Raw genomic sequence first — 72089 nt, forward strand, 5'->3', positions numbered from 1 at the left:
CACAGCGTTGTATGTGCAAAGTGGAGACATGAGGGGCCTCTTCAGCTGCTGTCATGAAGTCAGCTTGGTAAGGCCTTCCAGTGTGTGGGAATGGGGGTTCATTAGGCTCCTCACACATGTAAGCTGGCTTCTTTGTGTACATTGGCAGAAATCATCCCACTCTGCTGGTTTACTGAGTGTCCTTAACACTTCTGGAACTAGAACTGGTGACCTAGTACTTTCTTTCACTGTTACACAGAATCAGGAGCCACTAATTGATTGTCTCTTAAGTACTGACTTATTCCTATTGCTGTAAGTTTCAAAGGATTTGGAGTGAGGGAACTGAAGTAAGAATAATTACTGCTTACTTTATTCATTGCCTCACAATTTATAAATAATTTTCACATTTTTGCTGTGAGATATGTGTCATTATCCCTGAAAGTGTTCACGTCCTGGCTTTATAGTTGAAGAAACTAGGCCCGAGGGATGCACAGGTTACCTTGTCTCAGCTCAGTGAGCAAGTGGCGAAGTGAGGACTCAAACCCAGATCTTCCAAATAGCAATCCTATATTTTCTCTGTATTACTGATACTTACGATTTCTATTTTTAGGCCTGTTTTCTTAGTATCAGAATGGACAGTTTCTCTTTTACCAAATTATTAAACAACGCCTTTTTCTGATTGGTTAAGAACACTCAGCTTACACTCAGGTTAGGTGACTTGATAGAGGAGAAGATGGGAAATAAAGGAACGGCCCTAGGAAGATGCGTGGGAGGAAAAAGCAGCTAAAATTTCAAGAGTTTCCACAGTCTGTTGCATAAGAATAAGAGCTTCTGACAGCTTTTCTTCCACTCAGAGTGTCCACTTGTACACACTCAGTATGTTCACTTGTACACACATACAGGGCATCCAGAAGGCTCCAGCCTCACCACTCAGCATGCTGCCACTACCTGTACTTTCTACCTTCTCTCATCTGTTCCTGAAGTGACCCCACCAGACTTAAATTGTCACTGATTGTCCTCCCCTCCACACATATATTTAGTAAATATTTTAGGCATTGGTGTATGCTTTATCTGTTGGAATTACTCATCTATTCTCATGTAGCTTGAAAGCAGCCATACATAATATGCAAACAAACAGACACAGCTGTGTTCCAATAAAATTTTATTTACAAAAACAGGCAGGTGTATTGGATTTGACCAACGGCCATAGTTTGCTTTCTCCTGGTGTAGAGCATTATAAACAAGACCTGATTCATTCTCCTTTACATTCCAGTTAGTTCTGGTTTCATACAATGATGTTTCTTCAAGCACAAATAGTTACAACTTCACAATGCCATCAAACTTAGCTTGGCCTGTGCACATTTTCTGGAAAGTGTATGTTGCATATAGTAATGGTTGCCTACTCCTCATCCATTGCTTCAACCTCCCTTGATTTATAAAAGTGGCCATTTATTCAGTCATCATGAATAAGGATTGACTTAGGCCAGTCACAAGTCCATTCCCTTTTGCCAGTGATTGGATTCTAGGAATTCTGGGAGAAGGGCATTTTTTTTCCTCTTTGATAAAGTGAGAGGCACCAAAACCAAGTATTTGGCCCCTTAGTGGCTCCCATATTACTGCTTTGTTTTCTACTGTGGGATGACATGCTTTGAGACGCAGTAGCCATCTTGTGATCATGAGGTGACCAGCCTGAGAATGAAAGTGGTGGAGCCACAGTGCCAACCATGTAAGCACTACCACTGAACTTCTTATTAAATCATATCTGTAATTAAACAAGGTCTTTATAGTCTATCTCCAAAGAAGGAGGCTGGCACATGTGAAGTATAGTTTAGGATGTGGTTCCTTCACATTGCTTTTCTAATTTGGAATTCCTGGAAATCATGGCACCCTGCCCTTCCCAGCTTTGCTCCTTTATTCCTGAAGGCCTAGTTTTGTATGACTTACCCTAGTCAGTCCCATTTCAGCTGTGTTCATGCCAGGCCTATAACCTGGTGCTTTTGTTTTTGGAAATGTTTGTGCAAAGGGAACCCCCAAACTTGAGTCAGTGCCATTTTTCTCCTTCCAGCCTGTTACTTATCCCTCATGCTTGACTTGTCTTTTTCTCATTGGGCTAGTGAACTCCTCAGAGGCAGAACTAACCTATGTCCCCTGTGTACTCAGTAAGCTAGGTGCTTAAATTTTGTTTCCTTGCTATAGGGAAAGTCTTCACATGGCAGAACCATTTCTCCACCTCCTGGAGAGTACCCTGGTGAAAGTTGTAGACCTTGTCACTTCACCTGGCAAGAATAGATCCCTAACATAGCAACTCAGCTTTGTGCAAGTGAGAACAGTAGGAGGCCTTTGTCTGTAGGAGGGAACTAAGGATTTAGGGGTGCAAAAACCAGGCTGTCAGTGGTTAAAAGTAGATGTATAAGAGGCCACAAGTCCCAAAGAAGTTCACAACATTTTTACCTTTCCTCCTGCTACATCTGTCCTACCATGTTTTGAAATTTTAATTTTAGCTAAAAGAACCCTAATTTTTTCTATTTTTTAATAATTGAACATGTGTCACCCTGGCTAGTGTGGCTCAGTGAATTGAGTGCTGGCCTGCAAACCAAAGGGTTGCTGATTTGATTCCCAGTAAAGGCACATGCCTGGGTTATGGGCCAGGTCCCCAGTAGTGGGTGCTTGAGAGGCAACTACACACTCATGTTTCTCTCCCTCTCTTCCTCCCTTCCCCTCTCTCTAGAAATAAATAACATGCTTTTTAAAAATCTTTTTAAAAAATAAAGAAAATGTGTCAGAGTAGCTAATTATGTTATCACACTGATTTATTACTATGATAGCCCAAAAGAAAGATAATTGGTTAATAGATTGTTTAGTTTTAATATCTTCACCAAGTGAAGGGTATAACAACACGAGGTATTGTAAAATGTTGGAAGTGGCTCATGAACTTCCATCACCACTTTTGTAGACCCTGGAGGCCCAGGTTAGGGACCACAGATTTGTAAGCCTAGACACTTGCTAAGCATAGTGTAGTCTACAGAAAAACAGCTTTATGATGACTTGGAAGCTTGTTAGCTTCTTAGGCCCCAGCCTGACCTACTGAATCAGACTCTGCATTTTAACAAGATCACCAAGGGAAAGACAGGGGACAATTAGTTGAAGCAGAAACATTCAGGAACTTAGACCAAGACTTATAATAGAAAATTATGGGAATGCCCATTCCTGTCCATCACAGTACTCATGATGACAATACATTTTTTCCTGTTGGCCTTTGCCACTTTGTACCCCTTGGCCTTACATCTGTAGAATACTACAGTACCCAATATTAGTATTCTAGTTTGGAGGTCAACAAATAAAAAAAATACAGATTAAAATAACAACTTTATTACTGATTAAAGCCATTTGGGGAATGTGTTGAGGACCAAATAAGTTCATTAGTATTTCTTTGAAATGAACTTAATTCCCCCGAAATGCAAGCTTCCCCAACAAGGAGGAGTGCTTGCTCTACTAAACTCATCACACAGCTGAGTAGGAAGAACATTTGCTATAAGCAAGCTAGTTTCATAGAGAGAAAAGAAGGGCACAAGGTACATATGCTCACTTTCTTCTTTGAAACTCACCAGGGGAGGAGTGAGTGGGTGGGTGGGTGAGCCAATGGGCAGGAAGTGGTCAAGATACCTACTGCAGTGGGGATTGTGCTTCATGAAAATATAGGAGTGGGAATAAGGCTTCTCCCACCATCTACTTCAAAGAAGTTTCATACCAGGCTCAGATGATTTCTAGATGTCACCTGGTTTCTGAGGCAAGTGTTGTTCCTTACTGAAAGGATGTAGGCAATGCCCTGGCCTCCAGAGTCCTGAGTAAAGATTTGTGGAGAACTGTTTCTGCACTACAGAAAGCTGTACCTCTTTGCAGCTCTTGATCTGACCATCGTTCTTCTCTTAGTGGCCCTGGGGATCTTTGACTACAAATGGCCACCATTTGCTGTTGACCTGAGCATGGAACTCTACCAGCACCAGGAATGTAAAGAATGGCTTGTGCAGCTCTATTACCATGGGCAGGTAAGGCCTCTGAGGTTGGGTTGGATGATAGCTAGTCACCCTTCCCCCAACTTCACCCACCTGCTTTTAAGCACCAAGTCTCCCTCCTCAGGCCCCATGGAACCTCTGTTGATATAATCAGTCTCTGAATTATCTAGGGTGACTCATGGCTGTGGCCCAGGGAGAAGTCAGAATTGGCACACAGAGGCAGGCTGGGATTTGTGCCTTATCCCAGTTCTTCTATAGACTCCTTCTTGTGATAGGAGAACTCCCCCCCTCCTTCTTGTTTTTCTGCTAGGTTGTAACATCCTAAAAAGCCTATTTTGAAAAGTAGTGATGGTGACAGCACATGATTTGTGGTGTCAGCACTCTTGGTACTTTGGCTGCCTCAGCAGCTTGATGTCCAGGGCAGAAGCTAGAGCAGTCCCAAGGATTAGACCTTTAGCCCTCCAAGCTCTGGGCCTAACTTGACTGTGTCTCCCTAGTCAGTTCAACAAACAGTTCTTGGGTGATTTTTACAATCACTGGGGAGGGCTGACTGTCCTTAAGTGATTTTTACAATCACTCAAGTGCTTTTATTCTGGAGGCTGACCATGTACTGGTGTCTTCTTGGCTGAGTAATGTCTCTTCCACAAGAGCAAGTGCTGAGAGGTTGCCTTGATCAGCTCTGTCCACTGGACAACTTCTTGAACACCATGTCAGTTTACATCTGAAACCCAGAAAAATATTACGTGCTCAGAGGTCAAGCACAGATAATGGAACTTGGAAATGGAGAGTGACTGATTATCCAAGCTGAATGTGTTGATTTTTAAATAGCATGTCTCTATACCATGCCTCTGGCTATTGTGTTTGGAAAAGGCAGGAACATGAGTTAATGTGCTTTAATATAAGGTAAGGGTATTTCCTTCCTACAGTTAATATTAAGGTCTCTTTTTAAAAATTTTTGTATAGAGAGAGGGGAAGGGAGGAAGAGAGGGAAAAAATATCTATGTGAGAGAGAAACATCAACCAGGTTGCCCTTTGTACATGTCCTGAACCTGCAACCAGGAATCAAACACGGACCTTTTGGTTTGGGAGACAATACCCAACCAACTGAGCCACGTCAGCCCAGGCTAAGGTCTCTTCTTGAATGTTGAGGTCAAAGGATATCTCCTATATTGTGGCTTGATTTCTATGTTCAGAAACATCTGCCTATGAAATAGGCTGGGAATATCATAACCCAGCCTATGTGAATTGTGTTGGCTTTGGACTTTAGTTTTTTTTTCCTTTTCTGTCTTCATTTCACAAATATAAAGCCCTGGCTGAGTAGCTTAGTTGGTTAGAGCATCATCTCAATACACCAAGGTTGTAAATTTGACCCCCAGTTAGAGCACATACAAGAATCAACCAATGACTGCATAAATAAATGGAATAAGAAATCGATGTTTCTGTCTCTCTCCCTCTCTCTCTAAAAACCAGTAAATAAAAACTTTTTAAAAAAAGAAGCTAGGTAGAATTGATAGAACTTAACTGATAAGACAGGAAAATGTGAGGTTAAGGAGACAAAGATAGACTTCTGGTTTAGCAACTGAGTGGATGGTGGAGGTGTCTTTCATTCAAATAAGGAAGCCTGTGAAGGAGCAGGTCTGGGAGAAGAGAGGAATTTGATTTTTTTTTTATAGGTGAAGTCTGCCAAATATTTATTTATTTATTATTATTTTAAATTTTTATTTATTTATTTATTTATTTTGCCCTTTTAAAATTTTATTTAGTTACTTTTCAAGTACAGTTTTTTGTCTATTTCTCCCTTCCCAGCTGCCCCCCTCCCCCACTGCCCTGTGGTCCCCAGGAATTTGATTTTGACACAGGAAATTTTCTATCTGTGGTACATCCAAGTGGACAGGAGTGTCTGAAGCTCAGAAGAGAAATCTGACCAGTCATTGGGTACTCTGACCAAGGCTCAAACCTGCAACCTTGGCATATCAGGACAATGGTATAACCAGCTGAGCTACTTAACCAGGGCCATTCTACCTAGATTATTTTTTTAGTCTATTCTCATCTCTTTATCCTTGATCTTCAATATCCCCTCCCCATCCTAACTCTTAATGATTCCTATAAGAAGTAAAAGCAATCTGAAGAGATCCTTGGTCTCCCAACCACCACCACCAAATCTGCTAACCCATTTGAAAGGCTATAAGGCCTTTCTGCTACTACAGATGAACCATCCCTACTCCTCTCCAAGGCCAACCCTCCAGTTTTGTGTTGACTCCTACATATATCTCTTTTCTGCATTGTTAATTTTCTCTTACTATCAATTAGCATACAAATATGCCATAAAATCTGTTAATTTTTCTGACATCTTTGAACAACTACTATACTTTTTTGTCCCCTTTACAACAAAACTTCTCAAAAGAGTTGTTCATACTTGCCATCTCTGATTGTTCCTTTCCCATTCTTTCTTGAGCCGATTGTGATTAGGTACTCAGTCCTTCCAACTCCATGAAAACAGCTCTTGTCAAAATTGTCAGTGACCTCTGAGTGCTCAATCCAGTAGCCAGTTTCCAGTCTCACACAGATTCTCATCAGCAGTCTTGTTATGCTTTTATCACTTGGCTACCATGATAAATACTCTCTTAGTTTTCCTCCAGCTTCTCAACTTCTCAGATTTTTGCTGATTCTACCTTTTTCTGATCTCTAAGTGTTGGAATGTCTGAGGGCATAGTCCTTTGACTTTTTCTCCTATGCTCATTCCTAGTAATCTCAAGCAGTTCCACAGTATTTATACAGTATCTCCTAAATTTATATTTTAAATCTGCACCTTTCCCCTGAATTCTCATTTCCAATTGTGTACTCAACATCTCTACATGGATATTTAAGATATATAATAGGTATTAAACTTTCCGTTGTCCATGATCAACTCTCTGTTCTTATGAGTATGCCTCCTTAAATGTACTTCTTCCACAGGTTTCCCCATCTAGATAAATGGCACTACCATTCACCCAGTTGCTTGGCCAAGAACTTCAGAATTACCCTTGATTTCTCCCTTTTTCTGATCTCTATATCAAGTCCATTAGTAAATCCTGTTGTGTCTCTCTTCAAACTATATCCATGATTGACCACTTCTTAAGACTTCTACTGCAACTGTCTTAGTGCCAGCACTATCTCTCACCTGGATTTATTACAAAGTCCTGTTTCTGCCCCTTCCCTTTTCCCCAGTTTATTTTCAACCTAGCCATTGCTTTTAAAACACAAGTCAGTCCTGGTTCATGTGGTTCAGTGGACTGAGCGCCAACCTGTGAACCAAAGGGTTGCCATTTGATTTCCAGTCGGGGTACATGCCTGGGTTGTCGGCCAAGTCCCCAGTACGGGGCATTCGAGAGGCAACCACACATTGATGTTTCTCTCCCTCCCTTCCTCCCTTCCCCTCTCTAAAAATAAATAAATAAAATCTTTAACACACACACACACATGCGTCAGATCATGCCACTCTTCTCCCCTGGCTTCCCATATCAAAAAGACGGCCATCATAATAGTCCTCGAGGCTTTATGACATCTTCTCCTCTCTCTCTGTGTCTTTCTCACCTTCTTACTATCTTGTATGCCCCATAGCCCTAAGTCATGTCCTCACCTGGGATACTTGCATAAACTGCTTCCTCTCTCTGGAGTGTTCTGTACATGGTTGGCTCCTTCTTAGATCTCAGATCTCAATTCAGTGTCATTTGAGAGAGATCCTACCATATTATCCCACATAAACTATTTCAGACCCTTCCCTTTCCTCTATCTGCAGCCTTAGTTACATTCTATCACCTTGTTATAGGCTGAATTATGTCCTCTCAAAATTCTTATGTTGATGTGACTGGAGATAGGGCCTTTAAAGAGGCCCTATCTGGTTTGATATCTGGTTCCTGCTTACTTCTCCAGCCTCATCCCTCACATCCCTCACACATTCTCTTTGGCCAGCTAAAACTGTTTTAAGAAAAATATGGTCCCCCACCCCTGACACACACTCCCTTTGCCCCTCTTAATCTCTGCTCATCTTGATGCCTCATATATTTCTGCTTATTTCTCAGTGGGGACTGTCTGGTCTACTCTTGTGTTTCTAGAGCCAAGTAAAGACTTGGAACAAAGTGGACTTCAAGAAACATTTATTGAATGAATTCTGAACTCTTCCTACAAAGGTGGCTCTGTACACTCTTCCCCATGCATCACCAGGGGAAAACATGGAGTAAAGAAAAATAAGCTTCTGTTGGGTTCAAAATCTGACACTAATCTGTATGTTTCTCTGTGATCCCTCGACAGATGTTTCTGAACCTGTAAAATGGAGCTAATTATACCTACTTGTTAAGGTTGTTGTGAGGGCTTACATTGAATAAACATAAGGGCTTTCAAGTGTTCTTTTTTATCTTTTTGCTATTTTTCCTGACTCAGTTCTTAGCTATGGGAGGTTTTTTCAACTGATATGGAACTTTGGAAATGCTCTCTGCAAGCAGTGCCTCCTCTCTGCTTGCCCTTACTCTGGGGAGTGTCCCTGTGTAAATGGAAAACCCTGGCTCTGTCACTCACCAGTTGTGTGACTATGGGGAAGTCACTTAACTTCTCTGTGCTTATGTTTTCCACCTATAAAACAAGGACATTAATATTTGCCTACCTGACAATTTATCCTGAGGATGAATGTGAAAAGCACTTCATAAACTCCTAATTTGCCCCTGGCCTTGACTTTTTTCTCTTAATGCTTTTACAATGAGTGCTGTGAAGATTAAATTAATCTCATCCATGCTACGCAAAACAATCTATAGATTCAATGCAATTCCTAGAGTCCAGTGACGTATTTCACAGAACTAGAACAAATATTTCAAAAATTTACATGGAACCACAAAAGGCCTTGCAGAGCAACAGCAACCCTGAAAAAGAAGAACCATGTTGGCAGAATCACACTACCTATTATCAAATTATACTGTAAGGCCATAGTAATCAAATCACCATGGTACTGGTATAAAAAGAAACACATAGATGAATGAAACAGAATAGAGAGCCCAGAAATAAACCCACACCTTTATAATCCATTAATATTTTACAGAGAAGGCAAGCACATACAAAGGGCTAAAGATAGTTTGTTTGATAGATGGTGTTGGGAAAACTGGACAGATACATACAGAAAAATAAAACTAGACCGCCTTTTACACCACACAAGAATAAATTCAAAATGGATCAAAGACTTAAATATTAGACCTGAAGCCATAAAAATCCTAGAAGAAAACACAGGCAGTAATTCTTGGACATTTCTCATAACATTTTTTTTCCTGATAAATCACTTCAGGCAAGGGCAAGGGAAATGGAAAAATAAACAAATGGGACTAGGTCAAACTAAAACATTTTTGCACAGCAAAGGAAATCATCAACAAAATAAAAAGACAACCCACCAAATGGGAGAACATTCACAGATACATTGATAAAGGATTACTATCCAAAGTGTATAAAGAATTCATAAAACTCAACATCAAAAAAAAAAACCCCAAATCCAATTAAAAGTGGACAAAGGAGGTGAATAGACACTTATACAAAGAGGATATACAGATGGCCAGTAGACACGAAAAGATGTTCAATGTCACTAATCATCAGAGAAATGCAAATTAAAAACACAAAGAGTGATCACCTCGCACCTTTCAGAATGGCTGTCATCAATAAATCAAGCAAGTGCCGATGAAGATGTGGAGAAAGGGGAACACTTTTGCACTGTTGGTGGGAATGTTGGTTCATACTACCACTATGGGAAGCAGTATGGAGATACCTCAAAAAGTTAAAAATAAATCTGTCTTTTATCCCAGCAATCCTAGTTCTGGAAATATATCCAAAGTCTAATTTGAAAGAACATAAGTACCCCTATGTTCATGGTAGGGTTATTTACAATTGCCAAGATATGGAAGCAGCTCAAGTCTCCATCAATAAATGAGTGGATAAAACAACTATGGGACATTTATATGATGGAATACTACTTGGCCATAAAAAAGAAAAATTAACCCTTTGCAATAGCATGGATGGACTTGGAGAACATTATACAAAGTGAAATAAGCCAGTCAGGGAAAGGCAAATACCACACAATTTCACTCATATATGGAATCTAATGAACCAACTGAACTAACAAGGAAAATAAAAACAGACTCATAGGTAGAGAGCAGGATTATAGTTGGTGGGGGGGGTGAGTTTAACAAGTAGAGGGATCAAACAAAAAGGTAAAAGCACTCATGGACATGGACAACAGTGGTGATTGTGGGAAGAGGGGGATATAAGGGGGATAAAAGGCAATGGAAAAAATACAATAAAAAATTTTAAATACTAAAATTTTTAATACTATAGCATTAAAATATATTTTTAAATTAAAGATTAAATTAATATACAGAAGTTACCCTATCCTTGAAAGTAAAGCGCCTGCCAGGATAGAGTGGTCTCCTCTATTCCGCTGCATAGCTGGGCTTGCTTTGGTAGGTTGACATCATCAGGAACTCACTTGACAGACCTTTCTTAGAGCATCTTGGGTTATCTTACTCAGAGCTCTTTCCTATGTGCTGATAGCCTTTTAATAGTTTCATGTAGATTAGTTTGAAAGGACAGCAAAAGGATCAAAACTGAAGGGCCCACCTGGAGGGGGTAGTTCCCATCCCATCCCACCCTCAGTCCTCAGAGCACCAGAACTTGGCATGCTGACCTGTTTGTATTTGTTGAAAAAAAATACACAAAATTCTCAGGTCTTTGCAAATGGTACCTAGTACCCCTTCTCCTCAGCTGGAATCTTCAAGGCCCATCTACTTGCAAAGGAGATTGGGAGGGATCAAGAAAAGAGCTTTATTTGCTATATGCTGGGGAAGTATCATCCTTCAGATGTGGGGCTAGAGCTGCAATTTGTTGTGTATTCTGGAACTACTAGGGAAAAGAATGTGTCCCTTCAGTTGGCTGGGAATTCTCTGGGGAGACCCCTGTGAACACTGTTCAGACCCTGCCCTCTAGTGGCCAAGGGGACTGGCTGTGCAGTCCCAACCCTGCGAGTCTACCCTGTCAGTCCCTAGAAACCTGGAATCTGTCTAAGGGTGGCTGGAGAGAGAGCTGAAAAACACTTAACACCCACCCCCCCACCCCCCACCCCCCACCCCCGGCCAAAAAGCTGGTCTTTCCAGGTCTCTTTTCTACCTGGGTTTTGAAATGTACACTTTCCTGAAGGTGGGGGGTGAGGGGTGGCATGGCCCACAAACTTAATTTTTTTAATCCTCACCTGAGGACATTTTTATCACTGCTTTTAGAGCAAGGTGAAGGGAAGGAAAGAGGAAGAAACCACTACGTGATAGAGAAACATCTATTGGTTGCCTTTCCCCACAACCTAGGCATGTTCCCTGACAGGGAATCAAACCCAGGTCCTTTCGGTTTATGGGACAATACTCCAACCAACTGAGCCATACTGGCCAGGACCCACAATCTTAATTTTTGAAGTAAAGATCCAATCTAATGTCTGAGAACTTGTCTCGAAGTCATGAGTCCTACCTCTGTATGTACTATCTGTGTGACTTGGGGCAAGTCCATTAACTTTCTGTTAACAAGTCCTATTTTGTAAAATGGGAATCCCTCACATAATTATCCTGGGATTACCTAAATTAGGTATGTTAGCACTTCATAATGAGTGCTGTTTTACAAACATAAGGCCTTGTTTGTGTTATTGTCAGAAAAGCCTCTTTGTAGCTACTTCTGAGTGTTCCTCAGGCAGCGGGGGCAGCGGGTGCCCAGACTGGATGGTGTGCCATTGGTGATAAGATCCTGGTGATTGTTTTAGGGGTGGTGAAAGAAGCACCTACCATGGAATAAGGATCTAGAAATTTGAATTCCAGCTTTTCCACTTTCCTGGGCCCCATGGCCTTGGGCAACTTACCAAACATTGCAGGTCTCTTTATCTGTACATTGAGGAAAAGGATGCTCTGTGCAGGTAGGAAGGTCTGGAACATGGTAGCTGCTCAAATACAAAGTTTAAATCTGCATAATCATGTATTTGAGGCTTAAAGAAACTAGAATTCAGTGCCTCAGTATTTTCCCCAGAAGTCAATTGCTCCCCTTGGTTTAGATTTTTACAGAAGGTGAGTATGTGTTTTGAAATCAAAGGTGCACCTTAGGTAAACCAGTAAAAGAAGTGTCACAAGGCTGTAGCCAGTGGTGGTAGGGCTGTTTATATTATTTGGAAAACAAGACATTTCTCTCTGAGGCAGGCTTCTACAGAGGCAAACCTGGAGTCAAGAAAGATTAGAAGTCTCAAAGGTAAAGGTAGGATCTGAATAAATAGCCCACACTGAATCACTGCAAAGGATATTAATCAGAGAATTAATTTGGAAGGAAATAGTGTGAAATAGCATCAAGGCTTTCAACTCTGGGCACCATGGCCTTAGAAACTCAGTGTTTCAGAGTCTTGCCAAGGCCCAGCCTAGGAGCTACCTCCAAAAAAAGCAGGTGGGGGATGCCTGGAGATGACAAATTGCTGAGCTCAGGAGGAACTGATTGAGTGTGTAACTAAGGGGATAGTTGTATAACACTTGGGTAAGTAGAACTTGATAAGGTCAAACCAATAGGGCTTCTGGGAAAAGAAAGCAGTCCTTGGAGCTCTTAGTAACTAAAGCCAAAGTTAGACACAGCTTACCTGGGCCTTGTGGAGAAAAGGAGGGAAGAGATCAGGAAGGGGAAAGGTTGAGAGTGATTGCTCACTAGATCAAAGTGTCCCAAAATGCTTCATTCCTTAGTGATTCAGTTCTAGGGGTAAGGTAACATTATGAAGCAATGGGAGAAATCCCCAGAAACTGAAGATCTGAGAGGCTGTGACTTAGCCAAGATACTATAGCAAGACAGAGATGTAATGGATTCTGCATCCTGGTTGTGCATACAGAGTGTGTCTTGGTGTTTCACACTGATGGTGACAACTGGGAGGGAGCTGCTCTGAGTGTAAAGGAGGCATCCTTCGATCACATGTAGGGATCAGGAAAGGAAATAATTCATGGTATATTTGTGGACAAGATGGTTATATGTAGGCTGGATACAGAATCAGTTAGGTTTATTTATAACTGTTGAATTCTTGTAGACCAAATCCCTACCATTCCCTAGTACACAAGGCCCCTGTGTGCAAGGTCCCTGCCCACTTCTCCAACATCACCCCTATTACGCTTCTTTTTGCTCTTCCCTCAGATCATGAGATGTTCGCTCCTTCACGTCTTTCAAACCTCAACTTAAATGTGACACTGCCTCATATGAGAGTATTTCCTTATGTGCTTATGTATACATTTAATTTATGTTTATATTTTGCAGAGACACAATAGAAGCTCAATGGTTAAAACATATGGACTTTACCCTGGCCATGTGGCTAAGCTGGTTGGAACATCATCTCACACACCAAAAAATGTTGCAGGTTAAATCCCTTGTTAGGGAGCCTATGGAAGTCAGCCAATCAATGTTTCTGTCTCTCCCTCACTCTCTTTCTAAAATCAATGAACATATCCTCGGGTGAGGATTAAAACAACAAAAAGTCCATGTACTCTGAAGTCAGATTGCCTAGGTCAGGGCTGCTCCTTTAGGATCTATGTTTTTGAGCAAGTGACTTAGCTCCTGTGTGCCTCAGTACACTTAATCTATAAAAAGGGAATAATGATAGTATTTACCTCAAATTGTTGTGAAGAACAAACATGTAGAGTGCACAAAGAAAATGCTCAATAAATGTAAGCTATTAATAGTATTATTTTAGTGTCCTCCATCTCCCCAGTATAATCAGCAGGAACTTTATCTTTTTTCTTCACTGCTGTGTTTTCCGGCTATGGATCATGACCAGCCACATAGTAGGGCCTCAACACATTTATGGAATAAATTTTCTGAATTAATGAAGTAATTCAGTGGTCATTTGTTCTTCAAGAAGTTGTTTTGTGTTATGTGGTAGGCCTCTACCCTTTTGGACCTCTTTTTAAATAGTTTACATAAAAATATAGCTGAATAAACATACAGAGTGTAGGCTTGTCACATTTACTAAAGACATAAAACTGGGAGGAATAACTGAATGAATGAGTGAATAAATGATAGGTGTGTTAGATAGTCCAGGCTGATTTTTTTTTTATTTTGAGCTAATATTATGAAATGAAACTAAATGGGAGGTAAATAAGTTCTTGATCTCAAGGTCAATTGCTCACAACAGAAGAGGATTTGCAGTAATCAATTTCTTCAGTATGATATATTCCTCTAAATTCAAAATGTGCTGTGGCTGCCCTGGTGCCTGGAAAAAAGGAGGTAATGGTTCTGTTTCAACCTGCACAATTAGACCACACCCAGAGAACTGTGCTCAGAGCTGACAAACAGGCTTGATAGCAGAGATAGGCAAACATGTCAACTGGAGAAAGATCATATAGCAGGAGGGGTTAAAGAGGCTATACCATTTTTTTAATGTGGGCCCCAAAGACCACACTCAGACCAGGATATAAGTACAAGGATTTCAGGTCAATATAAGGAAAATCTTCTATATAATGATCTGGCCATGGATAAATTGGTCTACTTTGGAGGATTTCCCATCACTGGAGGATTTTGAACTTACACTGGCATTTAGCCAGAGTATTGTAAAGGGTTTACATACCAGCTAGGTGATTGGACTAAATAATAAATGGTTTTTAAAGTCTCCACTCACCCTGAAAATCAGTGGCTCTATAATTCCATAGCATCCTTCATTTCCTGTGAACAGTGAGTCAGAGACAGGCCTCATTTTGCTTTTCATGTAGTCAGGAATAGGGCTTGGTCCTCTAATTTGATGATTCTGATCTTTAAAGAGGGAAGAGGGAAGTGCTTGAGAATCTGGTGACTTCAGTATCATCTTATTGAAGAGGTTGTTGCTACCACCACCTCAGGCCACTAGGGCTTTGAAACTAGAAAATATTGGGTTAGCCAAAAATTTCGTTTGGTTTTTTAATAAAATGGCTCTAGTAGCACTTAGTTGTCTTTAACTTTATTTGAAACAATCTTGTTAGATTGCCTTGTGACAGATATCACAACAGTATGCATTAACAACAAAACAAACAAGTAAGCAGAAAAAAAAAAAAAACCCAAAAAACAAAGACACTGAAATAGAGAACAAGGGGATAGTGACCAGAGGGGAGAAGGAAGGGAAGTTAAGGGGAAAACGGGGGAGGGATTTGGAGGAACAAATAGGAAGGACACAGGGACGAGAACAAAGGGGGGAGGAAATGGGAGGGGGTGGGGGAGCAAGGGGCAGGGGAGGCTGGGATGGGAAAAATAGACAAAAAACTGTACTTGAAAAATAACTAAATAAAAGAAAAAAAAATCAAAACCAGTGAATTTTTGTGTAGCAATTTTAATATTGAAAATGGAAGAAAATAAGCAACATTTATAGCATATTATGCTTTATTATTTCAAGAAAGGTAAAAATGCAACTGAAATGCAAAAAAAAAAAAAAGGATTTGTGCAGTATACAGAGAAGGTGCTGTGATCTATCAAATGTGTCAAAGTGGTTTGCAAAGTTTTGTGCTGGAGATTTCTCAATGGACAATGCTCCACCATTGAGTAAACCAGTTGAAGTTGATAGCAATTAAATTGAGACATTAATTCAGAACAGTCAATGTTATGCCACACAGGAGAGCACTAACATACTCAAAATACCCAGATCAATAAAGTTATTAGTAGAAATGAAAAAATGTGTCTTTTATTTTATGGAAAAAACTAAATGGACTTTTTGGCTAACCCAATAGTAGCTCTTGAAAAGGCCTCCTTGCTGCTTCTACCACCATCCCATCTTGAGATTTCCACTCTAGTGCATCTTTCTCTGAGGCTTTCCTCTGCTACCTTTCAGTGCTCAGGAGAGCCTCAAGGAAGCAAAAAGACAATTTCCAGCTCCAGGGAGAACCTTCTTATTGCCCAGCCAGCACATCTTGTGAGCTTTTGCATTTACTCACTAGAGCAGCAATTTCAGGTCTCTGCATTATGAGCCCTTGGATGAATCTCCAAAATGTTCCAATAATTCAGCTTGTACTAAGCATATGTACAAGTTACCTGATGTCAGTCTCACAAAAACTCTGTGACACTCAAATGTAAAGCAGCTGGCTTAGAGAGATCAAAGTCAATGATCCAGAAGAGGTAGAGGCAGGACTCCAACTCCCACATTTGACCTTGGGGTCAGCTTGGTTTTCTCCCTGTATCCCCACATCTCTCTTCTTGGAATGTGGCTTTCCCTTTTCTTTGACTCCTTCACCTCATATGGTACCTCCTTCCTTTTACTTCCTTGTATCTTCCTTTCTCCAAAGCTTACCTCCACTGGTGTTATGGTTCCTTTCCTGCTTCTTGTGATCTTCTTGTCATCCTAGGATGGCAGGAGTTATCTTGTATCCTCAATTCCTCTCACTCAGTTGGTTCCTTCCTTTCTGTCTTAAAATAGTAATATTTCCATTATCTTAAACTTTATTTTTGCTTTCCTTCTAGCTATCATCCTATTCCTTTTGCCTAGTACTGCCAAACTGAGTATGTGTAACTCAGTATTTCCTTTCTTTCATACCAAACTCTCTTCTCTAATATTTACCCTTGCAATCTGACTTCCATTTCTTCTACTTCACCCAAACTGTATTCTGGGAGACCAAAGCATCAATCAATCAATTTTGGGAACCATTCTTAGTATCTTCACCTTCCTTGATTCCTCAGTAGCACTTGGCCCTATGGACCACTTTCTATTTCTTAAAAGCCACTCTCTCACCTCCCCATCCCTGAATTTATGCAACTCTGTACTTTGTTGCTACCCCCATGACTGACCCTTTGTTTTTAATCTGAATACCATTTTTTCATCAGTTACATGAAAAAGATGGGCTAGATCATTTCTAATGTTTCTTCCTGTTCTAAGAATTTCAGTTTCTTTTCTTGGAACTTCTTCCCCCCCAACCCCTGACTATGCCAATCCATCCTGACTTGGTTCTTGGCCCTCCATTGGCTTTCTTTTCTCACTTCCATGGGGAGATAATCCATACTCATCTATCTCCACATGGAGGAATTCATATCTCCATAGTTTGGCCAAACCACTCATCCTCTTGCCCTTATTTCCAACTGTCCACACATAGATGCTACACCATCACTAAACACTCAGTGCTCCCTCAACCCCCAATAAACACTCTTCCCCAACTTCCCTGATTTTTACCCATGATACCACATGCTTGGGTTAGGCAGGGCAGGAAGGGGAAGCTAAGGACTTTTAAGTTATATCATGAGGAAATAATGAAGTAAAAAGTAAGCACCATATCTGGGTAAAGGGATTTAATAGAGGAGAGAGACAAAATGAAACCATTCAGGTTTTAGTCTCAGAAAGCCAAAATACAAAGGCAGATATGGTCCTAGTTTTTGTAAACCCATGAAATTATAAATTCCAGAATCTGAAGGCCTACAGCTCCTTGATCCCAGTAGAGTCCAGAAGTGACTGTTAAACAACAGTCTGTGAGCACTTAGGAAAGCAGTAATCACCATTAGAAATAAGTAGTTAAGTAAACTATTTCTTTTTTTTTCCCAATAAACAACCACTGTTTATACTTTGGTATGGTTTAGTCTTTCATATTTTTTAAAAAACAAAACATCTGGTCTTTTGTTTTGTGTATAGGGATGTTGGCTATTATTATTATAAAACCAAAGCAAAGAATGGTCATTGTAGAAAGAGTAGTTAAAATGAGAAAAAAAATGAGAAGAATTATTGCCTTTAGGCTTATCCAGTGAACACCAGTTTTAACTTTTGGGTACATTTTCCTTGTGGCTTTTTTGCTTTTTCCCTCTCCCATTTAGTTTCTGGTATAAAACAAAACAAAACTCCAAAGTGTTTTTCCTTGATTTGGGATCAAATTAGAAAATGCAAATAAGCAAGTAAATGAATACAAATAAAAAGAAAGAAAAATAATGTGTTTGGATTAATAGACCAGTAGATCAAAGGTTCCCAACAAATTTGAGAAAATCTTTCCAGTTAGTTTGTGTTTCTCAATATTACGTGTCAGCAGCTCCCTTTTCTTCTTTTATGTCATATCTGTGTCTGTGATCACTTGTTCAGTATCTGACTTCTTCGACAGACCATAAACTTGGTGAGGGCAGGGTAAGACTATGACCATTTTACTGCCGTAGTCATAGTTCCTAGCTTTGTAGGTACTAATTAAAAAGAATAAATACAAGAATTAATTACTTAATGGTAGATGGAAAGTATGAGCTGGATTATAATAGATTTATGAGTATAAAAGTACATTTTAAAAATAAATTACTGATTGATGTCAATCTAAAGATTAGCTTTAACTACAAAACAGAAAAAAATATAGGGGGAAAACTTCATGACATTGGATTTGGCAGTGATTTAGATATGACACCAAAAGTATAGGCAAGAAAAGAAAAAAATAGATAAGTTGGACTTCAAAAATTTTTAAACTTTTGTGCATCAAAGGACAAAAGTTTTCTCCCATTTCATGTGCTTCAATGGCAGTGCATGAAATGGGAGAAAATGTTTACAAATCATAAGGAATTGGTATCCAGAATATATAAAAAGAAATCCTACAACTCAACACACACACAAAACAACCCAATTCAAAAATAGGCAAAGACCAGAATAGACATTTTTCTAAAGATACACAAATGGGGGGAGTAAAAAAAAATAAAGATATACAAATGGGCCATAAGCACATGAAACGATTCTCAATATCACTAGTAATAAGGGAAATACAAACTAAAACAATGAGTACCACTTCACAACCATTAGGATGACTATTATTTTTTTAAAAACTTCTAAAATAACAAATGTTGGCAAGGATGCAGAGAAATTGGAACTCTTTTACATGTAAAATGGTATAGTCACTGTGGAAAAGTGATTAGCAATTCCTCAAAAAATTAAGCTGAGAATCTAGCAATTCCACTTTTGTAATTAAAGAAGTTGAAAGAAGTGAGGAAGATAAGCAAAAAAAAAAAAAAAACCCAGATAAATGAAGTTAAAGCAGGAACGCAAACAGATATTTGTATAGCTGTGTTTATAGCACATGATTCACAATAACTAAAAGCTAGAATTAACCCAAGTTTCCCTGGGTAAACAAAACATGGAACATACATACAATGGAATATTATGCAGTATTTAAAAAGAAGGAAATTGTGATACACTCTACAACATGTATGGTCCTTAAAGACATTATGCTAAGTAAAATAAATCAGTCACTAAAAGACAAATACTAGTTGATTGCACTTGTATGATACGTGGAGCAGTCGCAGTTATAAATAACAGAATGCTGACTGCCAGGGTGAAGGATGGGGAGTGGGAATAGGGAGTTATTGTTTATTGGGTATAGAATTTCAGTTTTGCAAGATAAAAAAATACTAGGGATGCATGGCAGTGATGGTTGCACAACAATGATATACTTAATGCCACAGAGCTATACACTTAAAATGGTGAATTTTAAGTTATGTATTTTTAAACCTCAATAAAAAGAAATGGTCAAAAAGAAAGTAGCTCTAATTGTGAGCTTCAGGACTTTATTCTGGATCCTTTCATCACTTGGATAAAAATCCTAACAGCTTTCCTTCTGATAGAAAAATTAGAACCAATACAAAGAATGTTAGAACAAGTTTCTAAGGACTTTAAGATTCTGGAATAATAGATCAAAATTAATACTGAAACTAAAGAGGAATAACTGTAAAATTCTGACTGTAGAATAGAAATAAACAAGAGTACATAGAATTAGGGGAAATGATTTCTTTTATATGAAAATGACTGTGGGGTTTTTATTTTCTAAAACTCCAAAGTAACCCATAGCAAGAAAAAAAAAGTAAACTTTCACCTATTGGTAGAACTGTTCAGATAAAAGGAAGTTAACAGTCTCACTGTGCTGATCAGACAATATTGGGGCACCAAACACTGTCTTCAGTTCTTGGTATTGTACTTTTTAAGGAAATTATAAGCTGTAATAAAGCACAATAAAACTATGAGGGCTATTAGAGAACTAGAAACTAGATCTCATGGGTTGTGATTGATAAAACAGGGGACTTAGCCTGGGGAAAAAAATTAGGAGGGACAAACTATTTTCAACTATTAGAAAAACTGGCACATGAAATAAGGACTGTGCTTATTCTGTATTTATTCTAAGGGCAGTATTGAGATTGACAAAAAGTGAAAAGAAGCCTGATATTCTGTGTGCTAGAATTTTCTAAATTAGAAAATGATGACATTAGAACTGATGACATTCAATAGAATGGCCTTCCACTAACTGGAAGGCCACCTGTCAGGAATACTGTAGAGCAGTAGGTTGGTCCTTTCTTACACCAGGGAATCTATCTTTTAGATTCTCAAAATTCTAACCTTATGTTTGACTTCTCCCTCTTTTTCTCCCCAATATCTAATGAAGTCTTAGGAGTTCTTCCTTCACAGCTCTTTTGGCTTCATCCTTCACTCTCCATCATCATTGTTAACAGCCTCACCTTCCCCAAAATGCTAAATGACTTCTGCAAGTGGCCAGTCAGTACTTCCAGCTTCAGGGCTGTCTGTTGCTTCAGTCCATTCTGCAAGTCCCTGCAAGGCCTATTTTATAGAATACTTATTATGTAATTCCCCTGATCAAGATCAAAGAGTGCTTTTCCCTTTTCCCATATCATGAAGAAATTTCTTGGCTTTTGGGGCCATTCTTTCTGTCTTTTCTATTTTTGACTTACATTACTCAAACAACTGTTTTGGTTAAGCTGCTCCCCTAGATATTAACTGGCCTGATTGTCTTTACCTGTTCATTGTTACTTCCATTCCCTCATTTCTATTGTCCCTTTCTGTGTTTTCCCCCACCCCCAGCTTTATTGTAGGAACCATCTCATGTATGACAACCACCATGAAATCTTCCCTGGCCACCCAAACTCACATTGACCCTTCCTTTCATTCATTAACAAATATTTATGGATCCCTCTTAGAATGCAGGCACTATGCTAAATGCTGGTGAACAAGGGGTAAGCAAGAAAATCTAGTTTTTCACTGAGTGGGTGACATAGAATAAATAATTGCTATAAGGGACACAAACAGGATGTTGTGACACAGCATGTGTGTGTGTGTGTGTGTGTGTGTGTGTGTGTGTGTGTGTGTGTTTGGAGGCTGGATGTGTATTTTGATGAGCTAATCAGAAAACGCCTTTTCTGAGGTGGTAACAAATAAGCTGAGACCTGATAGATGTGAAGGAGTCAGTCATCAGGAAGGGCTGGAGTCAAATGCAAGTCCAAGGAACCAGAGTGAGTGGGTCCTGAGGCAAGAAGAGCTTAGCACACTAGAGACACTGGAATGAGAATAGTTTCGATGGAACATAATGAGTGAGGGAAGGGCATAGCATGAAACTGAAGAGAGGCCTAGGGTCATGTTAAAGGTCCTGGATACACAAATTACATTGGGAAGCCATTAAAGTGTTTTAAGGAAGTGATTTAATTTATATGATCCATACTTTTAAAGATCACTCAGCTACCATGTGGAGAAGAGATTGAGGGAGAGCAAGAGTGAAAGTAGAAATTAAGAAACTAATGTAAAAGGCTTAAGTGAAAGATGGTAACTTGAATAAAGTGATGGAGAAAAGTAGATGGAATTGAGATGGATTTTGGAAATAGACATAAAAGGATTTACTGATGATTCTATGGAAGAGTAAAGAATTAAGAATGACTCTCGTGTTTTCTATATGAGAACTAGGTGGATACACATTTATCAGTTACCATGATGGGGAAGTGGGGTACGGAGATTAGACTTGGGGGAAATTCAGAAGTTTAGGATTTGTTAAGTTTAAGGTGCCTGCAAGTCACTCAAAAGGCAGTGTCAAGGTGTCATTTGAGTAGCTGAGTCTAGAACTCCCATGAATAGGCTGAGAGGGGGATAGTAACTCTGGAGTTATCAGCATATAGATATATTTAGTGATTTGTGACTGGATAAATTAGGAGAGTCAACAGAAGGCCTAGGACCAAGCTTGGGGCATGCTGTATGCTAAGGGGAATGATCTGAAGAATGGGGAGAGATTAATAATGTAAGAAGTGGGTCAGAGGTCTGATCACAAGACCAATAACTTTATTCTGTATTGCACTAAGGCTATGGTCCTTATTGACTAATTTAGTAATTATTTCTACATGGAATGTAGTAATATTGAGACTTTATTTATATTATGCAGTCATTGCTAGTACATATCTTTGAGTAGATGCAGATTCCTTGTAGGCAGCTATTAAACTTTCCTTATACTCCATTATGCCAGTTCAGTGCAAGATTTAAGGTAGATGCTCAATGTTTAAGTAATGGTAAGAACTTCTTATAAAGGTCCTTGATAAAACCAACAATTCTATCACACAATGCTAAAGATCCTTTTTTCTTGGGCCAAGTGATGCTGGTTCATATTTTGTATGGAATGTGATCCTTGTATTTCATTAGTATTATTATCCTTTTAAATAATTACAATTATATTTTAAAGGTTTTGCAGGCACTAAGTACAATAGGAATGAAGAGAATATTGGTGATTCTCCAGCTTCACTGACAAGGAAAAAACAAACTAATATTCATGGCAGTGTGTTGACATTTCAGAACTGGAATTTAATTATTTCCATACCTTAGTATATTAAAGGTATATACACACTTGTGTAAATAAATCTGTATACAACAATTTTTAGTAGCTCAAATCTACTGACAGCTAGAATAGAGAACTTTAAAAGCCTAGACCTTTTGCAGTTTGGAGAATAAAATAAATCACAGTAATCAATGACCTCCTGTAACCACATACATTTTGACTAAAAGCAGTAATGATGACTCAGTCATCTAGCATGGTGCTGGGCCCAGTCTGACTGCATTTGATGTGGTCAGAGACCAGTTCTCAAAGCTCCTAAAGCACAGCTGAAAGTGCAGGCTTAGATAGGGCTGATACATGGGGATAGGCAGGAGTCTCCAGGGAGATCAGCTCCCCAAGGAGCTGTGGGGTTTCTATGTTGGAAGTGGAGCATGGAGGAAATGAAAGCTCCTGGAAGCATGGTAAAGATAAGAAATAAAAACAGGCTCCCAGGAGGCTTTAATAGAAAGAACTTAGACTGTGGCAAAGAAATAACAACTTTAAACATCTTGAAAACTCAAATCCACCAAGACACCATTGCGATTTATAAGTTCTTTAAGCCCTCAACCCTAGCTCCAGACACTAGAGAAGTCACTTTGTCTAGCAGTTATGGGCAGGTTGTAAGGTAAAAAGAACCAAGCTTCCCAGAGACTCACAGCAATCCAGTCCCACCCAGTCCTGTCCCCACTCTCCCCACTTTCCTAGAGCTGGTGTTTTTTAAACCTGCTCTTTGGAAGCACAGGGTCCCACAATTGCTCCAGGCTCTGAAGGGGTATTTTGCAAGGGAAGACTGAGTCTCCATGTGTTTGGTGAAATAACTGAATTTTTCCATACATCAAATATATGTAAGGGAATTATTTCTGAATCTTCTTTTTATCTTCTGTTTCTGTGATCATACACTCACTTTCTCCCTCTAGTAGTACTGACTGCCAACACAACTAAGCACTGAGCCAGAAAGTTAACAGTTGAAGTATTGTCACCTATAGGCAACAAACAGATTACATCTGTTACAGTAACCCAGGTAAGGAGACCTGTTAAGGAGGGAGAGATAATTTTTATTTCTGTAATCCTCATCACATACCTTCTTTTTAATCTATCTAAAAAGGTTAACACTCTTCAATAGGAAATGTTTGGCCACAAACTGTCTTTTTGTGCTTTATACACCATTTGCTTTAAATGTATCATTAAAATTTTACCACCAAATTAAGATTTCACTTTTCTTAAATACAGGGGTTTGTGACTTTGAAAGAAATTACTGGTGTGGGTTAGAGAAAAGTGGTAATAAGGCTCAAGTTATTTAAACAACATCGGATATATAATTTCATGTTTTTTAAAGCAAAAGATACCAGTCTAAGGATTTTGTAGAATAAGCAAGTGATCTTCCTTTCTTCCAGTAAGCTTTCTGAAGAACCTATCTGATCACCTGATTCCCTTGCTTAAAACTTTGAAGTTCATACTCCTTAGTTGGGCCACATTGGGTTTACAGTGACCTGCCCTCTCACCCTAGACTCGTTTCCTACCTCTACCTCCTTTAAAAGCCCATCCAGGCCTTTGTTGCTCCCACTTCCTGTTTAAAGACCCATCAACACCCTCCACGCAGGAAACGTTCCCTCCTTTAAAAGTAAATTCAAAAATCACCTTTCCCTTTAGGCTTTACTATACCTTCCTCTTTGGCCTGTTGCACTCTGTCTGCACTTTCACTAGAGTAATGATGATACTTTATTGTAATGATCAGTTTCTGCACATATTCCCTCCTTCAAGCCTTAGCACAATTCTTGACACACAGGAGGCACTCTAAACAGTTGCTGAATAAATGAGTTCTTGTGTGAAATACAGCTTTCCTCTGCTCTCAACACTTTGAAAGTAGTCGGAAAAGGTAAAGGAAAATGACTAAAGTATAGACAGTTTAAATGGAACACAGCAATCACACAAGGCAAAAGTTTAAGAATATAGAGACCAGGATCCCAGCACAACTATGCAGCTGCTGTCATTTTGCTTGTTCACAACAGCCCAGAGCAGACAAAAGTGTGGGGTTCTCTATTCGAAGATGACTAAGAATTTCAAAAGATGGCAGCAGAGCATTAAAACAAACCAAGGCCCTGTACAGCAGCATAGCTACCCCAATGACAGCAGGAGAGTGGGGAGCCTGGGAAAAAGTTTGTATCACTTTTTTAGAGTAGGTTTAAAATACAGAGGTGGGCAAAAGTAGGTTTGCAACTATAATACAATAATTAATAAATAATTCGAGAATGTTTTGCATACTCATAACTGTAAACCTACTTTTGCCCACCCCATATATAAATTGTTCTAAAATTTATTTTCTCACACCCACCTTCCATACGACCCCTACAATTGTTTGTTTTAATTTATAGGTGAAGATGCTTTTAAAAAGTAAACTATTTTATTTCACTGTTTTGGGTAAAATACCACATACTACTCGTTTGTTCCTATAAAACGAAGTAATGCTATAATCCACACCCCACCAATTACCCGTGGAATGAAGAGATACATCATTGTTATACCTCCATGCAACACCAAAATTTGAGGGGTGGGGGTGCTGGCTGGTCTTTCACAAGATTATGTTAACATGACACATCTTTATCACCCTTTCACTGACTTAAAATCTAGCATCGTTTGTTCTCCATGCAAAAGCATCATTTCTCAAATCTGATTTTATTTCATAGCAATCTTAGTAAATTAGAAATTGTATATTTAAGCCCAAATGAACTTATGTTTATCAGATATCGTGAAGAAATACTGTAGGTGTATGCTGATGAATGAAAATTTATAAAGGGTTTTTAAAAAACATAACTACTTTGAAATAGGGAAGCTGATTTGCACATCTGCAGGTTCTCCAGCAGGGGAGCTGTGCCAGGAGTGCCCCATCCCCAGGCACTTCCAGAGAGGTTCACCAGTTACAGGCCCTTGGCTCTCTCCAGGGGACTACACACCATTAGTGACTGGCACCATAATGTGCAGCAAGAAGTGGGGCTTCTTAAGAAGCCAGACCAGTGGACAAATGCCAGGTCCTAAACTTCCTTAGTCAGGGCCCCATCTCATGCTCTCCAGTCTTAGATGTTTCTGGGTTTTTTTTTGTTTGTTTTTTTTTATGTACCTCAAAGCCAGAGAACCTAGGAATAGAACAAAAGTCTTGAAACAAAATCCTCATATCACTCTCCTAATTTTCACAGCATAAACTTTTCACCACTTAGGACCATCTGAATAGATCTGATTATGTCAGAATTCTTAAACTAGTGAGCTCAGTTTTCTCATCTGCAAATAAGAGGATTATCATCAACTTCATAGGGACCCTCAAAAATGAGCCAGAGAACACAAGCGGTCATTTCAGTTCTGTTGTCCAGGGTTCGTGTGTTACTGAGAAGAGGGTTGCTGAAAGTGGAAAACAGCTCTCAGAGCCACTTTGTGGAGAGAAACAATCACAGATGGAACAGACTATAGAACACCAACAGAGATTAATTTGTATGAGTTTGTCTGCTGATGACTGCACTGACTGAGATTCTCACCTAAGAACCAATATGCAGAGGTCCACTCACTGAGCTGAAACACCTACAACTCAAAAAAAGGCACACACCAGAACAAATCGAACTACAAAGAAACACAAACTAGTCCCTTATGTCCCTTGCAGGATACACACCAGTGTGCTGAGGGCATGTACAGTGAGAACTGTGCAGACTGAGCAGGACTGGCATAGGGGACACTGGGCAGGCAGTGAGACGAAGAGACAGAAAGGACCACAGAAACCCACAAACTGCAAACCCATGCCTTGCAGGTATAGTGAGAATATTTTTTCTTAGCAAGCTCCAGGGATATTTAGACTTACCCACATGTCTATAACTTTGGTCTTAATTACTACACAGCATTGAACTGGTTCTCAAAAAAAATTCCTAGTAAAGACCATTAATAGCATCTAGAGGTAATGTTCAACAGTGGGAACCAAGGTTGATCTTCTGCGTTCAACTACAATGTCATGGCTGAGGTAGGAACAGTACAGGATAAATCTATAAAAAAGTACTCAATAGCAAGAAATCTGCTATCTCTGTTCACAGAGGTACTTCATATATTGGGTTGGCCAAAAAGTTCATTTCTTTTTTTCCATTAAGATGGCTCTAGTGGTGCTTAGTTGTCTTTAACTTCAAAACAATTGTTAGATTGTATTGTGATAGGTGTCATGATCAGCATACATTTAAAAAATTCAAAATTGGTGAATTTTTGTGTAGCCATTTTAATACTGAAGATGGAAGAAAATAAGCAATATTTTCAGTGTATTATGCTTTATTTCAAGAAAGGCAAAAATACAACTAAAAGGCAAAAAAAAGATTGGGTAGATCAATTGAAGTTGATAGATATCAAATTGAGACATTAATTCAGAACAATCAACGTTATACCACATGGGAGATAGCTGACCTAGTTAAAATATCCACATCAATAGTTATTGGTGAAAATGAAAAATGTGTCTTTTATGGAAAAAAATAAACGGACTTTTTAGCCAACCCAATACTTCCCCAAACCTGCACCCTGTCAATCAACTCCACTACACAGATGCTATGCTTCTAAGTCATGTGGCAACAGGTATCCAAAAAAAATGAAAAAAGCAGTTCAGTTTTGTAAGAAACAATATATTTTATTTTTCTGACACCACAACTCTGGTGAGTGGTTTTGTACCAAATTTAATGTAGGTTACACAAAACGTTTTACGCATGGGAGGAAAGAGGGGAAGAACCACAAAATTTTTAAAAATCTTGGGTAGCTTTTAGCATCTGTTTCATTCCCACATTCATAAAATTCATTTGGGAATTCCTAATAAAAGGAAAACAAAAAACAAGGTAGGCAGGGAAGGGTATATTGGGGAAGAAAAGACAGAAAAGAAGACCCTCACGCATCCCAAAGACAGGCCTCTCCATCCAGAAGCCACAATGATGCCCAGCATGGAAGGTGAGTTTTTGTCTTATTTACCCAAAATAAAACAATGTGTTGCAGCTGCCAAAGAGAAAAAGAGAGGAGGGAAGCAGAGGTCACCCATGGGGACATAAGGGAAGAAAACACACTTAACCAAGGAGGTGGGAAAGGGCAGGGGAAGGGAAACCAGAGAAAAATGTGATGGTGGATTTGCAGACTTGGAGAGAGCACTAAAGAACGCTTGAACTGAAAAACAAAATGTCCTAGACCTTATTTTTAAAAAGAAAAATTTCCCCCTCCCCCCACCCCTTGCTGAACTTAGTTCCTTTTTTTTTTTGTGCTTTTCATTAATACTCTGCTCTGAGGTTGTATTTTGGTTTTTCTATACACTGGAGTTGAAAGAAAATAGTCCAAAGGTCTGAAGATGGATTCTCCACCTAAAGTAAACAGCCCAGCATTCCTGTTCTCTTGTCCCAAAGACTAAAGTCTCTGCTAAAATTCCTTTTACAATATAGTACAGTACACAAAATAATAAAGCCCAAAGCAAAAAACAAACCAAAAAAGAATCCTGGTAGAAGCCAGTCCAAAGGACGTAAACATACAGAGAATGGTGCAACACATGACAGGTGGCAATTCTAAAGCACAGCTACAGATTCCCAAAAGTAGGTGCCATCATGGGATACCCAAGTCCACAAAAATAATTTTTAAAAAATAAATCTTAAAAAAAAACCACACCTGTTGATTAAATGAATCATTTGTTTTCAGGTAAATCCATACATTCTCGAGTTCCCCCCTCCCCCAAAGGAACCCTCGCGTCTCTGTTCTCCTATTGCATGATCAACAGTCTCCTGGAACTCCCACAAAGCAGCCCTCAGGACCTGAAATCTCATCTTGACAAGGATCAGCACATCCAATCTTAGCAGCTTAAAACATCATGTTTCCTGGATTGGCAGGTCCTTGGCTAAATCCACCCATGCTCACATCAGTGGCCATGCCCCGGGGCCTCATCTGTGGGGGGATCATGATGTTCTGTTGGGGTCCCATCATGCCCTGCATGGACATCATCATGCCTGGAGAGCCCACAGGCCCAGGGTGGGTGTAGAGCCCAGCAGGTCCCCGATCCTTGCCAGGAATCATGCCCACTGCAGCAGCTGGATTGCTCATCAGGGTGGGCTGGCCGGGCATTGTAGATTGTGCTGGTGACATCATCCGATGGTGAGGTCCTATCATGCCTTGCTGGAGAAAGGCTGGTGGTCTCATTGGGTTGTGTCCTGACATGGATGGAGCTGTGCCAAGAGGGATGTCCGGAGTTCCCACAGGCCCTGGACCTCCCATGCCAGGTAATGCTAGTCCCATTCTGGGGGCTTGTTCGCCCATCATCCCCTGCATATGCGAAAACCCAGGACCAGGGCCCTGGGGCTGTTTACGGCCTGGGACTTCCCCTCGAGGGAAATACTGCAGAGTTTGGCTAGGCTTCTCAGATGGAATAATGCGAGACAGATCAAATTCAGGGATCCCGGTGGCTCCAGGTCGAATGACCTCCTGCAGATCTGGGTCTGTAAACACTGAAGGCATGCTATTCCCCAAGACAGCAAAGGAGTCAGGACCCCCTGGGCCTCCAGGCTTACAAAGTGCTGCATCTGCTGAACTCTGGGGCAGATTGCTAGGGCGCCCAAGGGGACCTTCTCCTGGGAAACCCATACTTCCTGGGAAGTTGCCCTGCCCCCCACTGGCACCATTGTGAGGGAAAGGAACCTGCTGTGGAGGAGACTGTACTGAAGGGAAGCCCTGGGGAAAGCCCATTCGTCCTTGAGGTACCATTGGAGACTCCTGGGACCCATGCCCCATGATAGGATTGTGTGACATCAAGCCTGGCCCCATTGGGACCCCATGAGGAGGTATGTTGGGTCCCATGGCATTCGGAGAGGGCATCTGACTGGAGTGAGAAAGTGGCTGGGTCATTCCCATTGGGCTCAGGGTTGGCATCGGGACCACGGGGTTTGGACCTGAAATTCGAGGATTCTGTGTATTAATGCCCATTCCTAGAAAAATAAAAATATCAAAGGAATCAACTTAACTAAAAGCAACTCAGAAGAACTGTAATAAATCAAATTAACAAGCAAATTATTGTGCATAAGTTGTGCACAGTACTATATACTAGGAATATATATAACACACTACCCCTGCCCTCAATAAGATTATAACACATTTAGGGGCAAACAAAGCAATAGCTCAGCAAGACAATATATTATTGTCTTAAATTATATGACATAAAGTATGTGGAAGACAGCTAGGAAGAAAGTCTCCTGTGTGAAAAGTTACCAATAAATATGCAAATGAGTATACAATATTCTTCATTTAAAGACATTTAATACGTAAGCAAACAATTTGTCTAAATGATTTAAGTATGGTCCTTTTTTGAGAAGGAGGATTAAATAGTCCTTTAAGTCCAAGAATCAGAAATAATAACAAGGAAACCAATCAGACCTTCATCGATTGACATTTGGCATTATCATTTTATATTGCCTCACACAGAAAGCACTGAAATGTTAAAGAAATGGTAACTTTTAATGAAAAAGGAAAGCATGTAGGTTCTACCATATAGTCTGGGACATTTAAATATTTGGTCTTTCTATGCAGTTACCACTCAGTATATAAGGATGGTGTTTATGCTGTCTACACAGCATATCTAACCTGATTAATTAGGATTGCTGATAAATAAAGCGAGTTCCTAGCAACCACAATGGCTGAAAAGTCATGGTCCCTCTGCAGATCACCTTCACCACCTCAGATGATTTCCTTTAGTGTTTGGTGAGATTTGGAGGGCAGGAGGTAGAGAGGAGTGAAGGAGTACAGGAATACAGAATGAAGGAATTTTCTCTCTCTAGTTCTAAAGAAAGTGCTTCTCTAGGAAATAGGAGCTTTCCACTGTCTGAAATCCTGTGGCTGCTGGTGGTTTGAGGCTGCCCTTTCAGGAAAATAGAATTGAGAATTAAAGATATTTCAATCAACATGTTAAAATTAAACTGCTTTCAGTATTACTCCAGAAGGACCCCCCCCCAAAAAAAACCTGGGTAATAGAAGTATCAGAACTTCTATAAGGAACTATAAGGAGCCTGCTTTCTTATAAACACATACTGAATCAAGCTAATAAAAAATTGTTATCTTCCTTTAGTCAAGACACTTTAATTCTATTGATATCTTTTTCAACTTGTTGAACCTTCATCTATCGGGTCTACAGTCATCAAGAAAAACATGCAGTAAGTTTCTCTTGTCTACCACATCCTGTCTTCCTGATTTCTTACCTGGCATGCTATTCATTGATGGCAAGTTGGGAGAACGAGCTGGAGGGGAGTCGTCATCTGAGCTGGCAACAGTCTTGATAGCATCGTGGTATAATGGGGTGGAACTGGGCATTGCAAACTTGGACATTCGAGACATCATAATGGACAGTGGGTTCTGGGACAGGGTTGGCTCTGGAGGCATAGTGTATGGTGTGCTAGAAGACAGACTTCCCGGGATATTCACAGAGGCAGACTGGCTGGCTGTAGGAGGTGGGGGGCCTCCTACAAGCAAAAGAAAACAAAAATGGGCAGGGAATTAGATTCCTCTTGAAGGCTAGTGGTTCCATAATTATGAACTAGCAAGGCCAGGAATGAGACAGAGAAACAAGACAGTGTTATTAGACCCAGGACACAAATCATCAATCTTCTAGTCAAACTCAGTACGTGTGTTGAGGGAGTGTGATGTGGAGATGACAGATCTGCAGAAGGGAAGACAAACACACCAAGAGTGTGTTAAAAATATTAGTTCAATCTTGGGAACACATGGTTTACGCACAACTATTTCACTGAAAAGAATGCAGAATAAGTGGATTGCTCCCTTGTGAGCTGCGGTTTAGAATTCAACTCAGGGATTAGTATGCTGTGAGGCCAGACCAGGGCTCTGACCTGAGGTACTAGCAAATCACTCTACACGTTCTTGATTAATTTATACAAGATATCTGAACTAAAAAGGTCCAAGGGGCTATTCCACTGTACGAATTTTGTGAAATGCAACACAACACTTTAGCTTGTAGGATAAATCTTCTATCTTATCCTGATTTTAGTCTTTCTCAAATGGAGACAGCTCAGACCTAGTATTTACAATTTACACCTCAGTATTCACCTTCCACTGACCACCTCTGGTTCCATTCACAACCATCATTATCAGTGAGAGCTTCTCCTAGTAGGAAAATGCCAATAAACTATAGCTGATCTGTGAGAACAGCAGTCTACTAAGGAGGTTTGGTAACTGTTTCTGTGGTCAACATGCATTTATGAGAACCACTGAAGTCTCGCAGAAGCCTCCCTTCTTTGCTTGGGATTATATTCAGAATTTCTTGACACAAGGGCAGCCCTTTGAAGTAGGTGGGTCTAATATTTAAAGAAGACATATTTATCCAGTGTTGACATTTTATTTTGCCAAAATGTGTTCACTGTGCAAGTGCAACTCGTTTCATGAAATTACACAGATTTCCCATTTCACTTCTCCTGTAACAGTCCTATTTGGCAAATATATTGGGCACTAAGAGCCTGTTTCCTTTGCCAGGATCAGGAACTTGTGCACAACTCCATGGATGTACTGCTCATGCACCCTGCCAACAAATATGTCCATCGCAGCAAAGGCCGCCTACTGTGGTTACACAATCATGTGAGTACACCAGCTTTCTTAAAAGTAAATAAAACAGGCTTTTACAGTCTCTATCTACAAGGTGCAACTGTGAGGATGTGAGCATACTGACCTGACTCTACACTTCCCAGCATGGCTGGGGAGGCCATTGTTAAGGGTGGTTTATGATTTGGAGGGATCCCAGGACTCTGAAGGGGAGGTTTTGGAGAGGAGGTCCATCCAGGTGATGGGGCAGGAAGTGATGGAGACTTGAGGTGAACAGGTGAAGCAGCAGCAGACCCCAAGACAGGTGGGGACTTAATGGAAGCAGCAGCAGCTGGGCCCGCCAGCATGCCTGCCAGCTGTGATGGAGTTTGGGGGGACTTGAGGTTCCCGGAGGGTGAGCCCAACATTGGTGACTGAACTTGGCGCATTGTGGGCGATTTCAAAGGGTTAATGCCTGGGGAATGCACCTGGCTGGCTGCCACAGATATATCCAAAGGCTTCCGCCCCAGGCCACGCTGAACTGGAGCAGCTGCATTGAGGCTAGTGGGGTTACTGGAAGGGTTGAGAGGTAGTGGTGGCATATGACTGAGCCGGCTGTTAGTCCTTTGGTCAGGCCCAACTGATTCTCTGAGATTCCGCAAGCCACTGTTGCTGCCTGGACCCTGAGACATAGGGAGGAATGGCCTGGGGCCCATGCCATACTCTTGCTGAGGGTGCTCACCAAATGGCAGAGGTACCATCTTTTGCTGAGCAGGCAGCATGTCTGCACCACCAGGGCGTAATTTCATCATCTCCTCAGGGCCTGCCCCAGCCTCTCTCATCTTCTGAGGTATCATCTGAGAGTTGGGTCCCATGTTGATATTTAGACTGACCTCTCCCTTCATCCCACTAGGAACCACCCCAAATTCAAGTTCCCGACCAGGGCCCATCTGTGGAGGCATTCCTTTTGGAAAATCACCCCTAGAAGGACTCAGAGGGCCCTCAACTGGTATTCGAGGAAAAATGGTATTATTCCCAGAATCAATATGTCGCTGGGAGGCTGGGATCATCCTATTCATTTCCATGCTGGGCCTGATACCATCTATGTTCATCCCTGGAGGGAGACCCAGCTGTTTCTCTGCCAGCTGCTGTTGAAAGATCTCTTCAGACAATCCCTGGGGGTTCGGGAAGCGCTCCCCTCGGCCGGGACCACTGAAGATGCCCTGGCCAGGTGGGAAGTTTCGACCATCTGGGATTTTTGGCACATCATCTGGCCAACTGACTCCAGAAAGACCTGGTCTAGATGCCGGGTTGGGGATATTTGGCCCCTCCATTTCAGAGTTTATCATTCCTGTAAAGCCAGGGAGGCGCATCTGGCTACCTGGCATGTTGGGGTGGGGAGCTATGCCCCTCGGGGGCAGAGAATGTGGCATGTTGATCCCATCAGCAAATGGCTCTGCACCCCCAGGTCCCCAGCCTTCACTGGGGGTCATCTGGTATGGAGGGGGAGGCCCTCGGGCCACTCCTCGAGGCCCATGCTGATGAATCATCATGTCCTGGAGGGAGCACTGCTGCACAACCACTTGTTCCTGCTTTCTCCTCTTCTCTTCATAAAACTCCTGCTGCAGTTTCAGCCAAGCTATCTGCTCAGGTGTCATATGATCCAAGTGGTCAGGTCCCATGGGCCCAGACTGAGAGTTCATGGAAGGTGGAACCATTTCACCTGGAGAAAAGGGCACATCTCTATGTCCTTGAGGGCCAAATGGAGCTCCCACATCTGTCTGGGGCCCAGGTCCCTTACCTAGGCTTTGGGATTGAGCCATCATGGCCTGTATTGGGCCTTCTGGTTTTTTCTGAGGTCCATCTAATACCCCAGTATTCTGCTGGGGTCCCCCACTTTGTCCTCCTGTGAATTCTTTCTCATCAGGGAAAAGCATTCGTTGGATATCTCTGAGTGTTTGTAAGGAGCGCTCCCGGTGCTCCAGCTGTTCCTGAGACAGTCCATCAGGGTTCTCTCCCAGCGCTGGGGGCTCTCCACTGGACACTGGTGGAGGCGGGGGAGCTTTGGAATCTGCTGATGAGCTATTGCTCCCCTGAGAGACAGGGGTCACTGCTCGGTTGTTGGGCGTCAAATTGGGCCCGGTACCATCTGTGGGCAGTGGAGTGGAGCTGGCAGGACTGCCTACAGAAGAAATCAGTTTGTTTTCTATCCCAGGACTATCCCGGTCAAGGGGCCGAGAGGGTGCAGCAGGCTTGGGTGCTGGTGCCGGAATGGGTGGAGTTGGCTGTAGTCTGGTATTCTGGGAAGAATTCTGGTCCTGGCTGGCTTGAGCTGAGGGCTGTTGTGTGAGAGGTTTCATGTCATTCCGAAGAGCAGATATCTGTGTGTTCTGAAGATAAATGAAATTTAAGAGGTAAAAATCATTGGTAAATTGAATAGAAAGGCAATTAAAACAGCAAGAAATGCTATAAAGGACTCATACCAGTCACACAAATCTACCCTGACACTTGCTGTAAAATTGCTCATGTATAATCCCACTTTGGACATGGAGACACTGTTTTTCTTTCTCCCACTTTACTGTCAAATGGCACTGTTTTCCCCTGGCTGAAGATTAGGTTTCAATAACTTTATAAACAGGCCAGGGAGAGCCCCTCTGCCAAAGTGAATATATTTGAGTATCTATTTCGAGGAACCGGTTTGATATCACACATCAACTATGTTTCTGATTCAGGACAAGATTAGTTTCTTGGTATGTGGGTGGCTGTACCTAATACCTTTTTCTTTCCCTGAAAGTATAACTCTGTATGCAGACATCTCATTGTCAATCAAAAGGCCTGATGTTTTCAACTGAAAGAGAGAGTACTTGTTATAGCTCCATCCTCTACCAGCCAGAGAAGCCACAGGCAAGGCCACCCCATTTCAGTGTCTCTTCTGGCAGAGTGATGACCAATGTACTCCTCTCCTTGAGTTTCCAGGGAGCCTGGCATCTCTGGTTTCTATTTTCAGTTTGTGATCACTCATTCTATATTTGATAAAAATGTATACATTAACCGTAGTAAAACAATCTACAGACAAGAAGTGTCTGTGGAGAAATCTGAGGCTATCTAACTCATGGTGTCTCTTTATCTGTGCTTTCCAATGGACAGCAGACTGCCCTTTTTACAGGCTGGATGATTGCCTTATTATTATTTATTAAGTAGCAATACATACTGAGTCCTAGGTAAAAGCATACTCACCTACAGTAGGTGACATGAATGCTCTTAATATTTGGAAGAAGGACGTGTATGTTCTGGGTCTAAACTCTGGCATTGCTTGAGGTACTAAGGAACAGAACTGACCAGCCTACAAACACCACCTCAGAGATCTTTCACCAGCCTCCAGGGAGCCACATGATCCCTTTTTGTTCATCTGCTCCTACCCGTTCACTTAATCCAGTCTGTATTTCCAAAACCCAAAGGATTTTTCTTACTTCTCCACCTCCTCTTTGGAATGTTTATCTGTGTATCTATGCCTAGGAACAGTTTTTGTTGCACAAACACACATCTTTTTAAAAAAAATTATTTTATTATTGCTCAAGTAGTTGTCTGCATTTACTCAGAGACACATCTTTGAGTATTCACAGTCTGTGACTGTGTATAAGTGTTTTTCACTTGCAGGTATCCACACACATACATCTGCAGAGACTGGTGTGGGTCAGGATTAGCTCAATCTGTACAACTCTGTATGGTCGAAGTGTTTTCCACATCTCTGATTCTTTATGGAGACTATGAGGGTCACCTTCATTTCCTTCCAGTGCCATTTTAAGTTTGGTTTTGTCAGTCAAGTTTTCTTTGCTGGGGGTGGGCACTGATTTCAAATAAGGTGACTATGACAGAAGAAATACTTTAGTACCATCCTTTCTTATACTTTTCCTTTTATTTTGTATCCTCACCAGAGGACATTTTTTTCATTGCTTTTAGAGAGAGAGGAAGGGAGAGAGAAAAGGAAAGAAACATTGATGTGAGAGAGAAGCATCAATTGGTTGACTCTCAATCCTGAAAGGGGATTGAACCTACAACCTAGGCATGTGCACTGACTGGTAATGGACAATTTCCCAATCAACTGAACCACAGTGACCAGGGACAGTACCATCCTTTTTATTTTAGATTTAGAGCAATGGTGATTTCACTATTCCCAATTTCCTGTTTAATTCCTTTTCTGATTTAATTTTATCATCAGAGAAGGTGTAGGGAAAAAACTGTATTAAAATCTATCATTAAGCCCTGACTGGTGTGGTTCATTCAGTGGTTTGGGTGTCATCCCATAGACCAAAGGGTCGCTGGTTCAATTCCCAGTCAGGGCACATGCCTGGTTTTCAGGCCGGGTCCCTGACTGGGGGCACATGAGAGGCAACCACACACTGACATTTCTCTCCACTTCTCTTTCTCCTTCCCTTTCCCTCTCTCTAAAAATAAATAAATAAATACAATCTTTTTTAGAAAATCTGTCATTAAGTCAATAAAATGTTGGCTAAATTACATTGCATCCTGTGCATCCTAAGACAATATAAAATTTTAATTTATATAAGTATAAACAAAAAAACATATATACAGATAGATGCACACACATTTAAAATATTAGATACGTCCATTCTCTATCCTTGCATAGTAGAGATGCATGCAGAAAATGAAATTTCTTTTTCAACTCTAGGAAAGCCCAAACTCTGTTATGTTAACAGAGAGGAGCTTTGGTGATATACAACATATACAAAATGTCATCTATTTTATTTTGAATTGTCAGTCATTTATTGCCATTTAACTTTTCCCATGTTCAACAGCAATCCTAGTATTAGATGTTATACTTCCTGAAAGCAGAGACTGTCTTGAACCTCAGTGTCCCCACAGCATTCAGTGAAATGCCTTAACAATGTCAGACACAAAAAATATCTTTTGGTTTAACTTGGAACACTACCTGTATTAAAATAACCACTGTATAGTTTTTCTAATGTAGTTTATGTTAAGTGCTTTAAGTTCCAGGCAGGAAACAGACTAACATTTGTTATAATTTTGAAAATATCAAGCAATTAAAAGTACTGAATATATTTAATTACCCTTATTTTGAAATAAAGAATCATTTTGAAAGTCACCAAGACTCTGACTTATGATCTTATACTTCTATGACTTTATGATTATTGGCATGTGCTCCATTATTGTAGTTTTAGTTTTTGCTTTTTTCTGTTCTTCAACTAACTCAAGAGTTGTTTTTTTTTAATCCTGCTTTAATCACAGGGCCTGAATTTAGATTTTCCCAGAGATAGTTACATGAAGAAAATCCTAAGATCTCTATCTAACTCCTTTCTTATTTTCCATCTTTTCCCTACTAGTAATTCATCAATACTACCAGCCGGATAGTAGAAAAGGCCAGTACAGTCTGAAAGGCCTTAAACCACAATGCCAAAATTAGGTTAAATGCCCAGAATATAGTTTATAACATCAAGACTACTGCCCTATGGATGACATTCTCCATCTCCCACCTTTAGTCAGAACCTTTAAACCATTACATTAATTCCAAAATGACATACCAGGGGGGCTGTGCTTCTCTCTGCCTTGCTGTTTGAGATGTTCTGGATGTGGAAAGAGACTATTGTTTCAACCTGGCCCTTCAATACTGCTTCTGCAGCTCTGCAAAGACAGAAATGCACACATAGGAGCTTATTTCTAGTTCACTTACTCGAAGTCCAAAGCACTTTCACCCCATACTGAACTTGTAAGAGGGAGGAAGGAGAAGTATAAAGAACCACCAGAAATGTTGAAGAAATCAACAAAAATATGTTGTCATTATACAAGGGGGGACCCAAAAAACCCCTGCAATTTATTTAGTAAAAAGTATGTATTTATTCTTACATTTTAAACTTCGGTCACCTTCAAAGTACTCTCCATTTGATGTAATAAACCTATTGAGACTTTCTTCCACTACTCAAAACAGTTTTTGGACTTGTCGATTTTGATCCCTTTTAGTGCTTCTGCAATTTTTTGTTTCACCTCAGCAAAATGTTTCCCTTTGAGGACTTTTTCACTGGGGAAAACAAAAAAGTTGCTCAGGGCAATGTGACATCAGGTGAATAGGAAGGGTTGGGCACAGGGGTCATGCCCTGTTGGTCAAAAACTGCTGAACACTCAGTGCAGTGTGGGCAGGTACAGCAGGTGTGCTCATAAATCTCCCATCATGAAGTGGACAAAGGTATTAAAAGTCTTCAAAAAAAAAATTAACTGAAGCCTAATGCAGCCACTCACAACACCACCAGCTGGTGCACTGATACAGATAGGTTCCTAGAACACTCATCTAGTGGGGGGAACACTGTACTACAAGGAGCATGGCCTCTAGAAGATCATTTATTTGGGGGGAGCCCCCCCTAATATGTCTACCATTTACCATTAAACTTCTTGAAATTAAAATATAGGCATTAGCAAATCTCAAAAGAGGCATTAAAAAAAAAACAACAAGATTTTCTCCTTCAAACCAATACACTGTGGTGGGTATTTTATAGAGAATCCTAGTTCAAAATCCCCACCTGAGAAGGGTGAACATGAAAGCTCATAACACCTAATGATACTAAGGCTGTCAAAATTCACTCTGTACATTAATTTAAAATCTTAATTGAAAAGAAAATCAGAAAACTGTATGTAGGCTACTTTCACATTTTTAATAAATAAATAAGTAAAAATCCATTGACCCATTCATCTACCAGAAACGCATGTACCAAAATGTTCAGTGTAGTTATCCTGATGAATTCCAGAGATATTTTTCTTTTTAGTCACTTACATTTTTTAATTATTCCAAAACAGACATTTACTTATATCATTTAAAAAATATGAAAGTATAAAAAAAGTATATGGCATAAACAATCCCTTTTGTGTTTAAAAAGGTGTATATCTATATCTATCTATCTATCTATCTATCTATCTATCTATCTATGTTTGCATAAGCACAAAATATTGCTGGAAGGAAAGCCAAGGAAGTTATTGTGGCTGCTTCTGTGGAGAGGGGCTGGGGAAGTTTTATATTTTATTTTATTTCCTTCTATGCTGTTAAGTGTATGGGAGGGTGTGGGAAGAAAAAGATCAATAAGAACTTAGGTGCCCAAATGTGCAAGCCAACAGCAAGACACAGCCATCAACTTACTTATTGGCCATCTCAGTAGAAAACACATACACCACTTTGGCTGGAATCTTCTGAGCAGGTGTGGGCTCTGGGACAGTAGTCTGGCCATGGGATGGGGTAGAAGACCTGGGGGCCGTAGCATTTGACGAGGTCATCGAGTGTGGTGTGTGTTGTGAATCCTGGGACTTTATATGGTCAGCAGAATTACATTCTGAAAGAATGAAAAGACTAATGTCACAGAAAGAATAAAACTCTCCTCTGCCAGCATATACAAATTCCTAACACAAACCCACCTTGAGAATTTTAAGGAGGAAGTACCTTGCTAAGAGGAAACCTCTTTTACTCATAAAAAAACAGAAATAGGCTTCTCTGTAAATGACAAATTATAAAACGTTCTTCCCCCATGACCTCCTCTACCATACGTCCTTCAGATAGTAGTATAAACGTCTCTTCCTCCTGGAAAGCTCTTTGGAACCTCTTGGACTGGACCAGATACCCATGCTAGTTGAACTCAGAGCCCCTGATTTCTCTTATTTTAGCATTTAGCATTTTACAAATGTTATCAAGATTGTTTAATAGTCTCTCTAGGTGCACTCAAATCCTTCAGGAGAGCAATTGTATCTGTCTTCCTGGCTATGGCACCACCCACACCAGGTAGCGCTGGCACTCCTAACAGGCTTCCTACAAACACCTGAGGGAGGAAGGAAAGACAGCAGAATATTCACCCAGGTTTTCATCTCTAATTTGGGTTTGAGAATCACACTTCCACTTCCTGAATACTAACTTCATGTTCTGGCCTGCAGTTAAAAATTTTTGGTCTTATACCAGGAGACAAAAGGTCTAAAACCACAGCCACTGGTTCCATATTCTTGCTGGATCACTCCATTTTTGTGCTTACCTGATCTCTATCACATGTAGCCACTCACTCCTGCCCCACTGAAATCAGCTGTGACAAACTTAGACTAGTGCCAGGACTTCCCCTTGTGCCTACAACTCTGGCAAAGTGGCAACTAGACAGCACAAAACCCAAGTTTTGGAGGATTAATCTGATGGAAAAGAAAAGGAAAGGCTAGAAAAACTGCTCCAGTGTGAGCCACTTGCATTGACTAACTGGAACTACTGGCTTGATACCGAAGCACATCCACCAGAACATGGTTAGGGTAATGGAACATGTGACCATAACTCCCCCAAACTTGCACATCCTTCAGAGCATGAATTCCTCAATAAGGTGGTTTCCAAACTATTCGTCAGTATAGGAAAATGGGAAGAAACAGTTCCATCTTAAACTGCAAACTCCTAAATCTGACACCTACTCTCCTCACTTGGCTATTAGGTTCTCCAAATCCACCAATGTCAGAGGCCTTCCCTCAGGAATACCTACATCCCTCTGAGTCTCAAAGATCTTATAGACATACCTTTAATGTCAGAGTCATCGTTTGGAGTCCCAGGATCTCTCTGATCAAAGGAGTCGGCGGAAATACTTCGCTCCCTTTTCCCCTTGCCCTTGGCAACATTTCCAGCCCCATTCTTCAGCCCCATGCTCCCACCTGGGCCAGGGAGCACTTTAGGGGTATGGCCCCCACTCTTGGAGTCACAGGGGGATGGCTGGGATTGGCTGGCTGAGCCCCCCTGTTTACCCTGATTGGAGAATTTGGAATCCAGCTGGGGGTTTCCAGATGGGGACATCACTGTAGGGGGACGAACCATCACTTCTTGCTTTGACTTAGGGCTACTAAAAGAGACAAATAACAAAGGGAGATCAGATACTGAATATAGCTGGTCATCACAAATTAGGGAGAAGCAGAAGCAGTGGGGTGGTTACTTGAAACCTCAGTAACCACTCCATATTTCACCTCAGCAACTTGCTTGTTCTCTCCACCCCTGCTCCCATCTCAGAGAGGAGGACCAAATAGAATGGCCTGCCACATGGGGACCCATCTCTAGGGCTTCTGTCAATAAAGGACAATGGTACACAGAGTCTTACACTAAGACTAGTGCAGAGTAAACAAATAGGCATCATGAAGATCAAAAATACTACCCACCCCTGAACCCCCAGTAGCTGATGACATGGGACAGCTGTAATGGGACTCCAGCTTCCTTGCTGGAAAATACAAGCAGGTCCAGAAGAGTGTGGAAACCCTCTGTGACTGGCAGGTTAAGAAAACCCTCCAGATCTAACCCCCATCTCCCCAGTAAGCATCATCACGCAGAGCAGATACACTAACCTCTACTCCCAGGGAACTAGGAAAAATTCTTGTAAAATGTCAGTTTAAGTGCTATGGACCAGAGGAAAAAGCTTCGCAGTCCAGGGGCCATTGTTTTAGTTCTGGGACCATAGTTCTCCTCACTATTCCAGGCCTCAGTTCCCTCATTTACCAAGGTGAGCACATTGTGCTAAGTAGTCTTTAAGGTCCTTTTGTTTGTGCTTTAGTGAGGAGAGAGTGGTAAGGAGAATAGGTCAAGGGATGATGGACAAAAGAATAGCAAAGAAAAACTCTGAACATAAATGTTGCCTGTTTATTATCCTATTACTATTTACTTATCTATTTTCTCTTCCTTTCCCCATTTGGTTTCATTTACTTCTAGTTCCACACATTATTCCACTCATGAGTGTTCACAATCCCCCTACAACATCCCTAAGTGGTCACAGGCACAGCCCTTGCCCTTCCTTACCTCTGTGTGTTTCCTGATGGAGAGTTCCTCACTTTTGGGTTACTGGAATGCATTGATTGAAATCCTGAGCCTGCAGTCACAAACAGGGATGGGCTCCCCGAGTTCGTCTCGGGCTACAGCAGAAATGGATACTGAGGGCAGTGGCAGCAGCCCACTGCTTGCTGGGTGTGTCCCTTAGTGCTGGCCACCTGTATGCCTTTTTCCTCTTTGTTTTCCTCTGCTGTGGAAATGGGTCCTTTCCCCTCGCAGCTCCAGCATTCTCTGGGTGTGTGCCTCCTGCTGCCAAAGGAAAATCTCGCATCTCCAGGGCACACTGCATGAGAAATCCACCCAAAAAAGAATTGGGCAAAAACACAGACACATAGAATAACCATCAGAACAGGATCAAGGTTAAAGCACTAGCCAACTCAACAATATAGCAGCTAGATCATTCCTCAGCTTCCATCAGGGTTAAAAGACAAGGTGTTCATATTCTAGCCAAAAGGCTCTGGTACTAAGGCAGCTGAAGAATGGCTAAGACTTTCTACCAAGCATACCAGCCTCCCACCATGTACCAGGCATTTGCAAGCAGATTCGAGAAAAACATTTTTATCTTGAGCCACATATTCTCTATTATACTTCTCTACTTCTGAATACGAAACCCTCAAAAACTTGAGTTTTTACTCTTTCAAAACAATGCTTTGAAAACCACTGGGTTCTCCAAATCCATAGCAACTATCTGCTGGTTTACCTTTGATGACAGACAATGGCAATGGAAATGGAACAAACCCATCCCAATTTCAAACCATGAAACAAATTAATATATGCTTATATTCTCGGGGCCTCGGGGTGGGGAGACATTAAAGGAGATACTTCTGAAATCAACTATAGAGCCAATACTAAATACAGCAGTTATTCTCTCTGATTTCCATGATCTTTCTATTAAATTATGTCAAGTATGTGTCTTGTGTTCTCATTGCTTAATGACAGGAATTGCAGGCATGGGTAAGCATGGGAATGATCCATAATGCTGAAGGTAAAAGAACACCTTTGTAGGCTATGATATTTTAGAGCCAATTTGCAAGGCTACTTTAAAGCATAAAGGTCAAGAAAATATTCTCAAACCTAGGCAGAGTACAAATGAGAAAGCCCTTCATTTAGGGAAAAGATGGTCTCTGTGTAACCACTGTTTCTTTACCTCCCTCCCTACCTTCTGATATTTCACCAATGGCATATAGGATTAAAGAAAAAGGATATTAAGTACAGGATAATGGCTAGAGAATCAAGGGAGTTAGAAGTAGCTCAGATGTTACAGCTTACATATACTTTGGGAGACTCAAGAACCGGACTAAAATTGGGAAGATTAGTTATAGTTGAGGTTTTGGGACAGTGTATGATTACTGTCAAGTGTGAAATATCTACTTCTTCATTTAGAAATGTGCAACAATCCCAGCTATTTTACCTGAGACACTGTGAAAGGAACATATGGAAGTTCTGAGGCACACAATTACATTCTTTTCTTTTTACATGAATAAAATGCTATGAAATATTTCTATGCTGACCTTAGGGAGGAAGTATCTCCCAAAACATTTTGTTCTTAATTATATTTAAGGTTGCGTTTTTATCCCCTACCACCTTCCGCATTTCCTCCCCCTCAGATTAGATTATAAAATTGATTGTGGTTGTCAAATTTGACATATACAATCATAAACCATTTTGTGACCTCTCACTAAATCACTGGTAAAATAGACGTAGCAAATGCGTCTTGAATGGAGAAAGCCATCAGAAAAAAATTTACCTTGAGAAAAGAAAAGCTGTTACCACTTATATAGTCCCTTTCTTTAACTTCTTCTGGTACTTTCTGTCTGCATCATACATTCTAGCACTCAATCATATGTTGCATTGAATAGTTTTATGTGTATACTGTACAAACACTATGTTCTTTGAAGATAAAACCTTGTTCTAAAGTTCTTTGATTTTTTAAAGTACATTTTATTGATTATGCTATAATTACAGATATTGAAATTTTTCTCCTCTCCTTTATTCCCCTCCTCCCTGCACCACCCTTCCCCACCAGCATTCCCCCAACTAAGTTTATGTCCATGGGTTGTACATATAAGTTCTTTGGTTTCTACATTTCCTATACTATTCTTAACCTCCCCCTGTCTATTTTGTACATACCATTTATATTCCTTATTCTCTGTACCTTTACCCCCATCGTCCCCCACACCCTGCTGATAACCATCCATGTGATCTCCATTCTGTGATTCTGTTTCAAAACACTTATTTTCAAAGTGACCTGGCTCTTTGCTGTAAGTCATCTCCCTACCATTATGTTATGGGTGGAGACCCACAGAAGGCTGAAACAAGCATGTGAATTCACCTAGTGATGGGAAAACACAGGTGTTTCAACCCCTAATCCATGGGAGTAGTTGAAATGTCACTACAGCTTTAGCCTTCCTGACACTTAAAACAACTAAGCAAAAAATTTGCCAAGTATCACATAGTTCTAAAGGATAAATTAGGCTCTTCAGCTCCTACATTTGCAGGTTGGTGCTCAACTATTTACTTTTAAGGATTGGAAAAAATCTTTCAAAAAATGGTTAATAGCCAGAGAAAGATTAGTTTTCCCAACTTATCTAAATCTCCTAACTCCTTAGATCTATATACACGTGTCCCTCTTTTCTTCTTAAAAAATACTTAAAACACTTAGTATGTGTCAGTCATTCTTCCAAGCATTGTCCATATATATATATTCACTCATTCACAATCACCCCCAGAAGGCAGGAACCCCTGCTATTCCTATTTCACAGATGAGAAGGCTCATTCTCTTGATTTCCAAAACAGCACACTTTCCTAGGCTTTCGCGTACCGCTCCAGTACTTCTTTGCTTCCTTTGTTGGCCCATTCTCTACGCAATGTCTACAGTTTAGAGTTCCCCAGGACTCTACCCTGGGTTCTCTTCTCTTCTCCTTCTGTCAGTTCTCACCATGCCAACAACCCCCATTCTTGTATCTCAGTCTGCAGACCTACACACACAACTGCAATCTGGCATTGCGCTCAACATCTCAAAGTTAACAAGATCAAAGATTGAGTCTTCTTTTCTATCTAGCCTCCCTCCCCAAAACATTTTTCCCTTGATCTTTCACATTTTAGTAAATGGCACCTTCATCCACCCATCTGTCAGTAATGTGGAGTTCATTCTTGACACCTTTCTCCCTTACTCCAACCTAAATACTAAGTTTGAATATTTTTGCTGAATTACGTCTCAGCCTCAGTGTTTGCTCTTCAGAGAGAAAGGATACCTGAAAGCCACTGATCTACATAAAATTCTCCATTACACTCTTTTCAGAGCATCCTGTGTTCTTTTACCTTTGCAATATTTTCCATGTTTTGTAATTATGTGCTACATTCGTGTCTCTCACTAAGCTCCATGAAGGCAAGGACCAAGACTGGTATGTTCATCCCTGTAATCCTAGCATGTACCATAGTATCTGGCACATGGTGTTTGCTCAGTAAATATTTGTTAAATAAAATGGAAAATTTTCCCCAAGATCATTTTTCTAAGCCAGGCATGGTTTCTAGTGTTATCATCCATCAGGTTACTCACCAAACCCCCCCAGGGTCACGATATTGCAGTGCTCATCCTGGAGAAGAGAAGCTGGAGAAGTCCAGGAACCCCTGGCTCAAAGATGACCCTCCCCTGGATGAGAATAAAGTAAAGAAGAAAAATTCCTAAGTGGATTTAATTGTTAAAGAGAAAGAGAAGTTCCCTATTTAATCTAGAATATGAGTTTCAGAGGAAGTTGTCATCTCCCATGTAAACAGAGTGAGTATAAAGGATATATTTCCCGACCAGTAAATATTTCAAGGCCCTGTGACCTTCCCTCCTTCCCAACTGTACATTGTATTTTCAAAGACTGGAGAAATAGTAAGTACAAGTAAAACTGAGTTCTACTTTTTAAATTTCTGGGCATTTAGTAGGAAAAAAAACTATTTTTGCTTCTGTACATTCCTTATTAGTATAGAGAATTGAGAACTAACTGTAAAAGTGAGACTACATTCCAGACACACTTTTGAATTCAGAAAGTGAATACCATTCACAGCTCCTCCCTACTCTCAACTGTAACTCTACAAGGTGAGCATTCAGCAAGAAAATTTATTTTCATATACTTTTTGGGGAAGATAGAGCCAAACAACTGGGCTACATGATTTCCTTTGCTTGAATGCCTACTGTATGCAAAATGAATGCTATCCTAAGTTGAGCTAGATAGTCAATAAAAGACTGAAGTTCCAGCCAAGTAGAACAATGTTTAATAAGAGTCCTCGTTAATTAATTATATCACTAAGCCTCCCCCTTTGCCCAGAATTTATAGTTTTAAAATTGCAAGGAAGAAACAAGTTCCAGAGTATTCTAAGGCCAAATTATTTAGGAAACATTTAAAAGAAGGTTCTACAAGGTTGCCCCAAAGTTGGTTTTTTTTTAAGATTTTATTTATTTATCTTTGAGGGGAAGGGAAGGAGAGAGGGAGAGAAACATCAATGTATGGTTGCCTTTCGTGCATCCCCTGCTGAGAACTGGCCTACAGGGAACCGGCCTGCAACCCCGGTATGTGGCCTGACTGGGAATCAAACTGTGACTGTCTGGTTCGCAGGCCCGTGCTCAAACCACTGAGCTACACCAGCCAGGGCCCCAAAGTTTTTAATAAATTTACAAATTAATCTAACCAATACCAGAATCACCTCTATGATTCCAATGATGTTTTTCCACTTTCCTGCTCTAAGAAGTCAAGTTTATTACAACTACGTCATATTTAACAAATTTTTCTAGGCTATGATCATTGCTCCATAAAAGGCATAGCATCAAACTATAATGTGGAACTTAAAGGCCTCAGGATTCCATTCCTCACTCATTCTTAACTTCTGACACGCCAACTACTAAAAGGCTTCCTCTCAGCAAAAGTACACAATAGAAAGAACCAATCTTTCCCCAATGTGTGGTGAAAAAAAAACAAAAAAAAAACTATACACAGAAAACATTGGTGCAAACAAAATACTACTTCGTTCTCATACAGGGTAAAAGTGTACATCTATCATCCTTAAAGCTAACAAACTTTATGCAAGCATATAAAATATGCGTATTAAGCTAAAGCACTGACAAAATGTAAGCATTCAAAAATAAATTTCAACAACCATCATCTAGAGTAATAGTTCCTCAAAGTAAAATTTTAGCACAAATGCTCTTTTTTTAAAATAAAATTCTCTTTGATTCCCAGTTACCCCCAAGGAATGTTCTCCATGGCCCCACAGTCTTACATACATAACACTAATATAACATTGATAAAACTGTATCCCTCTGATGTGCAGGCAGGAACCCTGGAAAAAAAGTCCATCATCTCTGCACCCCACAATCCCCAATAGAAACTCAATAAATGCAGCTAAATAAGTCAGGCTGACTTAAGTGCACGTGGATCCATGTAGTATAATGAGCTGGGGCTTGCACATTGCTACACTGCCTCAAAGTCACACCAACCAATTATGACTTGACAAACACCTGTTTAGCTCCTCACCCTCTGCCTTTTCCTATGAGGTGCATTACTGCAGAAGGCCCTGGTCACAACAAAGTAGAAGGTAACTGCACTGACAGTTCTGCCTGGTATTTCAGATGACCTCTGCCTTGGAAAATGCTATAATAATAAACACACACAGTTTTAACTTACAAGAGACTCTATAGAAAAATACACAAAAATACAACACACTCAGACTAAATCCCAGAAGTAATAGGCTTATCATCAGGCTCTTTACCTTTCAAGATGTCCAATTTGCTCTCTTCTACATTGGGACAAAGGAATGTTTCCAGGAATGATCTCCGCCTCCCACAGATGGGAAGTTTTAGGTCAAAGTGGAGTGACACCAGTTAATCCCACATTCAGTCCTACAGGGATGAGACGAATGGAAAATTTCATACTCCACACCAATTACAAAAAACAAAAAAACCACCCATTCCCCAAAGCACCGAGGACAAAACAATATTTGGAATGATTAGGAAGGTCTAGGTCAGGGGTGTCAAAATCATTTTCACTGGGGGCCACATCCTTCAAAGACAATAATTTTAGGAACTGTAAAAATATAACTACTCCTTAACTACTAAGGAATTAAAATTACATTTGACCTTTTGAAGGCAACCACAAGGCTGATGTGGCACCCCAGTGAAATGAGTTTGACACCCCTGGTCTAGGTCAAAAATGGGAAAGACAGACAAAACCACTAAAACTCAAAACGCAAACTGTAGCACTACAGCCCATATCCAATCCTAATCAAGACCTGGGAAGTTTAGAAACAGCAAAATCCACCGGATACAAAAGCCTCATTCTTATTGTTGTTTTTGACTTTCTCCACAACCAAAAATAGTCACCACTGACTGCAAAGTGGCCTTTTATTTCATATCTTTTCTATGCCCTTTCTTTAGCCTGGAGGATATGCTGAGAAAATATTAAAAAGCATAAAACACAAGTAGCCATAAGATAACTTTCGAAAATCAGCTGATCTAGAGTAGGAACTCTTCACCTGGGATCTACTACCTCAAGGGATCTGTGAAGAGATTTGGGGGTGGAGGGGAGCTGTAAACTTGCTGGGGAAAACTTTCATCTTCACAGTCACTAACCTCTAAGTAAAAGTTAGCACTGCCTTTAATTGTGAACATAGGTGACAACTGGTGATGGTAGTATTAGCAATCCTGGACTGTGACACGAAACCACAAAGACATTTTCACATCACATTACAGTTGTTGCACATATGGCCACACAGTATTTATACTCATAACTACTTCAAAATTATAGTATCATTAGACCTGCTGCTACTTTTTGCTATTGACTATTATAAAGAAGCATATAAATTACTGTATTACAACTGTTTAACATTTTAGGAACTGTTTTCATGTCATCTGTAATTCTATGTTATGCATTTAAAAAGACATAATTATCAGAAGGGGTCCTTATGATTCATTAGATTGCTGAAGAGGTACCTGGAACATAGATGGTTAAGAACCCCTGGTCTACAGCAAATAAAGTTTCTAGATCCTAACATCATAGTCACCAAGGCAGGCAGACAAGTACATCATTCTGCCAGTATTATTTCACATTTGAAGAAAATTAAGCCACAAAGAGACCAAATAACACGTCCAAGGTCACACAAACTTAGGGTTGGTATCAATCTCAGGTTACCACTCACAGCATGTATATTCGCACTCTTCTACAGGGACCCTTGCTTACATTCTTAAAATTGCTGATACTATTTCTGTCTTGCCACCAAATGGGGAACAAACATCACCTCTCAAAACTAATAAAAAACCAAAACCCAGACAACAGAACAAGATAGATGTATAAGCTACTCTTTTTTGTCCCTTAATCAAGTGTGGTAGTAATTGCTACAAATGCTGAATTTGGTCTGTTCCTGAGACAGGTTTTTGGAAGTGAGAAAAAGGCTGTGCCATGTAATAAATTCTCATTCTCAGAAGTGTTCAAAGCACTTCGCAGATAGGCATTAACTTGCTAAACACTGCAATAAGTTACGAGTGATTTGGGCAGAGGTATAACCACATCATAAGTGGGAAAAGAAAACTGGAGAATAAATGAGATTTGTTCAAAGTGACACCAAAGCAAATGGGAGAACCAACTTCCTGATTACTCTAACTACTATAACAAGTCATCATGATCAAATACTTGGTTGATTATAATGCTTATAAAATCTCCGTACTTTCTTCCCCTACAGAAAGAAAAAGAGCATTTTTCTTTTGATTCAGAGGAGCAGACACTTCTGAAGGCTAGAGGGAAAATATCCCTTAAAATAAATTCCAAAGTGCGTAAGTACTTTTTTTTTCCACTTATACTAGTCATCTAAGAACCCAGGTGAGCAATCCCTACCTTGCTCAAAAGCCAAATTACATACGACTTGCCTTATATAAAAAGAACAGTACGGAAATTGTTCCTTCATCTTTTAGTCAATCACCTTCTTATCTGTCTACTATATCTTATGGAACTATTATCATCTTAACATTCAAAACTGTTATTACAAAGTAATATTCTAATGGTTTAATACCATTAGACCCCAGGTCCTAAAACTATGCAATGTCACTCCCATGTCAATTTTGCATTAAATTTTCTCTTCTTGTCAAAACCACCAATTAATAGAATCCTCATTCCTCAAAGCATTCTTACACCATAGCTTGAGCCTTTTTCACTCTCAAGAAAGAGACCTTTATTTTTTTAAAGATTTTAAAAGAAAGGAAAGAAGAGAAAGAATGGGAGAGAAACATCGATGTGCAATAGACACATTAGTCAATAGGGTTGCCACTCACACCACCCCCTCACTGGGGACCTGGCAGGCAACCCAGGCATGTGCCCTCCTGGCTGGTGGGCTACCTTCCAGTTCACAGGCGGGCGCTCAATCCACTGAGCCACATTAGCCAAGGCTAAAAGAGGTATTTTCTTAAATTTGTACTGAGGACCATAACATTAGTCACACCAACATTAATTTCTTTGCTAAAACTTCCCATACTACTAGCTCCCAGTTGAAAAAGTCAACAGGACTATTACTTACATAATCTCCCTAAAAAATCAAAGGTTCTTAACCAACACATCAATCTTATCCATCAATATCCTTTCCCCCCTACCCTATCTCTCAAGAATTTTACCAGTTATCCCGCCCACCTGCTAAATCTGATTCATTGCTTTGTGAACAATGTAAGAGTTAAAATCTCTGGCTCAAGAATGAACACTTAATTTTTGAATATATCAAATGTTAGCAAATACTCCACCACCTGCCACTGATCAAAAGACAACTCTTCACATAGCCACTCAAGCATTTTCCCACTAAAACACTGGCAGGGCCCTATCCTTGTTTGCCTTAACCAAAGTCTAACATTCCCACCTCAGTCTCTCTCTCCACTTAGAGATAGTTATGTCCATTTTTCTACCTTGTCTAGTAACTTCTTAGTCCCCAATAGGCTGCAATTTAGGCTCTAAGTCACTCCTCTCCAACACAGACCAGAGCCCTTGATCTCATTTTTCAGGCTTTGGCGCCTTCATATAAGATCCCCAGAAACACTATTACAGGCCTCTGGCTCATCCCTCTGAACATCACAACCCGCTGCTGTTTCCCTTAGGGTATCTCCATTTCACCAGGCTCACCCAACACTAACTAGTGACATCTTAACAGTGTTTGCAACTTTCAAAGGTCACTGACTGGGGCTCCACTGTGGAAATCACTAGTGTGTCCACCACCCCCATAATGACTCGGTGACCATCACTACCTCACCTGCTTGAGTCCTTTTACTACTCATGGAGTCTTCTTGGCTTTCACTTTCCCCCACCCTTCAACAAGTCACTGGCCTGCAAAGTCCCCTTTACCTCTTTATCCATTTTCAGGGACTTACAGACCCCACCAAACTCAACCCGAATTCCCATTTTTAGCTATCCATCTCGCCCCTCAAATGCCCCTTCATCCCAGGACTCTAGGACCATCCCATCTCATTTAGCTTCTCCAAACACTGCTTGAGACGTAACCTAAAAAAATCGAGGTGCCTCCGTCTGCCCCCACCGCTCAGGGAAGAGGACACCCCTCAACACAGCCCCACAGGTTTCTCAAGATTCAACTCACTAAATTCGCAACCTCTACCCCCTCCTTTTCTCCCGTCCCCGCCCCCCAGTTCCACGGCTTTCAGCAGCCAAGGCTGCCCCTGACACCAAACCGGCTCAAAACACGCGGACACGGACCCATCTCTCCCAACCCACCCATACCGCCCTGGCTCTGGTCCATCCCCTCCCCCTTCCCCCTGAGGTGCTACTTACCCCCAAGGCAGAGTGGGGGAGGGGAGAAGCACGAGTAGGGGAGGGGCTTTGGTCCCTGGCGGCTCTCAGCCCCGGGGGGCTGGGGCCAGGGCCAGCAGCGGCAGCAGCAGCAGCGCAGCGTCTCCCCCCGGTGGCGGTGGCGACGGCGACTCCGTCCCACTCCCGCAGACACACATAGGCTCCATTGTCCGTCGGTACCTCCTCCTTTCCGGCTCCCCTCTCCCCGTACCGCCCCTTCCCCCTCCCGTCTGCCCTCCCCTTAGTCGCACAGCGCCAAGAACTGTACAACCAGATCCGTCTCAGACGCAGGCGGAGAAGTGCCCCCTCCCCCCAGCCTCGACGACCCGCAAAGCAAAGGAAGGGGACTGCCCTTCTCCGCTTCAGCGCCCGGCCTAGCCGCCGGGAAGGGCCCACCCCCATCCAAGGGAATGTCAATTGACCCCCTCCCTGAACGCGCGCGTTGGTACCGACCCAGCCGCTTCCTCCTCCCACTCCCCTGCCGCCCAGAGAGGTACCGCCCTCGCCCCGCCTATCCAAATAGCCCCGCCTTCTAGACTCCGTCCTTCCCTCCCAATATTTTACTATGGGACCGCCCACCGCCCGCACTACCTCCAGCTTCGCGGGGACACTCCCATCGGATTCCCTCCCCAATTAGTCATCAGGCCAGAAGAGACGCCTACTCCCCACCTTAAAGCGGCAGAGCCCTTTTTCTCAACTGAACCTCCCCCAGGGCCGGCGCCATGGGACGTGCGGCCAGGGAGGGTCTCTTCTTCCCAGGTACACACTCACCCAGACAGTCCTCCCAATGCCTTCTGCAGCACTGGCGAGCAGCCTAAGAGGACTGGAAAAGGTGCGGAGGGTGAAAGGGCAGCGTGGAATTTGGCCATCTTTGACAGAAATGATTTGGGAGCACCCTCACACTTGCCTGCCTTTCCTGGTTCCGGCCTAGTCCTCAGTCTTCAAGGTTACCTCCTCACATCTCCAGGATGCATCCCGATCATCCCCTCTGTTGTCCCTTGTTTTCACCCCTCAATCTCTGCACTACCTTTTCTTTGGCTGGCTTTTTCCCCTCCCAGAGGAGCAGGCTTCTCTCCAGGTTGCACTCTCTTCCACCCTCTTCAAAGCAGATTCTCTCAAGGGTCCTGCAGGAGCTGCTGCGGGGTCTCTCCCTCCATATCCGGTCCAGCCCAGCCTCGTTCATGCATTACTACCTAGTGCTCATAGGAGACCTTCTGCCCACATATCCTCAATCGCTGCACTACCGCTTTTTAATAGCAGTATCACTCCCCAGATTCTTCGGAATACCTCTGCTTCGGGGAGCTCAAAGCCGGGGCATCCTTGCACTATCCTCCTGAAGTGAGAGGGTAACCCATTAGAGAGCTCTTTTCCTTAGCAGGAAACATGACAGCATCATGGTGAGCGCATGTTGCTGGATAAAACTGAGTCTGGCTACTTCTGTTTTATCTTTGTGGCCCTTGTTGCTGCTGTGGCCAGTGGTTATTACACACCTGTCTGCTCCACAGCCCTCCCCAAAACACAGTTGTCACTCCTGTTTGTAGAGTCTTGATGTTAAGATGTTTCTGCAGCTATGTGCACTGGCCCCACAGCTTTTCTGAAGCAGCTAAGTCAAGACTGTCTATGTTACAACGTACTACATATTCTCCCCTAAGATAAATGGAGGCAACTTGGCCAAGAGGAGTAGATAAATTTTCTTCTATTTGCTTCTATTGCCCATGGTTTTAACCAGGCTACTTATTTCCATATCAGTTTCTCTGTCTACAATAGGAAGTCTTCCTTGGGGCAACCTTTAAAAAAATGGTGCTGGCTGTAAAGTATGGTAAAGGAAGACTCTTGAGTGGTAAAAAGCTTTGGAAACCATTTAAAATTCCAGACTGAGCCCTGGTTGGTGTAGCTCAGTGGATTGATCACAGGCCTGCAAACCAAATAACTTGCGGTTGGATTCCCAGTCAGGGCACATGCCTGGGTTGCAGGGCAGTTCCCAGGAGGTGACGCACAAGAGGCAACCATACATTGATATTTCTTTCTCCTTCCCTTCCCCTCTAAAGATAAATAAATAAGTATTTTTTAAAAAGTCTTGACTGGTCATGTAAGTATATATAACATGCTTCCCCAGCTTAGATCCTATGAAAAACTTTTTCACATCAAGATGTTTTCTCTGTCTTCCATTATGACTGAGTATATAAATGTAGGAAAAAAAGACAATAGTAGGTAAAACAATATAAATCTAAGATCAATTGAAGGGTTCCAAATGGGGAATTATTAAAATAAAATGCTTTTTTGAGACAATTTTTGGCAGTTAAACATTTGATGTAATATAGGTAAAAGAAGGCAAGAAGAAAAAGGTATGGACAGATGAAAAGACAACCTAAGAAACACTTGAGATTGCTAATGTAGGTGGAAATGAGGGATTTCGTAGACTGTATCTATAAGAAAAAAATCACTACCAAAATAAGGTCCGTGCTGGGGCATTCCAGACCACACCACCCTTACTCAGAAAGCTAAAAAATAAAGCTCATTATAACAATAACACACATGCAAAACATCTTAACCATTTTATTAGGCATTATACCCTCGCTCCACTGTATGTGTTAAAGTTCAAAATTATTTACTGAGACAGAAGAAAAATGTAAACAAATATTAAATGCAAAACTAGAGTAAAATGGCAATAATTTCAAGCATTTAAGCATGCTAAAAGTCATGAAATCTAATGATTAAGACTGCCACAGTAATGGTAATCCAGCTACATTGCACATGGGATTAAAAATGTGTTTTAAAATGATATATTCTATCAAATATTTATTTTACTAGAACTTGTAAAACCTGAATTGTCCAACTTCCGTGCATTTCCATCTCACTTGAGAAAGAATTCTATTTTGCTGTATAGGGACCAAGCACTCTGGCTACACATAAATACTAATGGAGAATGAGAAAATCATTTTTTAAAGAGTCCTATAAGTAAAACTTTCAAACTGTTTCTGCGACTCTAGAAATTCTAAGATAAGTCACTTTTTAATACAAATGGTAAAGCTGCTTTAAAAAAGAAGGTTTTTGACACTAAAGAGACCTGGGTTTGTTTTTGTTTATTTATTTTTTTCTTTCTGAATTTGCTTCTCTTAATGATAAGCACTCACTGTGGTGTAAGCATGGATGATATAGGACTGGCTTCTTAGTTCTTAAACTATTCACGACATCTATTGCTTAAGTTTGCCTCCAGTCTTTTTTTTTTTAACCTGTAAACTCCACTTTTGAAATGCTTTTGTTCCCTTGGTTCTTGATAAATTTATACCTCTCCCCAGCTTCTTTGAAACTTCTGCCCAACCACCACAGCTTTGACCTCACCTCCATGTTTGGCATCCAGTTTGCTCTCACTGGCCGCATTGCCTTTTTGGAATCCTAGACAACCCATCTTCCAGCAATGGAAATTCCTAATGTTGTGCACATTTCTTTGTTTTTCACTCCTGGGCTCCCAGACATTACTTAGGAAAAAAAACATGAACCAAGAAAATTGGACATCAATCAAAATGCAAGCAATGAAACTTTAGTGGAACTTAGTACTTTTTACTTGGCAACCTTTCTATGTATTTTCATTGCCTCCTATATCATTTCCCACAACATTTACTCCAAATTTTATCCACTACTTCTACATTGGAAGACCAAACTTGTCATCTCATCCCACCTCTGAAGAGTTTTTGCTCAGCTGTATCACTTGCATTAACTTATCCTTCACTTCAGTATGTTCAGTAAAGTCTTCCTTATACCAATGCTCTCTTTTCCCCCTTCCTTTTTATTCCCAATTTATCCAGGGGGTAACCTACATTCCTTGCACTGCAATTCATTTTCCTACTCTGTAATAGACCAACCATTCTACCAAAATTCTCTCTTCAACATGGCCAAACCTAATTGCCAAATCCATCCAATGAATATCCTTTTCTTTCTGAATCTCCTATAGTTTGAATTCCAAGATAATGATATTCTGATTGTCTTCTTCCTCTAACCAATTTTACTGATATATAATTGACATATAATATTATATAAATTTAAGGTATATAACATGATATGTATGTGTTGTGAAATGATTACTACATTGTTTAAATTAACATCCATCATCTCATATATAATTTTTTGTGTGATAAAATCTTTTAAGATCTACTCCCTTAGCAACTTTCAAATATACAATACAGTATCATTGACTATAATTACCAAACTATACTTTATATCCCTGGACTTATGTATCTTACAACTGGAACTTTGTACCTTTTAAAAACCTTCACCCATTTACCCCCACACTGTACTTCCTGCCTCTGGTAACCATCAATCTGTTCTCCATTTCAAAGTTTTGTTTTTTAAGATTTTATTTATTTATCTTTAGAGGGGAAGGGAAGGAGAGAGGGAGAGAAACATCAATGTATGGTTGCCTTTCATGCGTCCCCTGCTGGGAATTGGCTTGCAAGGAACTGGTCTGCAACCCAGGCATGTGCCCTGACTGGGAATCGAACCACGATTGTCTGGTTCACAGGCCCGTGCTCAATCCACTGAGCTACACCAGCCAGGGCTCTGTTCTCCATTTCTTATGAGTTTGATATGTATACAAGGTCTGTCCAGAAAAAGTCCAGCTATTGTTAATATAACAAGAATGGTTTGCTCAACATCGATGTAACTGGGCAGCCAAGGAGAGTGGACTGGAATGTGCATTCATGAAAATGACAACTTCACTGTACTAATCTGTGGAGGTGGTAGATGCCATTGAGTGAGCATCTGTACTTTGTGGCCATTGTATTAAAAATGACTGAGGAAGTAGAGCAACAAATCTGCATCAAATTTTGTGTTAAATTTGAATATTTCTCTGTGGAAACTATTTCAATGATTCAGAAGACTGTAGCTATGGGCAACTGGTGATTGGCAGCTTCATCACAACAACACGCCCACTCATGCATGCATCACATCTCATGCAGAGTTTTTTGGTGAAACACCAAATCATCCAGGTGACTCAGCCCCACTACAGCCCAGATTTGGTACCCTGCAACTTCTGGCTTTTTTCCAAACTAAAATCATCTTAGAAATGGAAGAGAATTCAGGCTGCCAATGACATTCAGAAGAAGATGATGAGGTAGTTGATAGTGACTGAGAGAACTGTGCAAGTTCTCAAGGTACCTACTTTAAAGAGAACTGAGGCATCATTATCCTATGTACTATGTTTCTCATAGCTTGTATTTTCTTCAGTAAATATCTGTAATATTTTATATTACTTGGCTGGATATCTTCTAGACAGACTATATATATATTTTATATATATGTATTTCACATTTGAGTGAGATCACACAGTATTTATCTTTCTCTGTCTAACTTATTTCACTTAGCATAATGCCCTTAAGTTTCATACATGTTATTGCAAGTGGCAGGATTTCCTTTTTTTATGGTGAATAATATTCAACCATATACACCCCACATTTTCTTTATCCACTCAACTGTTGATGGACACTTATGTTGTTTGCATGCCTTGGCTATAGTAAATAATGCTGCAATGAACAAGGGAATGCAGGTATCTCTTTGAAATAGTGATTTCATTTTCTTCAGATAAGATACCTAGAGGTCTGTCATCTTTATTTATTTAAATCCTTCCTTTTATCTCATAATTTTTATATCCTTAAAGTCCTTGGTTCTTTTATCTTTTCTCTCTTCAGTTCTCCCTAGGATGTCTCTCACAAACTACTCATCACAGGTCAAGCTCAGGCCTCTCTTGAGCTTAAATACTGCATTTCTACCTACTCAGCTTACCAATCTAGAAGTCAACTTCACACATCAAAAAACAAACTCAGCATCTTTCAAAATTAAGACTTAACTATAAATTCATTGTCTTTCACTTAGGCTCAAAACTTTGGAGTAATCCTGACTCAAAATCTCCATATGTCTATGTATCTTCTCAGTCAACAGTGTCCACGAATTTATCCTTAAATCAATTTCTTATTTTCTACTCCCAAGTTGAGACTGCTCCCACTGAGGCTATTTGGAGTAATAGCCTCCAAATAGACATTCCTGTCTCCAGACTCTCCCCTCCTCAGTCAATTCTCCATGCTCTTTACAGACAGATCTTCCTTAAAGACCTGCTTTTATATATATATATATATATATATATATATATATATATATATATATATATATAGTAGTTCATGCAGTGCCAATCCATCTGTAATTACTTTAGCTCTATTGACTTTTCTGGGCCCAACTAGAGCCTGTTTACCCTAAGATTGCAACAGTGTATTATAACAGAAAAAATATTGACTTTAGAGAGTCACCTGGACCTGGGTTTGAGTAGTGAACTCTCTTTTACCAGACAAATAGCTTTGCACAAAAGAAAAAAGTTATTTGTCTTTCACGTTTAGTGGATGTTCATATCTACTAATTTTAGGACATATGAAAACTTTTAATATCAACTACCTTTTATTATAGTTCCTAGTCTTATATATCTTGAGAGTAGGACCTTATGCCTCTTTGTGTTCTGCAGCCATTTAGTCATTGCTATATTTATTGAGCACCTACTATGTGCACAACATTTTAGGAAGTACAAAATACAAGTCAGATATTCAATTTTGTCCTCAAAGTGTAATTAGACCTAATGGAAGATGCGTTAATTCAAAAAATATTTTAGTAAGTGCCTATTTGTGTCAGGTATTATGAAAAGTACTGAAGATTCAAATAAACATAAGACATGTTCCCTTTTATTGGGATGTAGGATCTATCTAGTTAGGAATGCTAACAAATAAACATTTATAATCGATTAAAATTATAATAAGTGCTGTGGTATGGGTAAATACCATGTGTTTGGACACAGGGAGGAGAGGTATCTATCTGATTCAGGTAGGAGAGTTGGGAATGCAGTAAGACCTGAGCAGAATCTTAAAGAATGCATAAGAATCAGCAAGGCAAAGGTCTCAGCAATGTACAAAGGCTCACTTGTATGACAATGGATATAAATAACCACACTACAAGACAGAAAAAATGAATAAGTGGTAGAAGAGAGGCAGAGAGCAAAATGGCAATTAGAGGAGATCTATCATTTAGGGTTGGGTGAGGTAAGCAGAAACTGCTTCACGGAAGTGGTGGTATTTAAGGCAACCTGAAGGGGCCAAGTGTCAGGTTGATTCAAAAGACATGCAGTATGGTCAGATGCCTCTTTGTCTTGAGATATGTCTGCACACAGTAGCACCACATCTCATCTGCTGTGATGATGGTGATGATGATTATGATGGTTTTTCTCATGGAGTTGGCTCTCCCACTTTCCCAGAATGCTTATAAGGGAAGACTCATGATCCAACAGTCTTATCTGGGTGGAGAGGCTGTAAATCAGACTATCTGGCTTTGAATCCTAGCTCTGCCATAAGAGGGCTGTGTGACCTTAGAAAAACTACTTAACCTCTCTAGAGTTCAGTTTTTTCTTCCATTAAGTGGAGAAAGGATAATATTTTTCTTAGGTAGCATAAGGAATAAATGAGTGACTACATGTGGGAATAGTGCCTGGTACATAGTAAGTGCCCAATAAATGTTGATTATTATTATTATTACATGTGGTATCTCTGAATTATCTACAATTAAATTGTCTTAGGAAGGATTTTTAGGAGCACTAAAAAGATCATCTCCTCAATACTTCACTTATTCTCACACCCAATCTCACTCACTGGTATCTCTTCAAGTCTCCTAACATGTTTCTTTTAAGTTCTGCTATTGCAAATTCATACCTCTGGATTTCTGATGTAAATTCCCCAAGCCCTTGGGAATTGTAACACAATAAAGGGTTAGCCCTCTTATATTTGAATAATTTACCTGGCCAGACCTCTATCCTTCTTAAACTCCTAACTGTATTGAGGAACTCGTGGGGAAGAAAGAAAAGGCTAATTCTGAAGCTTGGAGAACCTTTCCCAGAAACTCAAGCTGGAAGTAAACACTCAGAGGACTTTCTGAGGGCAATATATTCTCTGGGGATTGAAGGAAGGGATGATTTTGAAGAGAGATGGCAAGAAAGGATGAGGAAAAGAAGAAAGAAAGGTCATTTGTGTTAGTTAACTAACAGTGCTGACCTTGATTTTGGGGACACCTTATCCACCACTATTAATTTTGCTCCAGATCACCCCTGATTTATATTAATGACTTTAAATTTTCATAATGACATTTACTAACTTAGTTATTATTTATCAATCAAAAATTAATAAGCACCTAGAATGTGTCTAGTGCTGAATTAAGTAGAGTGAGAACTTTTTTAGAAGCTGAAGAAATAGTCCTTGTAAGGAATCTTACAGGCCAGTTGAGGGGGGAAAAAGTTTAATAACAATTAATTCCTAAACTGTATTATAGGCATGATAGATGTGACACAAACTCTGAATTTCCAGAATTAAAAAAAAAAAAAAGAGTTAGTAGAGACTGGAGTAGCAAGCAATGATTTGGAGGATCAGAAGAATAGATTGGAGCAGTTCCAGAAGGGGAAGATGGCTCAAGAGGGAAAGACATAGAGTCAAGCCAGAGAATGAAAGGAGAACAGCCTATGTGTGGACAGAAAATTGTAATACCAAAGGTGGTTACAGACAGTCATAATGACAGCTGACATTTATTTATTATTTATCATGTGCATGTGCCAAGCACTATTCTAAGTACTACCTTGATATTATTTCATTTAATATGCACAATAACCCATGAGGTATAAACTGTTATTCCTATTTTACAGTTGAGGGGCCAGATGTTTCAAGGAGTAAGTGACTGTCTTAAAGTCATGTAGCTAAATGGAAGTTTAGATTAAAATCCAAGTTAGTCTGAGGGGAAAGCTCTCACAGCCCCATAGAACAGCCTCTCATCAATGTGGGTGTTGGCACACAATGGGGAATACAGTTTATTAGAGAAGGTAGTAATTTGTTACACAGAATATAAGCACACAGAATAATACAGAGTTTAAACAACAACAACAAAAAGCCACAATTTGTTGAACACCACTTATGAAACAGGCATTTCCTTACAGTATCATCCTGACTGTGATTCATAATTATATCCATTTTGCAGATGAGAAAACCAAAACGAAGTTTAATGACTTGCCTAAGCTCCACAACTGTCAAATAGTACAGCCCAGATTTGAATGCCAGGCTGGTGGCAATGACTATGTTCTTGCTGCTATCTTGCTCTGTCTCTCTCTTTGAGCAGGGAAAAAACATAAAAATAACACCACTGCATTTGCACGGTAGTCTTCAAAGCATTTCATATTCACACCCACATCTGATCCTTATGATAACCATGTGACATGTTTGGAAGATACCTGCATCATAATAAATAACAATAATAGTCATGATAATCATTAAAACACTGATTTTTTTCCTATATACCTGACACTGTACTAAGGACTTTACATGGATTTTATGGTCAGCTTATAACAACTCTGTAAGATAGGCTCTATTATTATTCTTACCTTGCACATGAGGAAACTGGCTCAGTGAGGTTAAGTAAGTCGATGAAGAAGGCTGGGCTCCAATAAATTATGGAACTAATTCAAGGTCATGACAATAAGCGTAATTCCTGGACTAGAGCACAGATCCCCTGATTTCACATCCATGCATACCCTTTTCACCTTATTATTCTGACAGTTCATCTACAGCTATAGGAAGGAAGATTTAAAGAAAGAACTGCAAGCAGCAGGGGAAGTAGTTTGAGGACAGCAGACTTTTAGGTGTGAAATAATGCAGACCCAGGTGGGGAGCTAAGGGGAATCAAAGAGGTGGCAAATCCAGCTACTGAGGAAGGCTACAGCCACTCACTTTAAGGAAAAATAGCTTATGTTTGATTTCTACCATAAAATTGCTGGAAAGGGGGGCATTGTAATAAAAAATGGGGGTGGTTCAAAAATGACACTGGTCCACAGTGAGACAGCACTACACACCAACCTAGGAATAACTATAATAAAAAAGACAGACAAGATGTAAAGTACAGCATAGGAATATAGCCAATAATATTGTAATAACTATGTAAGGTGACCAGTAAGTACTAGAATTATCAAGAGGATCACTTCCTAAATTAAATAATTGTCTAACCATTAGAGTGTGTATCTGAAACAAATATAAAATTTAAAAGAAGACAGAAAATAGCAAGTGTGACAATGGGCAGAAACTAACTTTCATACATTGTTGGTGAAAATGTAGAATGGTACAGCCACTTTCAAAAACAGTTTAGTCATTTCTTAAAAAGTTGAACATAAGTTTACCATATGACCCAGCAATTCCATTTCTAAGTGAAATAAAACCATATGTTCATACAGACTTGTATGTGAACATTCATAGCAGCATTATTCCTAATAACCAAAGTGTAGAAAAATCCAAATGTCCATCAACTAATGAATGGATAAATAAAATGTGGTACATCCATATAATGGAATATATTCAGCAGTAAAAAGGAGTGAAGTACTGATCCATGCTATAACATGAATGCATCTCAAAATTGCTATGCTGAGTGAAAGAAGCCAGATACAAAAGGCTATATGTTATATAATTTCATTTACATGAAACATCCAGGGAAAGCAAATCTGTAGAGGCAGAAAGCAGATTGATTAGTGCGTATGGGGAATGGGAACAGATAGCAAATGTGTATGAGTGATCTTTTTGGGATGAAGCAAATGGTCTAAAACTGGACTTTGGTGATGGTTGCTCAAGAATGTAAATTTAACAAAAAAAATCAATGAACCGCACACTCAAAATGTGTGAACTTATAGTATGTAAATTATATATCAATAAAGCTATTTTTTAGAAAGGTGAAGCTGGTTTGCTAAGGAGGAGAGTTAAGTTTTAGAATGACGATTTGACACTAAAGTGGAGATGTCCAGCCAGGTGAAAGGGCAGGCTGGAGGTACAGAGGTGACAGCTGAAGCAATAAAAGTAATGAGCTCACAAAAGGAAAAAGCACACAAGAGAAAAGGAAGATATCAAGGGCAAAACTTCTCTTGTTACTACCGTTGCAGGCAAGAAGGATGATTTGCCTGGGCTACTTAATCTGGTGTTCACCCTTGTAACACTAAGTCCCACTAATATTAAAATTTACTTGTGTACACTAAGCATACAGGTGCTGAGAGCAGAGGTATGTGCCCTACAGCGCGGTAAACAGTAGGGTAAATCTATCTGGGGGAAAATTGGCTCAAAGGGACTAAAATACCCAAGGATAACTGGAATGGACTGAATCTGTTCCTTGTACTCTGAGGCTAAAAAGAGAACTGCACAAACACTTTCACCCAAATTAGAAATATCATCAGCATTTAAGGAGTGTGGTGTTTCAAGAGCAACGATATTTCACTTAGTCACTAACCACCAAGAAAGGATGGGTATTATGCTGCATTACCCCTTGAATCAGGCTCTTTGGCCCCCAATATTGACTTCTGAATTTAGAGTCAGCAGAAACTCAGGTAACTCTGCAGCTACTTTTCCATCTCAGAATGCAGTGGTCACTATTCCTCTAGATCCCACTTCCACCCAGTTAGAACCTTGGGGAGGGGCCCCTCCCAGGCTAAGGACTAAAGATCCCCTCTCTCCCCCAAGGCCTAACAATCCTTTTTATTTCTCTTTGTTTACCATTTCTGTTGTAAATGAAGCAAATTTAAACTACTCTCTTTGTTTATGAAAATAAAGGGTAAAAAGGATAAGAATCTGGGGGCTCAAGATAGAAATAGTGGAGTATAAAAATGGATCCCAGGGTCTAACAACACTGGCTTCCAGACTGCCCACCACCTACATCATGTGGGGGAGCGGAACATTAGCTAAGTAGGGTCTCTTAATCCCAGGTCCATGATGGAGTCTAAGGCTAGAATTTGGATGGATGAAAAAATATACTGTTATGAATTTCACCAACTTCTAACAGGAATTTATCATGGAATTTATCATTTTCTTCAGTTATGAACAAAGGCGCTAGATTTCGGTATGAGCAGTCCATGACCTTTTCACCAACAGCATCACAGATATATTTTTTAGAGAGAAAGGGAGGAAGAGAAACATCAATGTGTGGTTGCCTCTCATGTGGCCCCCCCACTTGGGACCTGGCCCACAACCCAGGCATGTGCCCTAGACTGGGAATCAAAATGGTGACCCTTTGGTTTGCAGCTGGCGTTCAATCCACTGAGCTACACCAGCCAGGGCACATCACAGATATTTTCACATCACCTTACAGTTGTGGCAGATGTCCCAAATATCATTTATATTCATCACTACAACAAAATTATAGTAGTTATTAGATCTGCTTTTTATTAATGTTCTAAGAGAGAAGCACATATATTACTGCCATAAATTGGATGCTTTTAATATTTTGATCCTATTTTGGTAACGCTACTTATTTTATTTTGTAGGTTTAAAGTTATTATTCTGTCCTTAGGCTTCATCAGACTGCCGAAGGGGGTCCGTGTTACAAAAACACTGAGGGGCTCCTAGGCTGGAAGAACAACTTTCTCCAGTTCCCATACAGCACCACACAAAATGAACCTCCCTACAATCCCGCAATCTCAACTTTGGAGCACGTTGCCTTTGGGTTTTTAAGATTCAAGAGTTGGAAGCAACCTAGGTGCCCATCAGTAAATGAATGGATCCAAAAATTGTGGTACATATACACAATGGAATTCTATGCTGCAGAGAGAAAGAAGGAGCTACTACCCTTTGCAACAACATGGATGGAACTGGAAAGCATTATGCTGAGTGAAATAGGCCAGGTGCTGAAAGACAAATACCATATGATCTCACCTTTAACAGGAAGCTAAACAACAAAACAAACAAGTAAGCAGAAAAAAAAAACCCAAAAAACAAAGACACTGAAATAGAGAACAAGGGGATAGTGACCAGAGGGGGAGAAGGAAGGGAAGTTAAGGGGAAAAGGGGGAGGGATTTGGAGGAACAAATAGGAAGGACACAGGGACGAGAACTAAGGGGGGGGGGAGGAAATGGGAGGGAGGTGGGGAGCAAGGGGCAGGGGAGGCTGGGATGGGAAAAATAGACAAAAAACTGTACTTGAAAAATAACTAAATAAAATTAAAAAAAATAAAGATAAATAAACAAAATATTTAAAAAAAAAGATACTAAAAGAACAGGAAAAAAAAAAAAAGATTCCCATTAAAATGCAAATAACCTAAAAGCAGAACTCTGAGTGTTATCAGTTAACCCCTTAAAGGGGGTTGTTTAGCAGCTAGCTGAACGCAACATCCCGCAATTGAATTAAACATTTATTGAGCTCCTGCCAAGGGTGAGGAATCAGCCTTGAGGATAGAGAGCAAAATCCTCCCAGGTCTCAACCTTCTAGGGTACTTGAAATCTAGTAGGAGAAATTTTTAACAAGTGCAGAAACATAGGGGAAAAGAGAAATGCTTCAAGAGAAGTGCAAAGATCAAAGATTGTTCTGAGGGCAGGATGGCTGAGGAGGAAAGGGACTCTTTCTTTTTTTATTTTATTATTATTATTTTAAATTTATTTAATTATTGTTCAAGTACAGTTTTCTGTTTTTTACTCCCATCCCAGCCCACCCCCCCCCCAGTGCTCCCCACCTCCCTCCCATTTCCACCCCCCTTAGTTGTTGTCCATGTGTCCTTTATACTAGTTCCTGTAAATCCTTCCCCTTTTCCCCTCTCCCCTCTGGTCATTGTCCCCCTGTTCTCTATTTCGGTGTCTTTGTTTTTATTTTCCTTGCTTGTTTGTTTCGTTGTTCAGCTTCCTGTTAAAGGTGAGATCATATGGTATCTGTCTTTCACCGCCAGGCTTATTTCACTCAGCATAATGCTTTCCAGTTCCATTCATGTTTTTGCAAAGGGTAGGAGCTCCTTCTTTCTTTCTGCTGCATAGAATTCCATTGTGTATATGTGCCATAATTGTTTGATCCATTCATTTACTGACGGACACCTAGGTTGCTTCCAGCTCTTGGCTATTGTAAATTGTGCTGCTATGAACATTGGGGTGCATATGTTCTTTTGGGTTGGTGTTTTAGGGTTCTTAGGATATAATCAGGAAAGGGACTCTTTCATGCATGCATTTTAGAAGGACTGACTGTGTAGTCTGTGCCAGGTCCTTAGAACGCAACCTTAGCCAAGCTCACTGCCTAGGGTTAGGTTAAACAGGTAAACCACAAAGTAAGCTACAGCCCTTGAGTTCTCCATTAAGTATAAAGAGCCAAGGAGCACTGAGGGAGTGACTTAGTGCCCGTGGGGGAGGGGAAGAGTCTAGAAAGACTGTGGGTTATGATAAATGTGGCGCGGAGGAAGTGACATATGAGCTGAGCCTAGTAGAATACGTTAGACAGGGAGAGGGAGAGGCAAGAGACAGGGAGGGGGAGGGAGAGAGAGAGAGAGAGAGAGAGAGAGAGAGAGAGAGAGAGAGATGAGGAAGGAAGGGAGGAGGGGGAGGGGCACCGCATTCCTGGCAGAGGTGTGTGTAAAGGGCCTGTTCTGAGACTGCATTTCAGTGGGAGCTTGGGGATAGTGGAGGACTCAGGCAGGAGATAAGACTGGAATTGTAAAGCGGGGGCTGTACTGTGTGAAAGGACCTTGCATTTAATGGTCAGGAGTTTGCACCCTATCCCTTTGGAACTGGAAAAGGCTTTATGAAGGAGGAGATGTTTAAGCTGGGCCTTAAAGCATGAATACATTTCAGCAGGTGGAGATGCGGCAGGGAGGGGAGTGTTTTGAGGCTCAAGGAACAGCATCGTCAGGCACAAGGACTGAAAGCATATGGCTTGGTAAGAACCGCGCTGGGGCCGTGCGTGGGTACAGTGTGCGGCTGTGGCGCACCTGGGGGAGCCAGAGGTTGGGACAGCGTCATAACCTCTTAAATTCTGGGCCCTGAAGCAGACCCGCTAAGCAGACCTGAGGCACCTCACCTGATTACCAAATTTCCCAGGCGACCTTGATGTGCAACAAAGTTGGTTTCTGGCTTATAGAAGGAGAGAAGGCTGAAGAGCAAGGTGGGTTTTGAGCTCAGGGTAAGAATTTGCACTTGATTCAAAATGCAGTGGGAGCTTCTGAGAATGGCCCCAGACGAAGAGTGGTATTTATCAAAACCCTGCTTAAGAAAGATGAACGGGACAGCAGAGTTTAAGGTGGGAGGTGTGGATAGCCCCTAGGTAAGGGCTATTACAGTATCCCAGGTAATCTTTGTCATGTGGGCCTGAATTATGGTAATGGCAGGGGGAAGTGGAGGGAAGGGACAAATGTAAAGGCATTTGAGGACAGGATCTACATGGCTCACTGGGCAATTGAAGTGGGTGGAGGGACTGAGTCAAGATGACTGTGGGAAGCAAGGCACCATTGTGAGGCTGGGGATGTGTTTGGATGTAAAATGCACTCAGAGTCAGAGGCCAAGAATAATGATGATTTTTTTTCTGGAGGGAGTGCTCATTGTGGTTTGTGGGACACAGGATGAGGCATAGGTGGCACACCAGGACTGGGAGGAGAGAGCAGAGGAAGGCTGTGAGCATTTGCCTTTATCACCATATTTTTGAGTGTCCCCTAACAAAGTGATGATGGGAGCTCAGAGCTGCAAACCCAGGCAAATCTGTTCTCTTCTCAGGACCTCCCGTTTCTTCATTGGAAAAGCAGGTGATAATAAAATTTATCACCCATTCATCTCATTGGAGTGCTGCAGAGAGCATCCAATATACATATATAAATAAGTTTAAGGCATTCAGTGAGAACAAAGTATGCTAGAAATGCTAAAGAGTAATAAATTCAGTCACCTACTTTGCCACAATAGTAAACAAGGTGTCTTTTTTAAAACAGCAGATGTAGTTAACCAGACACTAACTTTGAGGATCTCTATACAGTCTCTAAAAACAGGTAATTCTAAACTCTTAATTTTCAAGAATACCCTCATTAGAGAGACCCTAACACCTCCATCAAACTGAGGCCTGGACTAAACAGAAGTTAATCAACATGAAAATTACTTAATCATTCACCCTTCGTTCTTAGTATCAATGTATGACTAATATCAGATTCAAGCTACAGACAGTCCCCCACATCCCCGTATGCCCCCCATTCCCCTATGTTGTATTCTTTCACACCCCTAAATTTCCTCTTTTGGCAGAATGGTTGCATATAAAATATTCCTATCCTAGATGTAGAACCTACACAGGAAAGAAAACTGTCAGACAGAAAAATGAAGACAAAAACTAGCACTCTTATAATGACAAAGATTGAAAATCCGTTTTAAAGAAACACATCTCTACTTACACGTTGCATGCACATCAAATCTCAACAAATCCTACCACAGTTTCTGCTCCCCTAAAGAGAAGATCTGATAGTTAATAACTCCCTTCCTCTGTGATAAAATTCAATTTTCACACCTGGTAAATAACTCCACAGTGAACCAAGTTCAGGTTGGGGTGAGCAGTTAACAGAAGGTTAGGGCTGTGCATCATGTAAAAGCTCTTCTGGGAACTCCTTCCAGAGATTTGCTCTTTTTACACCAGTTGATACTATTTTGGCTAGAAATCCTCCAACCTCCTAGGTTATAGCCTCTGAATGTCAAAGCCTCTGAAACCAGGAGCGGTTATGAAAGAGCACACAGTTCACAGCTCACATATATTCGAGACCTGACCCTCACCCTTTATGTTTTGTTTGGTAGTAAGGTTCATTACTATTTGTGTGCTTTTAGGAGATAAGCTTGTACTGCATTCCTGACCATGAGAAGGGGCAATGCTACTAAAATTGACAATTACAAAGGAGTAATACACTGGAGGAATAAAAACATCAATTCAAAAATCCAGCCAGAATCTGTATACCATACACACCTAATCAGGAACAACAAAGGGGACCCAACAGTGAAACACAAACAGAATTGTGCACACAAGTGCCATTTAAGAGAACTGAAATATTGGTCAGGAACGTATGCAAGGACACATAAGAATTTAGTAATGATGATGTCACAGGGAAGTAGAACATGAAAGAGTTAGTCAAGAAATAATGTTGGTTCCATTTATATGGAACCATAAACAACCCCAAATAGCTGCAGCAAATGTGGGAAAGAAGAGCAAAGTAAGAGGGATCACAATATCTGATATCAAAATGTATTACAAGGCCACTGTAATCAAAACGGTCTGGTACTGGCATAAGAACAGACACATGGACCAATGGAATAGACTAGAAAGCCCAAAAATAAACCCAAATCTCTAAGGTCAATTAATATTCGACAAAGGGGGCAGCAGCATAAAATGGAGCAAAGATAGCCTCTTCAACAAATGGTGTTGAGAAAGCTGGACAGCTACATGCAAAAAAATGAAACACGAGCACCAACCTACACCATATACAAAAATAAACTCAAGGTGGACAAAAGATTTAAATAAGTCGTGACACCATAGAAGTCCTACAGGAAGACATAGGCAGGAAAATCTCAGATATTCCACCCAGCAATATTTTCACTGATATGTACCCTAGAGCAAGGAACATGAGGGAAAGAATAAACAAATGGGATCTCATCAAAATAAAAAGCTTCTGCATGGCTAAAGAAAACAGTTGAAAAGAGAACCAAATATATGGGAAGACATATTTGCCAGTGATACCTCAAACAAGGGTTTGATCTCCAAAGTATATATAGAAATCAAACAACTCCATTTTAAGACAAGCAACCCAATTAAAAAATGGGCAAAGGACTTGAACAGACACTTCTCCAAGGAGGACATACATAGGGTCCAGAGACATATGAAAAGATGCTCAGTATTGCTAGCTATCAGAGAGATGCTGATTAAAACCACAATGAGATACCACTTTACACCAGTCAGAATGGCCACCACAAACAAAGCAACAAACAAGTGTTGGAGAGGTTGTGGAGAAAAGGGAACCCTAGTACACTGTGGGTGGGATTGAAGACTGGTACAACCACTGTGGAAAACGATATGGAATTTCCTCAGACTAAAAATGGAACTGCCTTTTGACCTGGCAATTCCAATGCCAGGATTATATACTGAGAACCCTGAAACACCAATCCAAAAGAACCTATGCACCCCAATGTTCATAGCAGCACAATTTACAATAGCCATATGCTGGAAGCAATCTACATGTCCATCAGTAAATGAATGGATTAAAAAACTATGGTACATTTACATGATGGAATTCTATGCAGCAGAAAGAAAGAAAGAGTTTCTACCTTCTTTCTCTCCAGTCTACTATGCTACAGCATGGATGGGACTAGAGAGCATTATGCTAAGTGAAATAAGCCAGGCAGTAAAAGACAAATACCATATGATCTCACCATTAACAGGAACCTAATCAACAAAATGAACAAGGAAGCAAAGCATAGCCAAAGACATTGAAATTGAGAACAGGCTGACAGTGATCAGAGGGGAGGTGGAGGGGATAATGAGGAAAAAGGGTGAAGGGTTCACAGGAACAATTATAAAGGACATATAGACAATAACAAGGGGAGGTGGAAATGGGAGAGGGAGGTGGGAAGGGCTGGGGTGGGGGAGGGGTGGGGGGAGAGGCAGAAAACTATACTTGAACAGCAATAAAAAAAGAATGTTGGAATTATTGTTCTATAGTTTGGACAAAACTTAAGATCCTCATTTCCCATCATATAAGAAAAAAATTGCACAGAGATTAAATACATAAATATAAAAATCATTTTTTTAACTTTAAAATAAAATATAGATGAATATTTATCTGACTTTGGGGACAAAGACACATATGCTTAGATTAAAACCAAAGAATGGGGGGTGGGCTTGGATGGGAGTAAAAGACAGAAAACTGTACTTGAACAACAATTAAATTTAAAATAAATAAATAAAACCAAAGGATAAAAATAAATAGTTCAAGAGATTTGACTACATAAAAACCTAAAATTCTCTCCCTGGCTGGTGTAGCTCAGTGGATTGAGCACGGGCCTGTGAAGCAAAGGGTCACTGGTTCGATTTCCAGTCAGGGCACATGCCTGGGTTGCAGGCCAGTTCCCACACATGAGAGGCAACCACACACTGATGTTTCTCTCCCACTCTTTCTCCCTCCCTTCCCCTCTCTCTAAAAATAAATAAATAAAATATTTTTTAAAAAACCCTAAAATTCTGTAAAAAAAGTTATAAAACTAAAAGGCCAGCAATCTAATGGAAACGAAATATTTTCAACAAATCTTCTCAACAACAATAACTGAAAGAAGTTCATGTTCTTCATACATAAGGAGTTCACGCAAAGCAATATGAAAAACATAAATACCTGAGTTGAAATTTAACATTTCACACACAAAAATAATAGGGAAAAAAATTACTTGAACTTATGGAAACATTCCTTCTAACTACTCATCAAAGTAATAATAAATAAATTGCAAATTTTTAATGAAGTCCTGGCACATGGTAAACAATCAGTAAATATTTGTTGACTTGTTGAAATTAACAGAGAATAAGAATCCCAATGTTGAGTGTGTGGTCAAATGATCACACATATGACTTTTTTAAAAGATTTTATTTATTTATCTTTAGAGGGGAAGGGAAGGAACGAGGGAGAGAAATACGAATGTATGGTTGCCTCTCATGCTTCCCCTGCTGGGAACTGGCCTGCAACCCAGGCATGTGCCCTGACTGGGAATCAAACCGCGATCCTTTGGTTTGCAGGCCGGCACTCAATCTACTGAGCCATACCAGCCAGGGCTACACATATGACTTATAAGATTACATACTAAAGCAGGGGTCAGCAAACTTTCTATGAAGGGCAGTAAATATTTCGGAGTCTGCGAGCCATGTAGTCTCTATTGCAACTACTCAGCTCTGCCATCGTAGGGTGAGAGCTGCCAGAACTACATTATTTGTGGAAACTGAAGTGTGAATTCCATGTAATTTTAATATGTCATAAAATATGCTTGATTTTTTTCCCAACCACTTAAACATGTAAAAACAATTCTTAACTCCTGGGCTGTATAAAAACAAGCCACAGAACAGATTTGGCCCCTGCATTACAATATGCCCTGTCCTAGAGCTACATTTCTGGAAATCAATTTGTTTTTATATATCAAGAGGCTTTTAAAAAGTTACACACAAGTTGTCAATATTAAAATAATCAGGTACTAATACTTCTTTAAAAAAATTAAAATTATACAATCTTGCCCTGTTCAGTGTGGCTTCATTAGTTGGGTGTTGTCCCATGAAACTAAAGGTCACTAGTTCAGTTCTTGGTAAGGGCACATGCCTGTGTTGCAGGTTCAGTACCAGGCACCTACAAGAGGCAACTGATCAACGTTTCTCTCCCACTCTTTCTCCCTCACCCCCCTCTCTAAAAATAAATAAAATATTTTTTAAAGTGCATACTCTTTTCCTTAATTGTCCTAATAAT

At 40.5% G+C, this 72089-nt stretch overlaps 1 protein-coding gene across 3 annotated transcripts; it reads right to left on the bottom strand.

Moving 5' to 3' along the window:
- Positions 1–27201: 27201 nt before the first annotated feature.
- On the bottom strand, positions 27202–42037 carry BCL9 (BCL9 transcription coactivator). Of its 3 annotated transcripts, none has more exons than XM_037137966.2 (7): positions 41952–42037; positions 40916–41010; positions 39300–39489; positions 37699–37798; positions 32286–34527; positions 30808–31068; positions 27202–29544 (listed from the first exon to the last, which is right to left on the bottom strand). In XM_037137966.2, the coding sequence occupies exons 1-7, from the start codon at positions 42002–42004 to the stop codon at positions 28427–28429; spliced, it is 4059 nt and encodes a 1352-aa protein (XP_036993861.1). In that variant the 5' UTR covers positions 42005–42037; the 3' UTR covers positions 27202–28426. The 3 variants fall into 3 exon arrangements, with proteins under 3 accessions (XP_036993861.1, XP_036993860.1, XP_036993859.1); XM_037137965.2 differs by having other exon boundaries at positions 27202–29508; positions 40694–41010; XM_037137964.2 differs by having other exon boundaries at positions 40694–41010.
- Positions 42038–72089: the final 30052 nt, after the last annotated feature.

Source organism: Artibeus jamaicensis, unplaced genomic scaffold, assembly GCF_021234435.1.
Source record: "Artibeus jamaicensis isolate MK-2021 breed Jamaican fruit bat unplaced genomic scaffold, CSHL_Jam_final contig_447, whole genome shotgun sequence".
Classification (NCBI taxonomy): domain Eukaryota; kingdom Metazoa; phylum Chordata; class Mammalia; order Chiroptera; family Phyllostomidae; genus Artibeus; species Artibeus jamaicensis.

What these genes read in the sequence shown, in the direction of transcription:
- BCL9 (XM_037137964.2), bottom strand. Translation starts at nt 42,004, where the DNA reads ATGCATTCCAGTAACCCAAAAGTGAGGAACTCTCCATCAGGAAACACA. An exon ending in GCTGGGAAGTGTAGAGTCAG is followed by an intron (nt 31,069 to 32,285) that starts GTCAGTATGCTC and finishes TTTTGCTTGTAG; the next exon opens with GAGGCCCCCCACCTCCTACA. An exon ending in ATCAATGAATAGCATGCCAG is followed by an intron (nt 29,545 to 30,807) that starts GTAAGAAATCAG and finishes TTATTTTTCTAG; the next exon opens with GAATGGGCATTAATACACAG.